Raw genomic sequence first — 71,372 nt, forward strand, 5'->3', positions numbered from 1 at the left:
ATGGCATGTTTGTGATAAAAGTATGCATACATTCTGAGGGTGCATAGAGGAGGCTATTAGTTTAATATTGAGGTACAAGAAAACATCTTTAAGAAGTGAAGTCTTAGCCTACCTGCCCCATCTAGCCCATCTGAGCTGCTCATGGGAAACAAGGAGTCAGAGGTGTCAGGGGTTAGCCAAAGAATAAATTCTAGAGAGAGGCCGCTCCATAAACTGACACCAACTCTTCAGCCCCATGGAAGAAAGAACATCCCAAGAATGTGGTCTGGGTCCTCTTATCATAGCCTTAAAGAAGCAAGAAAGTCAGAAGGGCCACGTTCATTTACTCTTTCAACTCAGTACAAGGAAGCTTCTGCCCATTAGCACAAGGAATATTAAATTATCTCAAAAATGCCTGACATTCTTCCACAAAAAGAATTGAATGGTTTTAGGGGTGGGGCATCTATGAGGTTTTCTTGGCCTACAACCAACATTTCTTAAGGGGGTGAACAGAAAAATTCCGAACAACCAACTTTGAAATGTTGGAAGTTTTACATACAAACACACAAAAAAAGAGAAAAAATGTAAAAGAAAAAAATAAAGAATTATGTACATATACTCAAAATACCAAAACAGAGATGTCAAGTGGATAAATGAAGCAATTTATCTTTTCTCAACATGAAATCACAGCCAGATTACTCATGCCTATACCCTTCCTCTGAGAATATTAAAGGCAATTTTTCTACCTTCAAAATATTAGCCTTTTATTCTGGTGGCTTGTCATATATTTTTGTACACATTACTCATCCCGCCATCTTTTTACTTAACCTTCTTACTTTGGTACTTAAAACATTAAAACCATTAAACATCTTCAGTGATAGAATTTGTGTTACTTACTATCACGATGTTATAGAGATCCTTAAACATGGAGTATCTTTGTATTTATTTGTGTCTTCAATTTTTTTTAAATCTATGTCTAATACTTCGCAGTGTGCAGGGTTGGGAGTTTGCTCCCATTCCCAGGCAGGGCCATAGCCAGCACTGTTTCTATCCAGCTTCTAATACATCTGAACTGTTGGATTTCCCTTGGTATTACAGTACCATCAAAAACCAAAATGCTATCATTCTATTTAAAAGCAAAATTCTACTACCATGTCCTGCATCACTTGGGAATTTCAAGATGTGATCTATTCCCTTGAAATATGGTTAATATTAAATAGTTAATAGTAAGTGATTAAGACACATATCCAAGCTATAAGTATTTTGCATTTTTGTCTATTTATTCTTAATTGTTTGGATTCAGTAAATTTGGGGCTTGCCAGCTTAGTGTTTGATAGTGAATGATAGAAGAGAAATCAACGTTATGTCATTCTATTAGTCAGGACTCTTGCAAGTCCTGGTGATAAAATCCAATCTCAAACTAAGTCAAACAAAATAGAGATGCCATTAGGTTATATAAATGAAAGTTCATAGGTATCTAGCATCCAGCAAAGCGGGATCCAGGTGCTCGTATATGGCTCTCACTCTTTCTATCTTGGACAGCTCTTCTAGGCTCAATGAATATCTGTAGTCCATAAGACCCCCATGTCCTCTCTTTGCAACCCGTCACAGGCAGAAAACTTCCCTAATTGTTGTTCTGGCAGAGAAATACCAGGGACAACTTTTCCAAACTAAGTACTACGGCCAGGGGTCTGAGTGTTCTAATTAGTCAGGCCTGGGGCATGTGTCCTCTTCTGCATCTGGATGACGAAGTCATCCATGCTCAAATCATATGGAATGGTTTCTCTTCAGGAATGGATACGATTTGTAAACAGGCATGATTAAGAGTTGCTGGGCAGATAAAGCACAGATCTTTTTTACAGTTTTCAAAAAGATGGCAATATTCTCAAAGACGTTATCTACAAGACAGTAGATAGGTTGTTTTGTTTTGTTTTTTTTCCCCATAAACAATGAAAGTAAAATATACTCAAGTGCCAACATGTAGAAGGCAAATGGTACTTGTGCCATAGGAAATCAGACAACTTTCTTGGAGAGTTATCATGAAAAACATTTGGGAGCAGTGAGGTTACAACAGTCTTGCAACCCTCCTTGCTTTTCGTACTACACTGCCAAATCGAACTTTCTAAAGTGATGCTAAATAACCTTTGTTAGCCCCTCACTACTTACACAATAAGGCACAGACATCTTAGTCTGAGGATAACCACACATAATTCTATTAAAATTCAGTCAGTACATAACTTAGGATCTTCAATGAACAATCAAATCTCTTTAAGCCTCAGTTTACTCTTTTGTAAAAATAAAATATAATGCCTACTTCAGTGGAAGTTGGAGAACTAACTATATGAGCCAATTATAGTATCTGGCACATAATAGATGCTCAACAGTTAGAGGACCTATTCATTATTGCTCACATTCCTCCACAGGAACAGCGTATTATACTCTTGTCAGTTCTTCCCAATACTTTCCTCACCCAGTGGAAACTTGATAAAGGCAGGGATTCTGGCTGGATTTTTTTTGTTAAGGGCTCCCAAGGCTTAGAACTGTTCCCATAACATAGTAGGTGCACAATAGGCATTTGTTGAAAGAATATATGAATGGCCTACCTTGTCTCCCACCTCCAATTGTTAACTCCTTGAGGAGATGATTCCCATTCAGTTTAGTTTTATGTCACCCTAAATTCCTAATTCAGAGCCTAGAATAAATATTTGTTGAACGAGTGACAGAATTTATGACAACCCAAACAATTGCCTCAGTACTCCATTTTCAATTCTCAAATATAGTTGGCAAACATTTTCAGTGTTGGCAAACATTTTCAACTGCAATCATAACTATCACTCCTAGTATTTTAAGGTCCATATCAGCAGGAAAAAAAAAGTGCTACACATAATATGACTTCATGTTCAATCAAACACACATACAAAGTTAAAAGCATAAAGAGTGGCATTTATGTTGTTCAATGGCATTAAAGATGTAAAGATTGCTCAGGGATTTTGAGTTTTTTTTTTTTTTTTTTTAAGATTTATTTATTTATTTATTTGAGAGAGAAAGAGAGCATGAGGTGGGGGAGAGGGTGAGAATCCTCAAGGAGACTCCACGCTGAGCCCAGAGCCTGGCACAAATCTCAACCGCAGGACCCTGAGATAATGACGTGAGCCAAAAATCAAGAGATGGGCACTTAACCGACTGAGCCTCCCGAGTACCCCTGGAATGCTTTTTTCTTAAACTGGTCTGCTTTTCAATCTTAGACAATGAATAGTAAATAGTATTTAATAAAACATTTCTAAAGTCAGAGCATATTACTGAATGATCAATGAAATGTGCCTTTTAACATATGTGCAGGGTTGATATAATCAGCTTTTTAATGAATCCCAAGACTGTAGCAGAAAGTTTTATAAATTCCAAATAGTGAGCTTTTTTTTTTTTTATGAAAGTTATTAGCACACTTATTCACCAAAGAACTTTACACCATTTTCTCAGATTTTTAACTGTTTTAATGAGCCAACTTACAAAGAGACTTAAAACCTAAACTTTACTGGGGTTAGTATAAGAGAACAAAGATCCATTTAGCCATGACTTAAATCATTCTCAAGCACTTGTATATTTAGAGAAGCATGATAAAATAAGGAAGAGATGACTTGTTTTCTCCAAATCCTAACAGACTGTGTATTTGAACATGATTTGAACCCACATAAGAGGATTTCCTAATGGAAAAATATGACCTCCTACCTTTAAGAATTAAATGACCCTTTGGAGATCTACAAGAAAGAAGGTTCACCCCAACTTTGCTAACATTAAAGATCCATACGAAACAACATCTTGATGTATTAGTATATGAATCAGAAACATCTGGATCAAGTTTGGCTTAAAATATACATTGATTTGAAAATAAAGTGAAAAGTTTTTATTAAAATGTTTGCTATGTTTCAAAGGTTATAAACCATTAAACACATTTTTTATTCTATTCTAAAATTTAAGTCAATTATTTGAAATAAAGATCAGAGAACTCTACCTTTCTTCTTGATATGAGACCACATAGAAACTTCCAGCAGAGTTTTGACCGGAGATCAGTTGAATCAGGGTAGGGTTTAGGAAGACTCTCATGCCTCTGAAATGGTGTTCAAAATTTTATGTGTATATGCAGACATGTCTTTATCTAGAGCAGAACTTCTTAATCTTGGCATTCAGACATCTGGGGCCAGATAATTTTTTTTTGTTGTGGGCGCTGTCTTATGCATTGTAGGATATCTAGCATTATCCTTGGCCTCTACCCACAAAATGCCACTAGCACAGCCCCCATCATCACTATCAAAAATGCCTCCAGACATCACCAATGTCCCTGGAGAACAACTGATATGAAGAGAGGGTCCACTGCTTTCAACAGATTCCCAGACAGGTTAAGAGCCACTGCTTTAGTCTGTAGAACAGAAGTCCTACTTACCTCCCCATAGATTACGGCCCATTAAGCCCCATAGATAAGCATGCTGGTCTGGCCTTTGGAATTCCCCTCAAAATGAAACCCATTGCTGTGACATTGTCCCACTCTTCTGGCCGACGAAGTGATGGGACACCTTCACCATCCTTCCACCTGTTAAGTACAATCTTCTAAAGATCTGTTATTTCAAAATCTTTGACTAAGATTTCCCAACTGCCAAATGGCTTTAGAAAGTCTATGGACGAATTTTAAAGAAGGGGAGTCATAAGCCTCTTAGTTTGTTTATCCTGTTTTGATTCCCTACCATACAACCCAGTGCCTGACTCATGTAGTAAATACATATTTGACTAACGACTGAATAACTGATTTGTGAAACCCACAGCATCTACGAGAGTTTATTCTTTTTTTTTTTTTTACATTTTATTTTTAAGCAATCCCCACACGCAAGGTGGGGTCCAAACTCACAACCCCAAAATCAAGAGTCACACGCTCCATCAACTGAGCCAGCTGGGTGCTCCTGTGAGAACTTATTCTTAATTAAAGGATCCATAGTATGACGCAGTTCTGGAGTAACTCCATATCATTAACTTGGACTCACTGGCAATAGATTCTTTCTTTTCTCCATGTAGGTTTGGCACTACAGGTCACCAGTATCCGTTAAGGCATGTAGCATCCCAAGCTTTGCTCTCCTTTTGCCAACAGATCCATGGATTTTATAATTTGCTTTCCTTTTCTCTTTAAGACCACTGTCCCTCCACACTGCCCTTGGTGTTCTTTTCCAAATCTAATTCTGAAGTAGAATACAATATCTCTAGTGCCCTAAACACACACACACACACACACACACACACACACACACACACACTTTTCTTGCTGACCCGACACAGATTGGATTAAACAAAACAAAATTGAGCTACATAGTGTTTCAAGAGATAACCTAAAACATAAAGACATAAAAAGATTTAGAGTACAAATGTGAAATACCCTCCAAAAGAAAGCTGATGTAGCAAATATAACAGCATCACTGAAGTTAAAGAGGTTTGCTACATGACCAAAAGGTCTGATTCACTGGGAATACAAATCAAATGTTATATGTACTTAATAAAATAACTTCAAACTACGTGAAGCAAAATATGATAGAACTGTATAAGCAACTTGACAAATCTATTATTTTATCATAACATTCTCAGTAATTGGATCAAACAAACCCTAAATTACTAAGTATATAAGGATTTGGCAATACTACTAACAAGCTTGATCTAATACACACATGTATTTCAAACCTTGTCCATTCAATCCATTCTTCAATTAAATATTTCACACCAGTTTCTCTATGTAAGCCTTCGCTATCTCATTTCTATCCTCTCTTGGCTGATTTCCTTGCTACTTCACTGAGAAATTCTAAGCCGTAAAAATTTTTCCCAGATGTCCTCTGCCATATCTACCCACTGCACCTATCCATACTTTGCCTTCCCACATTTACTACAGTGGGAGAAGAGCTTCCCTGTGCTTCTCTGTAGACCTAGTCCCTGCTCTTGTACCCTGGAGCCCAGCAGCTCTGGCCTTCTTCCTCAAGCCCTTTCTCTCTCTTTCATTCTGTGGGATCACTCCTATTAGCATTCCCATCAGCATGACCCCATCTGTCCTGTGGATACTACCTCTTCCGCTGCCCCCCTCTGCTAATAACTACCTACTGCCTCCCAACACCTTTCCCATGATATTCTCAATACTACCTGCTCTAGCCTGGCTTTCTCATTCATGTCTCCATGAAACTGCTCCTGCTGCTGTCTCTGTTGCTAAATCCAAAGGTGTCTCCTGAATTCTCGTCTTACTGTACTATTATCAGCGTCCATCCTGTTGATCGCTTTCTCTTTTTTTCATTAGCTTTTTAGGACACTCACCCTGTTGACATTCCTCCCACCTCAAAGCTTAGTGCTTCTCAGTCTCTTTCACTGGTTCCTCATTTCCTCTCAAATCATTTCCTCTCTTATCACTGGAGAGCCTCAGGGCTCTCTCCTCTCTTCCCATACTCACTCCCTTGGCAACCTCATCCAGTCTCTGTTTTTATTTTATTTTATTTTATTTTTTTAAGATTTTATTGTAAAACAGAGACCACAAGTAGGCAGAGAAGCAGGCAGAGAGAGGAAGAAGCAGGCTCCCTGCTGAGCAGAGAGCCTGATGAAGGGGCTCGATCCCAGGACTTTGGGGTCATGACCTGAGCTGAAGGCAGAGGCCTTAACACACTGAGCCACCCAGGTGCCCCCAGTCTCTGTGTTTAAATGCTATCTATAAATGGTAGCTGCACTTGTGCTGAGCACAGCATTATGCACGGAAAAGCTGAATCACTATGTTGTACACCTGAAACTAATGTACGTCAAATACTCAAATAAAAACATATAAAAATTAAAAATTTTAAAAAATTTAAATGCTGTCTATATACAAATGACTCCCAAATGTAGTTCTCTAGTCCAGGCTTCTGTCCTGAAATCTAAGTTTGTATATCTAATTACCTACTGAACATCTTCACCTAATGAGCTCACTGACATCACAAACTTAACATGTTTATTTTATTTTTTTTTTTAAGATTTTATTTATTTGACAGAGAGAGCACATAAGCAGAGGAAGAGGCAGAGGGAGAGGGAGAAGCAGGCTCCCCGCAAAGCTGGGGAAGCCGGATGTGGGACTCGATTCTAGGTCTCTGGGATCATGACCTGAGCCGAAGGCAGTGGCTTACCCAACTGAGCCACCCAGGTGCCCCACAAACTTAACATGTTTAAAACATAACTTATGATCCACCTCCCCTCAAAAAATAAAACAAAACAAAACCTAGACTCACCCAGAGACTTCCCTATCTCAATGAATGATGATTGCATCCCTCCATAAGCCCAGGCAAAAACCGTGGAGTCATCCTTATCCCTTTTGTCTCATACCACCTTTATTCTGCCAAGAAATGCACTGGCTCTATCTTTAAAATAAATCCAGAATTGGGGCACCTGGGTGGCTCAGTGGGTTAAGCCTCTGCCTTTGGCTTAGGTCATGATCTCAGGGTCCTGGGATTGAGCCCCGCATCGGGCTCTCTGCTCGGCAGAGAGCCTGCTTCCCCCTCCCTCTCTCTGCCTGCCTCTGCCTACTAGTGATTTCTGTCTATCAATAAATAAATAAAATCTTTAAAAAATTAAAAAAAATAATAAATCCAGAATTCAACCACTTCTCTCTACTCCCATGTTATTACCATGATCCAAGCCACCATTATCTCCTCCAACAGTTACACTAACCTCCTGGATTTCCTGTTTTCATCCTTCTCCTTGTAGTCTCTTCTCAACTGAGTAGCCACAGTGACCCCTATAAGTATAAATCATATCATGTCACTTCCCTGATCCCCCTCACTCAGAGTAACAGCCAAAGGTCTTATTATCTGACCTCATTTTTCACTATCCTTGGTTGTCTTCTCCCCTCTAGTCATACTGTCTCCTTGCTGTCCTTTGACCATACCACACGGGATCCCATTGACCAGCATCTCAATACTCTGTCTTCCCACTAGATCTTTGCAGTCTCCAGTCTTGCTGCCTGAAATGTTCTTTCCCTAGATACCTACATGACTTATGTCCTCAGCTTCTCCAGGTCTTTGCTCAAATGTCACCTTTGGTGAAGCCTTCCCTGATGCCTTTATTTGCAACTGCAAAATACACCCCTGGACCTCCTGTATTATTCCCCCTCCTTTATCGGATTTTTACATACTTTTTTTTTTTTTTAAGATTTTATTTATTTATTTGACAGACAGATCACAAGTAGGCAGAGAGGCAGGCAGAGAGAGAGGAGGAAGCAGGCTCCCCGCTGAGCAGAGAGCCTGACGAGGGACTCAATCCCAGGACCCTGGGATCGTGACCTGAGCCGAAGGCAGAGGCTTTAACCCACTGAGCCACCCAAGCGCCCCTACATACTTCTAACTTACATTCATTATTCATTACCTGTCTTTCTCTACTAGAATATAAGCTCTTAAGTGCAAGGATTCCTGTCCATTTCATTCACTGATATATTCCAGGCACCTCCTGGCACATTGTACATGCATAGTAGGTATTTGGTAAGTGAAGGAATGAATAAATGAAAAAAATGAACGAATGAATGAATGCATAGGATTTTGCAACCAATATCCTTGTCAAAACAAGTGGAATAATTACAAAATTTGAGCACGTACTATTCCCTAAACAAATCTAAACATATATTAAAATCACTCCCATGCATAGACTAGTGTGGAAACACACTTGCAATTATAAAAAAGAGGTATAGGGGCACCTGGGTGGCTCAGTCAGTTGAGCGTCTACCTTCAACTCAGGTCTTGATCCCAGGGTCGTGGGATCGAGCCCCGCATCGGGCTCCCTGCTCAGTGGGGAACCTGCTTCTCTCTCTCTTTCTGCCTGCCTCTCTGTCCACTTGTACTCTCTATCTCTCTGTCAAATAAATTAAAAATCTTTAAAAAAAATAAAAAGGAAGTATAGAGTCTCTCTGAAAGCAAAAAGAGGAAAGCCTCACTCAGAAATCTATGCTCAGACTCATATTAATGGAAGAAATAATACCTAGGATATTGTAAGGATATGTACAGCTGAGGTTGGGAAGTAGAGAGCAATGAGGATAGAGTGTTCTAGACAGAATAAAGAACATGAGCAAAGACTCCAAGGCAGTAGTGAGAGAATAAAGAGAAAGATGCACTGAAAAAAGCCTTGAGTGAGGAGATGGTGATGAATGATGAGGTCAGATTGAAAATTAAGTAGAAACCACTTCACAAAGATCCATGTGTGGCCTATGAAAGAATGTAAACTTTACCCTGAAAGCAATGGGATTTCTAGTTCCTTCATCTCTTCCTCACTAATGACCTTTCTTTCCATCCTATCAGCTACCCATCCCCATGGTTTTATCCTAGACCTCGTTGGCACAACCTCGTTGGCACTAGAAACTACATTACTTCTCAAATCTCAATTTCAGACGTTTCACTTTCCAACCACCAGATCACTTGTTTATGTGATCTAAAAATCTTCACCTTCACCAAGACCCCCGATACATTGATCCCATGACTTTCTCCCTGATAATCAGTCCCTGCCTTCCTTCCTCTAGCCTGGATTCCATGGTCCACCATCATAATCATGCTCTTTCTCAAGACTGTGCTCTTTCCAGGGTCTTTATGCTTTATACTACTCTTCTGGCAAAACTCTGACTATTAATCTGCTTTCCTCATTTACACATTGGCATTTTAAAATTGGTAGAGAAGAACCATATATGTAAACTTATTTGTTTCACTTGAAATTCATACTCTACACCACAAATTGGTACTCAAAAAAAAAAAAAAATGCAGAAATCTTCCTCTGTTTCTCTGATAGATTTTCTTCCTTACCTCCTCTCTCATTTACTCTTCCTTTTCCTCTGAACTCCCGTTACCTTTCCTCAGCCTTCACCTTCACTCTCAGTGGAGGACTGCCTTATGCTTCAGTAAGAAGCCAGAAAGGAAAGGACTCTTTTCTCCCTCCAGCTACAAGCAGAGTTGTCTCTGCACTGTTCTTGTCTAGGGGTCCAGTGGAGAAAATTCTCACTCCTCCTAAAGGAAGGAACCCAGCTCTTCATCCAAGGCCTCTGGCTGTCATCAAAATTAGCTCCTCTCTTCCTGTCCTACATCATCATCATTCCCTCTCCATTTAATCATTTCATTGTTATCCTAATATTCCCTAGTAACTCCAGCTTAAAAGAAAAAAGACCTCACTTCATTGTGTAAAACCCTCCAGTCTCCATGTTCTCTCTCCACTCCCCTACACAGCAAAACTGCTTCAAACTTTTGTATCCTCAATCCTGTCTGCTGTCTTAGACTTTTCATTCTCTTCAATCCCCCCAGCCTGGCTTTCACTTTCTGCCATTCCAGTTAATGTCACTATCATCCTCTCGGTTGTCAAATTCAAAGAACCTTTCTCTCCTTATCTCTGAGCAGGATTCCATGGTCCTCTCCCACTCTTTCTCTCTTTTTTATGGTCCCATGCAATAGTTTTAAGATTTTGATGATTCCCAAATTGATATCCCCAGGAATGGTGTCTCCTCTTAACCCTAAATACCCATAACCAGCTTTAACCAATGCCCAGTTGAATGACTCACTAGCTTAATGAGTCCAAACCTGAATGTCCAATCCAGACCTATTCCCCATACCTTCACCATCTTAGAAATGGCTTCACTGCTCATTTTATTGCTCAACCCACAAGACTCACAATCTTTGTGATCCTTCATTTCCCTTATCTATCACATTTAATCCATCAGAAAGCCCCACTGATTCTAGCTTCAAAACTTGTCTCAAATATGTCCATTTCTTTCTGTTTAAAAAACCAGCAGCTTTGTCCACTGTCATTTGTCTATTTCTCATCTAGTCTAATGAGCAGGCTTTTTCTTCCTTTCGTTCTTTCTTTATAATTTATACTTTCTTATTGACTTAGACAATTTACAGAATTTGAACTTAAGTTGTGTGAGCAATGGCCACATCTAACTTCCTCATCTCATATTCCCATACTCCAGTACAGAGCCTCACACAATGCATAATTGTTGAATGAATTAAATAAGGAACCAATAAAATAGTAAGAGGAGAGTGATATCATCAAATCCATATTTCAGGACTGTGGTTCTTCCCTGGGGACAATCCCCTTCCTCCCACCCTGGGGTATTTGGCAGGTCTGGAGATATTCTTTAGTGCCATGACAGAGATGAAGGAGGATTTGCTGTAAACGGGTAGAGGCCAGGTTGTTGATAAGCATTCCACAAGGCGCAAGACGGCCCTGCACAACAACCAGTTATTTGACCCAAAATCCCTATAGTGCCAAGGTTAAGAAATCCTGTTTTAGAGAGCTCAAGATAAAGTTTAAAGAATAGACTATTGCTAATTAGTATCTTCCTCCACTGGCAATAGGAAGACTCCTTAGGAGGTCATTCCAAGTAAGGGAGGATATCCTGGAATGGAATAAAGCATCTGTTATAAAGAGAAGTGAACACATGCCTAAGATGTATGGATATGAGAAATGTTTAGAGCTAACTGTATTTTGTGATTATACAGGGGGACAAGAGAGTCAGATAAACAGACAAAGATATCCAGGATTACTTGCAGGCTTCTGGTTTAGATATCTAGATACAAGCAGTGCGTTCACGGAGTCTGAAAATATAGGAACTTTAGCTTACTTGCAGAGGAAGATGCAATCAGTCTTGAATAAAACATGAAGTTAATAAATGGTTGTGGAACTCACAAGATGAGCCTAACAAATTCCATTGCTAAAGTAAACCCAAGATATAAATTCTCGGAGATAAATCAAGGCAAAGCTTATAAAGGTGAAAACAATATGGCATGAATAAATAGCATGAGGAGAGTTACTATAGATATTTCACAAAAGGGAAGAACATTATATAAAGTAAAAAGGAATAAAACTTCAAAAATTCAGTGATTAAAAACACCCAGAGAAAATAATAGATCACACAATAAAATGTGAACTGAACGTAAAACAAATAAAGATGATAAAAATATAAAATCTTTAAATTGAATATGTAATTTCTTTTTTACAAAAAGATTTTATGTATTTATGTGTGAGAGAGGGAGAGTAAGAGTGAGGCAGGGAGGAACAGAGGGAGAGGCAGAAGCAGATTCCCCGCTTAACAGGAAGCCTGAAGCAGGATTCAACCCCAGGACCCTGAGATCATGACCTGAGCCAAAGGCAGATGTCTAGCTGACTGAGGCCCAAAGTGCAATCTCTTTTAGCACAAGTGATCAGTGAGAGGTCCAATTTGTATTATTTGCCTGAAAGTAGTTTAGAGGTTTTATGATATATGGAGAAAAGAGAAGAGTATCCCATTTAAAACAATGGCATCAGGGCTTCTGATTTTATTTCTGACCTTAATGACCTGAAGTTATTCATTATAAAGAAGATTACTATATGTTTACAGGACCATGATATAAAAACAAACTTTTGACCAAGGGAAATTGGACTTTAAAGTCAAGGCTTAACTGTAAAAGACTAGGTTATCTTAAAATAAGGGTTGCGGTAGGCTGAAAAACACCATACCCCACACCTCCACCCCAAGATAGCAGGTCCTAAGCCCTGGCATCTGTAAATTTTACCTTATCTGGGAAAAGGGTTTTTGCAGATGTGATTCGGGGGTCTTGAGATAGAGAAACTACTCTAGATTGTCTGAGTGAGCCCTACATGTCATCACATGCAATCTGACAAAAGGGAGGCAGAGGGAGATCTGATACATACAGGTATAGAGTGGACAGACGGAAGAGGAGGCCAAATGAGTATGGACACAGACTGAAGCAATACAGCCACAGGCCAAAGAATGCCAGCAGCCCGCAAAAGCTAGAAGAGGGAAGGAAGGGATTCTCCCCTAGAACCTCCAGAAGAAGCCAGCCTTGCTGACACCTGGATTTCAGCCCCATAATATTGATCTTGGACTTCCTACTTCTGGAACTGTGAGAGAACACATTTCTGTTATTTTAAAGCCACCTAGTTTGCAGCAATCTGTTATTACAACAGCTACAGGAACTTAATACAAAAGTATCTCTTAAATGTTTATAATGTTAAAATACAGTTTCAATTGTATCAATACAGAATAAAATGCAATATAGATAATACTGTTATGAACCGGATTGTGTCATTCCAAAATTCATATGTTGAAGGTCAACCCCCTCTATGTGCTATATTTGGACATAGAGCCTTTAAAGAGGTCATTAAGGCTAAATGGGGTCATCAGGGTGGGGCCCTAATATAATAGAATGGTGACCTTATAAGAAGAGATTCCAGAGTCTTTTCTCTCTCTCTCTGCACACATACAGAGAAAAGACCATGTGAACACAGTGAGAAGATCATCTGCAAGCCAGGAAGTGGGGTCTCATCAGAACCAAACTTGCTGGTGCTGGTACCTTGATATCGGACTTCCAGGCTCCAGAACTATGAGAAAATAAATTTCTGCTGTTTAAGCCATCAAGTCTATGGTATTCTGTTATGACAGCATAATTTAAGTAATAAAAATATGCTTTCTACTTAGCCCTTATCAAAAAGCTATTTTGCATCATCATGTTACCAACTGCTTACATTTTCCTCCACAACTGGAGTTTCTGCTCAATGTTATACCACATAAGAAGAAAAAGGCTGGACTAGAGAAAACTACTGCATTTCATGCTGCTCCTGCCAAACTTTGGAAATGGCCATGTCTAGCCTAGGCTGACACAAGCCGGCTCTGCGTACCACCACCACACTTCCCTAGCTGCCCTCACTCATCCATTACTTCATTTAACAAGAGAGCTCTAGAAAAGACAAAATATATGGGAAAACTGGAAGGAAACTCACATATCATTTAATTTCAAATCAAACAAATACATTCATTATGGAATTACTGAATTCCAGGCTCCCCGCTAGCTATTAATGATGGAGAGGGGGGAATACAGACAGGTTTTCTGAACTTACAGAGCTTAAAGTCTATCTAGATTCATGAGGTTAGGAAGACAAAAGATGAACAGGTAATTAAAGGGTGGTGAGGGTGTTGGAAGAGGGAACACACAGTAGAGACTCCCCTAGGAATCCAGGGGAGACCTGAAGTCTGGGTGAGAGCAGGTAAGGAGAAATATCTGTCAGTTGGGAGCAGAGAAGGACAGCAGTCTGGGATTAACTTGTGCAATGGCTTGGGAGAGTTACAAGCATGTACGAAATTTAAGGAAATACGAGAAAATCCAATACATCTGGAATGTAGAACACAAGAAGGTAAGTGAAGAGAGATGAGACCCCAGAGGGGAACAGAAAACAGATCTCAAAGGACACTGTAAACTAGATGAGGGACGTTGGTCTTGGGCTTAGCTTGGGAAAGAACCACAGAAAGATTTTAATGGGAAGGATGGCATGATTAGATATGAATGTTAAAAGAATCAGTCACCTAGAGCCTGGAGTAGGAGTTGGAAGGAAGGTAGAAGGAATGACAAGAGGTCTGGGATGCTCATGGCCTGTGGGGCTGGACAGAGGGGCACAGACTGAAGACAGGTTTAGGAAAATGCATAGAGCAGCCTTGTCAGTCCATTCTATATGATGGGAGTGGGGAGCAAAGAGGCAAGCTGACTCCCACATTGCTGAATTCCTTGTCCTACTTTACCATTTATTGAAAGAAGAAAGTGCTGGTAAAGACTAGAGGTGAAAAAAATAAAAAAGCTCATTTGAATTTGAGATGCCTGGTGAGACAGCCAAATCAAGATGTGCATTTTCTGATTTTAAAAGTAATATGATTTAGACTTGATTATTTGGAAAAAGAACAAGGAAAAAAAATCAAACATCACCTTTAACCCCACTACCCAGAGACAGCTACAGTTCATATGTTTGTATAGTCTTGTCTCTAAACTTGTATACTCTCTTACACACACACACACACACACAAAATTAGGCTGTTTTTGCTTTTAACAATGAATCCTGGTCATTTTTATAGATAATCATTTTTTCTATAATATCAATTTCAATGACTGCATAGGATTTCATTATATAAATTTGCTAAAATTGATTTAACCAATTCTGTATTAAAATATAAAAATATATTATGACAGGGCTTTTCAGACAGTGAAACTACTTTATATGATACTATAGTGGTAGATACATGTCATCATACATTTGTCAAAACCCCTCGAGTATGCAACACCATGAGTGAATTCTAATATAAGCTATGGACTTCAGGTGATAATGATGTGTCAGTGTACGTCCTTCAGTTGTACAAAAGTACCACTTTGGTGAGAAATGTTGACAGGGGAGGCTATGCATATGTGAAGATGGGGGACATATGGGAAATCTCTCCCTTCTATTCAATTTTTCTGTGAACTTAAACTGCTCTAAAAAATAAAGTCAAATATATTTTGATGAGTACTTTTCTATATAAAATTGTTTGCACTTTCTATTTCCTAAAGATAAATTCCAGTAAGTAGCATTGTGTAGTCAAAGGTAGGCTCATTTAACAGCTTGTTTGTGTTACCAAATTGCCCTCTAGAAGTTTTTGATAACTTACACTCCTACCAAGAGAGTACACTAGGGTTGATTTTTGATCCCTGACTCAACACTGCCCATATTGTGTTTCACTCCACAACTCCATTTACCCCATCATCAAAATAGTGCTGTAAAAACATTATTGGATGTTTCTGTCAACAACATTCCTGTTTTCTTAACCACAATATAGTACCAAGTCATTCTGTCTTTTGATTACAACTAGCTGCATCTCTGAAAAAATGTATGCCATGCTAATTTGTCTTTATTTAAAATTTCAAAGAAATTCCCACATGGATCCCAGATGTTGACCATTTAATAGAAGAAGGTGTTTCCTCATTATACAAATATGGTATGTGTCCAAAATATTGGCATTGTTTAGTTTATGAATCACTTAAAATAATGATATCACAAAAAAACAATGGTTCACGTGTGAGTCATAAATTAAACAATGCCAATTTTTTGATGTACACCACATTTGTATAATAAGGAAGGAAACACCTTCTTGGATTAAATGGTCAACATCTGGAATCCATGTGAGGGCTTTAAAAAATTAGGGCTGCATTTTCTTAAATTGTAGTGTAGAAAGAAATCCAAAATGGAGGCAATTTTTGGAAAAATTTCCCTGCCTCAAATACTCCTGTAAGTAGTGCTTCGCTTAATTGGTACAAAACCTTAAGTCAAAGCAATATAAGTCAAATTTCGTTATAGGGAATGCCAAGGGAGTCTGAGTCTTCTGTTTTTGTTTTTCTGCATCTTTTGCTGTGATATTGTAGGGTATAGTCGTGGTGCATTGAATAGAGGCTTCCGGAAAGATATGTCCATATCCTAATTCCTGGAACCTGTGAATGTGACCTTCTTTGAAAAAGGACCTTCACAGATGCAGTTAAGGATCTTGAGATAGGATTATCCTGGACTTAGAGTCAGCTCAGAACCAATGACAGCAGTCATTGGTAGAGAAAGGCAGAGAAAAATTTGTGACACAGGTACATAGGAGAGGAGACCATATGAGTCATAGGTAGAGGTTGAAGTCACACAGCCCAACCCAAAGAACTCCCTAGAGCCACTAGAAGCCGGAAAGGGCAGCTCCTTAAAATCTTCTGAAGGACGATGGGCCTGCCAACATCTTGATTTTTGGATCTTTGGCCTCCACAACTGTGAGAGAAGAGATTTCTGTTGTCTTAAGCCATACGGTTTGTAGTAATCTATTATGGCTGCTCTAGGAAACTACAATGGAAATTCATCATAATAGGGTTAACTACACATTATGAATCAATTATAACACTTTATTTTATTCAGATTGATATACCCATTTTTTTTTTACTTCTGGTTAGTGTCAAACAGTTGATAATTCTGAATGCTTTGGGTTTAAATAACACTGAAGGCTACTTTTTAAACTCAGAATGTTCTGATCCCGAAAGTTTCTCCTCATAGTTTCAGTTAAGCAACTTTGAGAGAATGTCCACAGAGTTGTGGGAACTGTGGAATTCTGGACTAACTAGACAAAGCAGCCTTATCATCTCAGCCTTCAAAATGGTGACAGATGCCAGACACCAAATAGTTTGCTTGACTTCTACCCACATTGTGGGCAATAAAACATTGCTAAAATGAGATATCAGAGTGACTGTAACCACAATTAAAGAGAGGTAGAATATCTCCCTACATTAGTATCTTTCCTGCTGGCAAGGTATTGAAATACAAGTGTGTACACTCCCGTGGACCTTGGCTGGATGGATATGTTTTGACAAAGTTCAAGGTGGCTTTTTGGAAGAGGTTCTCCATTTGGCACAGGAGCTCCATGATCATTCTTTCCATGACCTGATATCCCCCAGCCCATCCCCTGGTCCACCTCAAGAAGTGAATTAGCAGTGGAAAATTATATAGCCATCATAAATAGTTTCAGCATTTATTAAATGGCATGGGGAAATGTTCTCTGTAAAAAGTTGAGTTAAAAAAAGCAGGATAGACTGTATACATGACATGACCAAATTTGTTTAGTCATACACACCTTTACATGCACATACATTCAAAGTGAAAGTTTTTCATAAAAGAGCTAAATTGGCTATCTCCAAATGCTGGAATTAACACACGAATTTTTGTTAGCTGTATTTTCAAGGGTACTTCTTCACAATGAGCATGTATAACTCTTACAACAAAAAATAACACTGTAATGGAACTCAACTAATGGCTGAAGATAAGAACCATCTTTGTGGGGCTTGTACAACATTCTTAAAGTAGTTACTTATTTTAGAGATGGATTATAAATGATATAAATTAATTATGCAAAATTTTCCCTATATATTCGAGAACACTTATCATCCTGGTTTCTCCATCACTTGTGTTATTTGCTTTTCCTTCCCTGTTCCCACCCACCACCTCAGATTGATCTGAGGCTGAGAAGGTAGAAATACAAAAGTAGAGGGTAGGATGCACTATCAATAAAAAAATAATGAATTCTTCCCTTAGGCTCTGACTCCCTTTGGGACCAATGTGGCCTGAATAGAGGAGAGATAGAAAACCAATAATGCCAGGTAGCTTGTATTTTTCTGAATAGTGGGACACTTAATAAACTTCACCCCACTCCCCCTCTCCCTGCCCCACCAACTGCACATGGAGAGATAGTGGTTTTAGAGGACCTTAGAAGTTTATTTTTTGCTCCAAATTTACCGGATCCAGTTACTGACACATGGAATGTATCAAAAGTTGTTTGGCAAAAAGACTAATCGTAAGTTTCTTGAGGGCAAGGACCATGTTCTTCCTCACATTTGTTTATACAGAGCCTAGGACTGTGCTTCACACCGAGTACCCAGTAAGTGTTGAAATCCAAAAAGAAAAAATATTTTTGTGGATTTCAGATGACTGCAGAGGCAGTGTCTAACAAGCTTATAAACACAGGGGAATGAGCTTTGCTGTATAAGAGGCCAGCAGAGCTTGAAGAAATCACTGGTCATTAGCAGTTAGGTCATGCAACATGCTGAGGAGTGCATAGCTTTAAAAAAAAAAAAAAAGAATCAGAATGCAGAATGAGAGGGGCCAGAAAGGACATGGGTGGCCTGAACGAGCATATTTAATTATGAAATTATATTTGAAAAGAGAAAAACATGTGTAATGATTCTCAAGGTGTAGAGTGGGAGGTGTGGGGGGTGAAGAGAACGTATGAGGTATATTGCACAAATCTGAGCACATACCCAAAACTGGTTGGAAGGTATGGAATGTTCACATGTATGGATTTATGAAGTTTGAGAATCATTGGAGCAAGCAGTTGGGTTCCCCATTCAACCCACTTCATCACTAAGAAAACAGAATTGCCTTTTCAACTTCAATGACCGTGGCCTTCACTTGTCTCCAGACCCAGCGACCATTCCTAACCCACTATATACTTCCAACCTTTTATGTTCAGATTTATAAAATATTTATCTTTGTGCAAGCTAGAGGATGGTGCTAACCATTTTTTTTTTCTTCTCACCTGCCTAAAATCCACGGGACGATGTCTTCTAAAAATTTTAAAATACCTTCACCTCCAGGCTTCTCTGGTTTGGGTGCTTACCAGAGCAGAATTTTCCTGGAGAGCAGACAACAAATACACGAATATGTGGCCACATGGAGAAAATGAATCTGCATCTAGAGAACAGAGGAAAATACATGTGTACATCTTTGAGGTGGAGGGAGGTGGAGTGGGCAGAGAGAGTTGGCAGACTACAAATTAAGAGAGAACTGTCCATTAGAATACCAAGCTCAGCAGTTCTCTCAAGTAATTCAGGTAAGTGAAGGCAAAGTGAAGGCACAGCAGGCTTATGTATGTGCACAAGTGTATGCGTCGCTGTGTGTGTCCTAAGTATCCCTAACATAGTCATCTAAAGTGTACTTTCCCGAGCCTTAAGGCATTCCAGAGTAGAAACCAATTAAAATATTTATTTGCATATTTGGACATCAGGCCAACCTTACAGAAAAAAAGCCTCTGCTGAGTCTCAGAGCTTGGGGTGAAAGTCTGGGGGAAGATCATTTGAGCACCAATTAGCCCACATAAAACCTGGCTTATCAGGTGCCGTGAAGCAGGATGCTCTCATTTAACTTCACGTTATTCTCAAGAAACATTAACCATAGATAAGCACTTCAAAATTTTTAGCAGTGAGTGATAAAAAAAAAAATAGTTTCATTTCACTGAAACACTCCTATGGGACTATTTTCTATAGAGGCTTCATAGTTGAAGGCTTTTGCAATTCTTTACTTTCCCCAAACTTCAAAGTTAATAGAGAAGAGAACACTAGAAAGAAAACCATTCCCCAAGTAAGAGATCATAAAGTACAATACGCTTCTGAATTTCTTTAATAAATCCTACTGCAATCCCCGAAACGTATGTCTTACAATGCGTCCCATAGCTGGTGAATACATTCTACGGTGGTATGCACACACCCCCCGAAGATGGTTGGTAGGATTTCAAGATTTGAAACTTGATGGCCAGGGTCCAAATCCCATTTATTAACCTCATGACATTGGGCCACCACCCTAACTCATAGCCTTACACCCTCACTTGGGAAAAAGCAATCCTGACAATAATAGCGCCTACCTCCTAGGGCTACTGTCATGAGGACCACCATGAATTAATTCACCCTAAAGGCTTAGCACGTTCTCTGGCGCATCCAATAAACGTAGGTGAGGTTAACATTCTACCAAGGGGAAAACAACAACAACAACAACGATACTACAAATCATTTTAAGATAGGCTTTAAATTTTAAATTGTTGTCAGCAGATCCCTGCTCCTCTTTCCCACAGAGACACTAGGACAAGCTTCTTCTGAGAGGACTTTTAAGTAAAAAGCATCTCGTGATAAAGACACAGGCTAGCATACCCCAATTCTAATCACGTTCAGACAAAATCATTTCCTGATGCTGACTAAAACCGTTGTCTTTTTAGATATTACCTTCTCTAAACCCTAAAGCTTCAAAGTCTATAACTAGGAATGTAAGCAAATTAGAAGCCACTCCCTTTACGCAGCTTTCTCACTAACAAAATTCCACGTTATGAACTTCTAATAACGTTTCTTGTCCACAGATTAATAATAACCTAGTTCAAAACCACATCATTTCCTTTTTCTGCCTCATTTCCTTCAAAGTGAAACATAATTTTTTCTTGGACCTTGAATAAAAATTTCTAGATTAACTAAGCAAATCGTTACCAGAAATGCAATTTTATAATACTACTATTTCAGGAACAACAAAACACACAAAACATCTGTGTGGTGCTTGTTAATACATAAAAATAACCTAATATATATAGTGTATACCACCTAAGTGGAAAATTGAGTCTATAACTAGAAGTGCAAACAGAAATCCACTACCAGTTCCATCAGTATTGTGTTTTGAAGTCCAGTTGGGAACATTTTAGGAACTGTGACATTTCTTTAAGTCTTGGCCAGAGGTCAAAAACGGCTTGGCACAGAGGTTTCATTTGCCCAACACAACATTTCGTAAATTATTAAACTCAAATATTTTTAGGTGGACCATGCCCCTTCTTTATTGATAGGCCCTTAAAGGCATTTCATTTTGCAAACCTTGATTAAGGCGTATCCTCACAGAGAAGAGATCAAAAGATAATCGTTAGTTAAATGGGTACCTCCCTCAATGATGTCCTGATGAAGTCCAGAGACTTGGAAAATTTAGGGTTCTAATAGTTTCATTCAGAAATTCTTCTAGTTTTCTTGTTGGATTACTTTTAAGTATATACTTTCAGTGTATATATCTAATAGTGGCTCATTCGCTTAGGGTAGCTGAGCTGAGTTGTTAAGTTTCACTTATAGCTGGACACTGAAAGAAACCAGAAAATAGGGAATTTAAAAAAAAAACCATGTTGGACCAAAATCCAAATATTACATTATTTTCAAAAAATTATTAACACCCAGTCAATAATTGTTTTTTCCTCATATAAAAGGACATGAATTTGCTTGGTATAATATTTAAAGAGGAACTAGTTCCTACTAATGTATTTCAATGAGTATTTATATATATACACACATAAAGACAAACACATATATACATACATACTCAGAGCAGGGACTGAGCTAACTGTAACTCTCATTCTTTTCAGTTCCTTTGTACTTTCTGGGAGATTGTATTCCACTTACACATTAAGCCTGAGTGTGGGAGCCCAACAAGAGAACACTGGAGAGGGTTTCCTAAAGCATTAGTTCATGCATCACTCCAAAGGTATTACGTTTTAGGCACTGATGAGGCACAAGCTAGCTGGCTTTAGAGTCCAAATGTTATTAGTTAAGCGTCCTTTTAAATTAACATAGAGGAAGGCTTCGATTCAGACCGCCCCAGCAAGTACACTCTTGTCTCCAGCTTCTTCGGAACACAAATATAAGGCACCCTGCAGTGACTTTGCTTCCGGGGGCACTGCCCCTGAACTCTCCTGGATGAGTCTTTCTGAAGGTTCTGGCGAATTCTCCCTCCATCTTGGACTCGAGTGCTGCTGGGAGACTTCCCAGAGCGAAGGACATGGAGAAGGGAACCCCACAGCAGACCGTGAGAGGGGATCCTCCGGAAGGCCTACTTCTTGGACACACCTGTTGGAAAGCACTTCCTTCTCTTTGGAATTCCGCCACTTCATTCTTCTGTTCTGAAACCAAATTTTCACCTATTGACAAAATAATTGGACAAAATGATCACTTACTCCACGTTACTTCACTTCAGAATTGCAAATTGTAATGCTTTCTATGAGATAACCTTATTGTGAGAGCCAGCCTAGTAATGTCCTTATGGCTTCTTGCTGGGCTCCTTCAAAAATATCTGGACAATTACTTTTGTATAATTTCCCCAGACTGATGAAAAAAAACGACACGATAAATGGGTTACATCCTGCAAGTCTGACATCTTTGAAAACCGATTTCACCCTCGACAATTTAAAACATCACTTAATCCATGCTAAATTATTTATACAAAGGAAAGGCTATCGGTTAATAATAGTGTTTACTTTATGACAGGTGTGTCAGGCCATGCATGCTGTGTGGATTACATAATTTGATCCTTGCGATGACTCAACAAGTCCTCATCTCACGTGTATGAAAATTGAGGTTCAGAGTGATAAATCAGTTCAAGGTCACACAGCTAGTAAAATGGAAGCACTTAAAATAGAATCCATGACTGTCCCACCCCAGTGCCCAGGCTCTTATAACATTCAGATTTCATTAGGAACTTCTGGGAAGCTAAACATTTTATAATGCTTTGATAAATTCCAGGATTCGTACAGTTTCCAAGTCTGATTACTCCTAGGATTTATCAAACTTGAAGAATTAGGCTCAATAAATAACAATCAGTCGTAATTAACCCGAAAGGGCTTCTGATGGGGTTTTCTATTTGAGCCATACTTCTACCCCACCCCACTGGAGTCTGTCTTTACTACTAACTCTCCCTTATATCTACTGTGTAGTCAACCAGGCCTGATCAGAAAACTCCACAATTGGTTTCTTGATATTTTAAAAGCCAATCACATGGTTTTCCTGAGCATTACACTGCATCTTTATGGAACAATTTAGTGGATTTCTATTTTTAAAACAAAAGACCAGAAAGTTTTTACCCTAAAAAATAATTACAAAGTGTTACCAATGAAATGTTTCTCCCAATGAAGGAAACATCTCTATCTGAGATGATCTTTCCAGACTGGCAAAACAATTTCTTCATTCTTTCAACTTGACTGGCAATTTCAAAACGGCTGCAAAGAACCTGACCCCAGGCGAGTGAGTCCGAAAGACTGCCATCTCAGTTACAATCCTGTGGTTAAGACTTTTCATAAGAAAACAGTACTAATGTGTACATACCAGAGCATTTGGTTCTATTCATGAACTCATTTATTATTTGCAGTGGGCATTTACTCCTAGAAAGCCTGCCAAGTATTTCTAGTGGGTTTTCACTAAGACATTTTATTTGTGCCCATTGGTGATTCTTGTCCTTCTCATCACATTCATCATTTTCTTCTTTCCTTAGCTTTCCTGTAGATCTAGAATTTTTTCTGAGTGATATCTCAATGAAAAAAAACAATCATGAAGAAAGTTTCTTCACAATCAATAGTATTGAAACAAATGTACATATTTGGGGGAAACCATAAATTTAAAAGTTCTACCTCTCAACAAATACAAAAACAAATTCCAAATGGATTAAACAGCTAAACACAAAAACAAAACTATAAAAGTTCTAGAAAAAGCTATATGAGATTGTCATTACAGTCTTGGAGAAATGAATGTTTTTTTTTAAGCATTGACATAAAACACTAAGACCACAAAAGAAAAAATAGAGCTGACAACATAAAAATGAGAAATTTCTGGGTAAATAAAGACACCACAAACATACGAAACATAGCCACAAACTACCTAAAAGAATTAAAAGCAGAGACTTGAAGAGATATTTGTATACCCATTTTCATAGCATTATTCACAACAGCCGAAAGGTAGAAGCAACAAAAGTGTCCACTCATGGCTGAGTGCATAAACCAAATATGGTATATACATAAAATGGAATATTATTCAGCAGTAAAAAGGAAGGCGACTCTGACACATGTCACCACATGGATGAACCTTGAAGATATTATGCTAGGTGAAATAAATCAATCACAAAAGGCCAAATACAAGTGATTCCACTCATCTGAGGTACCTAGAACAGTCAAATCACAGAGACACGAGGTGGTGGTTGTTAGGGCCTGGGGGGAGGAGGAATGGGGAGTCACTGTCCAATGGATACAGGGTTTCAGTTTTACAAGATGAAAGAAGTTCTGGAGATGGATGGTAGCCATGATTGCTCAACAATGTGAATGTACTTACCGCTACCAAATTTTACCCTTAAAAAAGGTTTAAATGGTAAATTTTATGTTACATCTATTTTACCACAATTAAAAAAAAAACAAACCCTTCAAACTTGAAGAGTTTGCAATGGTTGTAACAGGAGAATGTTACTAACCACAATATTCCAAACATTTTGATAATGGCTAAAATAATTGCTACAAATAATATGAATAATAGCCAAAAGTTGGGAGCAATCCAAACACCCACCATCAGAGAGGAGAAACTGGGGTATATTACACAGCAATGAGCACAAAAGAGCAACTGCTATATCCAGTCGCATGAATGAATCTCACAGACATAATGTTAAGGAAAAGAAGCCATGTATACCAAAGAACTTGTACTGAGCGATTCTACTTATACAAACAATACACACAGGCAAAACTGATCTATGTGGTTAGAAGTCAGAAGAGTAGGTGGTCTTGGAAGGAGAGGGCAGTCACTGGGAGGGAGTGTTACGCAGGGGGCTACTGGCCCCAGCAAGAAGGTTCTACTGCTTGATCTGTGTGTTGGTTATACAAGTGATTTGTAGTCTCCTTCAGAAAGTCAAGATATATGTAAAATAGGATCCCGTTTTTATTTAAAAACATATATGCACAACTCTGGGTCTCAATTCTAGGTCCCTATTATAAAGTAGGAATAATCAAAGTGGCTACCTCCCAGGGTCATTGTGAGGATAAATGACATCAAATGTAAGGACACATGGTAGGCACGGTGCAAATGCTTGTGTTACTTTGTGTTTGTGCATATACAACACACATATACATTTACTTTAAAGATAATACATGGTACATCAAATAAATTCAAACAAGAGCCATTTATAAATGACAGTAATAACTAAGGAGTTGGGTTGCAAGGGGAGAAGATGAATTTTCATTTTTAATTTTGCCAATTTCTCCTTTGTTTGAATTTACCATAATAAATACCATGCATTAATTATATAATTAGATGTCTATGCAAATAAGAAAATGTGAAATTGCTTCCGAGATGTTTACCAAATTTAATAACATGGAAAGTATTCATTCCTCAAGGCACTTGAATTTTAAAAACAATACAATCAACTATGTAAAACTAGCACCTGTGAATATGAACAGGAAGATAAGATACAAAATAGGAAAATAGTTTGTTTTCTTGGAATGAACAGATTATGGTTCCCCTCATAAATGTTCTCCAGTACACTGGCTGCATGCTCATTCCAATAATCTATTTTTAGGAAGTTCAAAGACATTCACACTGCCTCAGCACTATAAAATCAAACCTAGCCACCTTTTTTCTTTCTTTTTTTTCCTGTTAGTATCCTAAAATTTTTACTTTTGTTTTTGTTGCTGGTGGTGGGAGTTTTTTTGTTGTTGTTTGTTTGTTTGTTTTTAATTTTTATTGTGTTGTGTTAGTCACCATACACTGGGTATTATATGTAAACAATAAATCCTGGAACACTACATCAAAAACTTATGATGTATTGTATGGTGACCTTTCTCTTTTAACATCTACTTCAAGTTCTGACTCAACGAAGGGCCTCCTGCAAACTCCCAAAACCTCACATTTTCTTAACTCTAACTCGGAGGGGTTTTTTTGTTTGTTGTTTGTTTGTTTTTAATCCATACCAGTGAGATGAAGACCAGTCCTACTGAGCTTCTGTGCCTCCTAGTCAGGCCCAACAATTCCTCTAAGGATGAGACACTTCCTTCACTAGACTCCCCAGGAGTATAAGGACCAGCCATAGAGATTAACATTAATTAACATTAATCTCTGGAGAGATACATAACTTTGAGGACCCCTTTATTTGGCAGCATATCTAACCTACCAGGCAATGTCTCCTATGCCATTGTCTTGAGCTTCTGCTTCATTTCCCCAGTTGCTCATACAAATTCCTGGGTGCACAGAGTGTATCTTAATCAGTACTTAATCAATACTCCCTCTTACTGCCTACTGCACAGTGTCTTGCACACAACAGACCATCAAGATATAGCTACGGATTTATCTATCATAAATGCAAAATTGCTCTGCGACTTAGATAGAACTCCGATATTTGTCCCTGTTTTTTATGTGAGAAACTGAGGCATAGAGCAGTCAGTTAAGGTTAGGGACTCCTTAGTATCACACAATGAGGAAAGCACAGGCTGGCTGATGTAGGCCAATTACCCTCTACTACTCTACGAACTGCTTCCTACAACTAGAAAAAGCTGGGGGGGTGGGGACAGATCACTTCCCTAGGGAAAGGAAGCAAGGTTAAGGAGAGTTCCATCCAAAAATAACTGGTTTAATAAAATCCAGAGTTAGAAACCAGGTCATTGATATTGAGCGAAGAACAGTAGAGTGTGGTAGTTACGCAGAGCCTCTGCTAGCCCTTCAGAGCCTTTATGCTAACTCAAAAAATCTAGGTGGATATAGTCTTGCACCAGGAGAGCCATTTTGGCAGGCTGAGCACCTGCTACGTTTCAGTTGCTGCCATGCCTCTTAGCCCTTGTGCCCTTGTGCAGTGCACAGCCTGCACAACGATACGTGATAGCTCCAGGTTAAGTAGAACACAAACTCCAGAACCAGGTTGCTGGGGGTGAGAGCCCAGCTCCAGAGCAGCTTCACTACATGACAGTAGATCTGTATTTACTTCTCTACACTTTCTCATCTAGAAAATGAGGATTATTATCGTGCTTACTATAAAGCGATTAATTGTAAGATACTAGTACCTTAATGTATAAGAAAGGTTTGTAGGTGTTGCAAATATGAAACTACTTTACTGTACTTGACATAAGCCCAGATTACAGGGTAATGAAATCTATCTGGAGGTATTTATGAGTCACACATTTATGACTGGATTTTGGACTGGGAATGAAGAAAAAGACAGGAAAATTGGTTCCTGCTTTTGTAGATTATGTAGTCTACTTCTCTGAAACCAGAGCAAACAATTAATGATGTAAATGCCACATCCTTAGTGGTTCTCTTCATTTGGAAAGAATTAATCATGCAAAAACCTAGATCTCAGCAAATGGGTCTATTTTCAAATAGGAATTCTGACATATATTTCCAGCCACTCAACAACTGTGAAAATCATTTCAGTAATACTTGAGGGTCCAGCACCATACCTAGTACAACAGACATTTGCCAAATGTGTGGATTTCATTGTATTCCTTCAGAAATCAGGAGCAGTGGACATTTTCCTGCTCATTAGTACCTGTGATTCCTTTAGTCCCAAACTGAGGGCGAGTTTCTTTCGGTCTGTTTTGCTGATATATTTCTGCTTCTGAAACATTTTCTCCAGAGCCTTTCTCTGATCCTCAGAAAAAACAGCTCTTCTTAAAATACCCCTCCGAGCTTTGGAGTTAGAGTCCTGTGTCAGGAGAGGCAGCACACTCTCTTCTCCTAGAAGGGGGAGACAGGACAAAAGCCCAGTTAGCTCTAGTGAGGAGAGGTCAGTTTGCCTTTTCCAGGCTAGTATCCTTCTTCTCTGTACCATGGCCAAATCCTCTCATCTCAGAACTCTGCATACTTAGAGCAGTGCTTCTTCCATGGTCTTGGTCATGGACTCCACTGAGAATCCAAGAAATACTCTTTGCTCACCAATGAGAGAAAAGTACATATGCTTGCCCTCACAAGTTGGGTGCCATGTTAGAAAGCCCATGGTCCCACATCACAAAGTTCAAATGCAGAACAAATAGTAGGTGGTTTAAACCCTCTATTTTTGTCTAATTCTTCATTTACTTATTCATTTTATTTTCTCTCAACAAAGTTTTAAACACTTACCAAATGCCAGGTGCTCTGCTCAATGATACACATTGAGAAACAAGACAAATGTGTTTTATTGTATGCATTACCTGCAAGATTTAGTGGAAGGCATTTATTGAACTAAGGTCACAAGTGTGAGGATGTATTCCAAAGGAGGCTGCCTGGGGCATGCAAAACAAGGATCTGGTCGTCATCTGGGACTTCAGAGAAAGCTTTTAGGAGTCAGAGATATTCAGTCTGAGAAGAGAGGTTTAGAAGGTCCCCAACCACCCCCACTCCTCAATCCGGTTGTTCATCAAGTCCTTCAAGTCAGAGATATCTACTACTTTTTCTACCTTCTGTGGTTAGCACAACCATTTCCAGCCCTCTAAGAGTTTCATTCATCATTCATTCATTCATTCATTCATTCAGCTTCCCAATTGTGGTAGGAATGATAATGGCCTTCCCAAAGATACCTACGTGAAAGTGTTCCCCAGAACCTAGAAATATATTACATGACATGACAAGGGGAAATTAAGGTTGCAAATGGAATTACAGCTGCTAACAAGCTGACCCTGAGATGAGAAGAGTATCCTGGAGTACCCAGGTGGGCAATGTAATCACAAGGGTCCTCATGAGTGGAAAAGAGAGGGGGGAAATGAAGTCACAGAGAAAGATTTACTTTCTCTGATGTTACACTTCTTGCTTTAAGGATGGAGGAAGGGGATCACAAGCCAAGAAATGCAGGCAACCACTGGAGACTGGAAAAGGCAAGAAACAAAGTCTTCCCTAGCGCGTCCAGAAAGAACCCAGCCCTTTTGACACCTTGATTTTAGTCCAGCGAGACCCATTTCAGGCTTCTGACCTCCCTGTAAGATAATAAGCTTGTATTAAAACAGCAGTTTTATGGAATTTGTTATGGCAACAAGAGGACACTCATACCTGGTATCAGGCTTACCGAACTTATTTGAGGAAACCAGACCAACAGCACACGGTCCCTGCCCTTAAGGAACTCACATTTTCATGGGAGGACTGACATGAAGATCACAGCGGAATACAGGCACCAGGGGAACAGGCACACCAGTTTATAGCTGTAGCTGGTAGGCATTTTGGTGCTTAATAATTATTTCTAAATAAAAAAGCAAACTAATGTCTTAAGTACTACACTAGAATGATTTATGAAATGCTCTGGCATCACAAAGGAGGAAATAATTAATTCTGAGAAAACAGGCTGAGCCAAGTCTAAAAGACCAATCTAGTTCACAAGAGAAAGAACTAAGGTCAAGCTAGGCAGAGTGACCAGCACGTCCAGAAGCATGAGGACACAACTATAAACACAGAGAACAAACTGATGGTTGCCAAAGGTGAGGGAGGTGAAGGATGGGACACAAAATGAGTGGAAGGGAGTACAAGATGCAGGTTTCCAGTTATGGAATGAATACATGATGGGAATGAAGGACAGCATGAGGAGTGTAGTCAATGATACCGCAAGACTGACGTATCAGGACAGAGGGTGGCTACATTTGGGATGAACACAGCATAATGTACAGATCTGCTGAATCACTCTGTTACACACCTGAAACTACTGTAAACTTGTTGCCAGCAATACTCAACATTTTTTTTAAAATCACTAAGGCACAAAGGAATAAATTTTTTTAAATTTCTTTTTTAATTTCTTTTCAGTGTACCAGAATTCATTGTTTATGTACCACATCCAGTGCTCCATGCAATACGTGCCCTCCATAACTGCAGGAAAACTAAGCAGTCTGCATGGCTGGGAAGGGCATGAAGCAGAGGCGGCATGCTTGCAACCAGATCCAGCCCGCAGATGGGTTTTGTTTGGTCTTAGAATTCTGATACAGTTGTTCATCTTTAATAATTAGATTTCATGTGAAGTCCAGGTTTCTGACATCTCTTCAAAGGTAGCCACACTAGGCTCATCTTCCCAGAAAGCAAAGAGCTACTGGAGTGAATAGCAGGTTCCCCCTTTTGATGGCCCTCATTTGCCACAGCCTCACCTAACTTGCTTTTTTTTTTTACCTGCCAGGTTCTTAAAGACATCTGGACCTTTGACATAGAGGTTCTAGAGTGGAATGGAGCCAGATCAGAGAGTACTACAAGAGTTTGGGACTTTATCCAATAGTAGTGGAGATTAGTAACAGTTTCAAATAGTAGGAGTTTCATCAGGGTGTGACATGATAATAATAAACTCACACAGAATGCTCTATACCATTATATTTACTCTGTGTTAAACCAATGACATGCATTAATTTATATAATCCTGTCCAGCCTGTGCCCCAAAAGTTATACTGTTATTCTCCCCACTTCATAGAAGAATAAAATGAAGTAAAATGAAGATCAGGTAGCTTAAGAAACTTTGTCCAAGGGGTACGTGACTAGGGCTCCAAACCCAGGACAACTAATTTCAAAACAAATGCTCCTAACACTACACAATATATTCTAATCCAATCTGACTTGTATTTTAGGGGGAATAATATCAACAAATGAATCAATCTTTTCACATCTACTTCTGTAATACGACAGCTTCCTTTCCTACTTGTCTAAAAGACTGCAGATGATCTCCCAGTGAGTCTCTTGGCCCTGGTTTACACCTCATTCTATTTCATCCTCACATTGCGAGAAGAACTGGCCTCTCTCTCTTTCCTTTCAGCTCTGTAACACTTGCATCTCCTCAGAAATGCCATGGGATGTAATCAAGCCAAATTCTTTACAAATATCTATTTTTGTTGATGCTCTTTCCATTCATTGTATGAAATCTTGTATGAAATAATTCTTTGTATGAAATAATACAATGAAATAATTCATTGCATGAAATAATTCTCCATCTACAGCGTCATTTTTTTTTTGCCTGTCACATGCCAAAGCCATACCTTGAAGTCATGTTTTCACAACCAGATTCACTACCTCTTTATCAAAGATTTATATAGTTTTATGAAATATTGGTCACTAATAAAAATATTCTAAATATCTCAATATGTCCTTTTTGTAAATGTGCTTCTTCTTTGAACTTTCCTTGGTGTAGAGACTATGGTATTGGGCCTTCTACATGAGTTCCAAGATTCATCTGTTGGGGTGATCTCTCTCCAAAAAGGCTAGGACAAAGGAGTTTGAAATGTGTAATAGGGAAGAACTGGGTTTGGATCATGGCATTTACCTGTATGATTTAAAGCCAGTTTAATTAACCTTTTTCAGCTTATCTTACAGAACTACTCTAGGGATTTGATGACATAACACAAGAAAATTTCACAGTGCCTGGCCCACAGGAAGGATCCCATGAATCTATCTAGTTCTGATTGTTGGATTTCATTTGATTCTCATAAGAACCATATGTCACACACATGCTCCATACAGATGAAGAAGTGTTCAGGGCTGTTAAGGTCCAAAGCCATACCGAAAACACAGAGCTCAGCTGGTAGCAGGACCTTCTGAATCTAAATTTGTGGCTCCTTCCTCTGTGCCACACTGTTTTTCTACTCAGATGTCACATGTCAAAACAGAAGGGGAGAAACATTTATAAACACAGTCAGAGCTCCTGTCCATGACTACAGGCTTCTGAACTGTCCTGGACCAATGTGTGAGTGTGGACTACAGGGCATCTCCTGTTCCTGATAATTGTGTCCTCAAATTCCAGCAAGCCCTATCACTTGATATTTTGATTCTGGCATTTTTCATTCACAAATATATATAATCTATCATTATTATAGCCATATGTGTTAAAAATTGGGGAAAGAAACCTAAATACCAAAAGGTAAAGAAATGTGTAATGGCATGATGCCATATCCCCTTGGTGAAATTTTAAAGAACGATTAAAGATGAGAACTATGAAGACCAGGCAACAGCAAAGAAAATATGCTATACTGTGTATAATAAATAAGACACATACTATGTTTATAACTAAGTAAAAATGCCGAGAAAAGAGACTGAAAAGGCAAAAATAAACATAAAGTAAGCTACTATAGAGTTATGGACAAATAATTCATCTCTATTCTGCATTCTAAGTCTTGTTCTACTTTCTAAGGAAAACAAGCAAACACTGTAGCAACCTTTTTGGGAATAACCTGGTGGGGTGATTGAGATGTTGCCGAGAGACAAGTGAAGATGAAGCCAATCCATCCTTCAGGTGCTCACACTTGATAAGGAAAGGTCCAAGAAATTAAACAGCCAGCCACAACACAGTGAGATAAGTAGCTGCAGACCATGGCAGAGAAAGTATTAAAGAACCAGATAGGAAGCCACTTAGACTTGGAGGATAGCAGAGTAAGTTCTGAGAGAGAAGAAAAGGCAGAAGAAAATGGCAATTCCTCTCACAGGCAATCTAGTCAAAGGCAGGCAAAGAGGAGAGGTTCAAATTTGTGCACCCAGGAGCGCAGTGAGGACATGGGTGAAAAACGGTGGACCTGGAACCTTGGTATTTCCAGATTGCAGGGTCTGAGTGCCAAGAACACAGAAGATAAGCTGGAAAGGTACATTAGGGCCAGGGGGTGACTGAAATGAGCTCAGGTCGTGACTTGCCCAATAGAAAAGCCTTTTGAGGAGGACCTGACCAGCTCAGCATTGTTGAAAGGCCAGTATTTTCCTAGTTAATAAAACTTTTTATATCTTATAGAAATGCACAGCAAATTTGTGAGTCTACAGGCCTCATTTTTAAAACCCTTCATACATTTTTTTCTAGGTAGCGATTTTATAGGTAGGGACCATGATTCTACCCATCTTAGACCCTTCTTCACTAAGACCCACAAGTTTAAATAAAACAATGAGATAACACATTTAAGGAACCCTAAAACTTTTTTTAAAATATTTTATTTATTTGTTTTACAGAGAGAGAGAGAGCACACACAAGCAGGGAGAGCAGCAGGCAGAGGGAGAGGGAGAAGCAGGCCCTCCGCTGAGCAGGGAGCCTGAAGGGGGTCTCAATCCCAAGATCCTGGGATCATGACCTGAAACGAAGGTAGACACTTAACTGACTGAGCCACCATAGATATATATTCAGGTGCCCCTAAATATCCCTAAAACTTTTAAAGAAAGTCGTAAGTTTTCCTATGGAGCTATTTTTAAATGAAGAGAAAGAAGTTTCCCATTGAGGGCAAACTACAAACAAATTACTCTCACTAATGTGATAAATACTAACATTTTAAAAATCGTGGACCCAAAGTAGACCTCAATCTCTGAAAGAGAGACCTAAAATGGTTATGATGGCCAAAGGGTTAATTCCTGGGTCTGGGACCCTCAAGTTTCAGTGCCTGAAAATGAGCACAGATATGACCAATGACAAGCAAAAGAATATGGCAAAGATAAAGACTACCATATTCTTTTCTAGTTACTGGTTCCTCTTAGCACTCCTCTCAATATTCACATCATGCTGGTTTTCCCAAGGTGACGAGCCTTAGGTTCCTGTGAAAAGTTGGGAAGATGCTACTTCTACTGTGGATGCTCCTTTCCATCTCTCCCCCACAGTCTTATATGGGCTGTCTCTGGATCTAACCATAAACCACACTGAGGGGGCACCTGGGTGGTTCAGTCCATAAAGTGTCCTCCAACCTGATTTTAGGCTCAGGTCATGATCTCAGGGTCCTAGGATTGAGACCCACGCCAGGCTCCAGGTTGGCAGGGAGTCTGCTTGAGAATTCTCTCCCTCTCCTCCTGCCCCTCTACCTGCTTGTGTACTTTCTCTCCCTCCCTCCCTCCCTCCCTCTCTCAAATAAATAAATAAATAAATCTTTAAAAAAAAAAAAAGTGTACTGAGGAACCTACACCACTTCCATACCTTCTAAATCTAATATGTGCTCACATCCACACCTACAAAACAAACACAAGGACTTCAAGAACTTGTTGGTAACTCAAAATTTTCTCAGAAACTATTACAACGTTATCAGCAACAAACACCTCTGACTATGCCTAAACTCATGACACATGTCTGACTTGTATAGAAACTTCCAGGTGACAAAAAATAAACAAGTGAGTAATATAAAAATAAAAATAAACAGATACAGAATTTAAGACATGTAGAAAAGAGGCTTTAAAGGCCAGGACCACCAATTCAAGGTGCTACAGGCTCTACCATTTTGGGAGCATGACGGTGATGATGATGATGACAATGACGATGACGATGATGATGATTCTGTCCCGTGGCCTCCATACATACATATATATATATATATATATACACACACACACACACACACACACACAGAGACATACACACACATATATTCATATATATATATATATATATATATGTTTATATTTATGGGGCTCAGCAGGTGCTACGGTTTGTGGCCACTCCCTGCAGCATGGCATGTCTTCCTTACAACAATCCCCAAAGGGAGGTACTATCTCCTTCACTTTCCCTAGTAAAAAACTAAGGCTCTGAAAAGTTAAGTTGTGCCCTTGAGGTCACATAAAAAGGAAGAGTGAAGTCCACCAATCCTCTTTATAATTATACCAAAGACTGTCAGAGTTGTAAGTAGGCAAAGAGGTCGGGAGGTGGGAAGAATCCCATTAAAGTGGCAGAATGACTGAGGATAGAAAAGTTTCAAAGGCATGATTCCCTGGGTGCTGAGATGGCCCCATGCACCATCCTCCAGGGAGCCCCTGCATGAAATGGGGCTGGTGAAGGGTGCTCCAGCTGGAGGCGTGCTGTGTGTAAATGACACTGTTGGGTGGAGAGAGGTGGGGAGCAACAGAGGAATAGAACATAAAATAAACTAATGGACCCCATCATATTTTCACATGTGAGGATGTAGTGTGTGTGTGTGTGTGCGTGTGTGCGTGTGTGTGTGTGTGTGTGTATTTTATATCATTCCTGTGAATTTGAGGTGTGGAGAGAGAAGATATGGAACTTCCCTGGCTTGCTCCATTTAAACTAGAAGTCTACTTTCCATTCTCTATATAATTCAGTATTTGGGAATGCTATAATATTTCATTATCATACATTATAACCATATTAATTTGCTAAAAATCTTCCCCGAATATTAAGCCCAAATTCAATTTCCATTAAACTCCACTCATTGGCTCTAGTTCTCTCCTTTAAATTTATACTGAATGCAGTATATCTAATTTGAAGATAAAGCTCAGGTTCTCCCTATTATTTCTCTTCTCCAGGCCAAACATACTCAACCATTTTAGAAAATTCATGACCAGGCATAGAGACCTTTCACCATTTTAGTTGCAGACTATTCTTGACCTGACCTTTATAGGCAAATGGGCTCACTGTGCCTTTTAATTTAAAATTTTTTTTTAAAGATTTTCTTTATTTATTTGACAGACAGAGATCACAAGTAGGCAGAGAGGCAGGCAGAGAGAGAGGAGAAAGCAGGCTCTCCACGGAGCAGAGAGCCCGATGTGGGGCTCGATCCCAGGACCCTGGGATCATGACCTGAGCTGAAGGCAGAGGCTTTAACCCACTGAGCCACCCAGGTGCCCCTCACTGTGCCTTTTAAAGTGGGGCTCCAGAACTGAGCAGGTGTAGATAGTCTGGCCATTACAGAGGCTAGTAGGACTCTTATCTCCCTTGTTCTGGGTATTGTAGTTCTAAAAGCATAATCCAACATCCCCATATCATTCTGTAGACACATAGTGAACTAGGAGTACAACCCTTTCCTTCTTTGTTCTGTTCAGCCAATTCCCTCCCTCTGTTGTGCACTCATGCACTTCTTGGGGGGAATCTCAAACCAGGACTTTATCAGCTGCCCCATTAGATGTCACATTATGTTCAGGTGAGGGCTGTGGACAAGATCAGGAACAAGCACCCTGTATCACTAAGTAGTTCTGCTTTCCATCCTCTACCTTCTACTACTTAAGAACACATCTGGGGAGAAAGGGAACTCTGTTCCTGGAAAGTTACTCAAATACGTTCACTGCCTCTGCAGAAACTGATGAATAGAGCCATCAACTTGGAAAATCTATTGTCTTTGAGTGTCTGACTCCTCTAAACATTCTTCCTGGTTGACTGATTGTCATTTATCTCTGGAATATCCCTCCCTTCACTATTGAGAAGTCAAAACCTTTATTCAACTTACTGCACAAACCTGATTATATTTTCAACAAAATAATCTTGCTTCTTTCTCTATTGGCACAAAATGCTGCGTCCCTCTGAAGATCTTAGAGTGCTGATGACAAATCCTTACAGAAGGACTGCCGTAGGTCTTGTCAGTTCTCTCTGGGCACCCAGCACTCCAGCTGAGAACAGTGAAAGAGAACACAAGCCAGGTCCAGTGCCAAGAATACTCACCAGAGCATTGCCTATCTTTGGTAGTGACACTCACCAGACCAACCTATCAACAATAAAAGTAACAGCCCTTCCCTGCTGCCTTCAACAAAAATCCTAAATGCAAATTTGGAGAGTGTATTATGTTCCTCTAAGTTTTAGCAAGGAAGAGAAAAGAGTAACATGATCTTACAGTGTAGAATATAAGTTCAAAACCTCCCAAGGAAAAGGCAGAGCAGTTTGTCCCAGAAGAATATTTCCCTGCTCATATTTTCACAACATTGCTCCAAATTTAAACTTTGTCTTTTAATGCATAACACTTTTGAAGGATCACATTCAAGTTGGGTACTCAAAGACAAAATGAAATAATTACCTGATTAATTCAATTAGCCATTCTACACAATTAAGACTCCTGTACCTTTTCAGGTCTGTTGTTTTTTGCTTTTTTTTTTAAAGGTCATTCTCCGCATAATTTCCACGACTTTCTATTTCATCTTGCTGAGAAATGTGTGATTTTGAAAAGAACCTTATGGATGTAATATCAAAGATTTTCCTTCCACTGCTTTGGGGGAGGGGAGAACTTTTACCACTGCCTTTTAATTTTTTCCCACTGTCAGGGCTGTGCTTAAAGAGCCTATTAAACCATTTATTATATGTGAGAAGGGCACTGGAGGAATGATTGTTTCCACATTGCAACAACAAGTTAATCATAAATCTAAAAGGTTAACAAGAAAAATGAAATCAATTTTATACAAGTGAATCATGTTAAAAGAGTCAAAATGATATTTTACTTGCTAGCTATGAACTTGTTGATCTGCGCTTTTCAGACTTCATTGCTCATTAAAATGTTTAGTATAAACCTTGATTTTGGCTGTCCACACATGTCAGCACATTTTGTCTGAAATTTAATACTAGATTACTTGGACAGTTCATTTTCCTTCTCCTATGCGATGGAAAAAAATGTTAATGCTTGGGCATAAAAATTGTTCTTATTATTAAACAAAGAGGAAGAAAAGAAAATCTAGTAAATGCCTTAAATAATAAAGAGTACTATGCAGATATAAGCCTTATTAACGTTCCTTGGTATCACGGTTATTTATGTAAAACTCTTTATTGACAGCATAAATCCACCATTTCATTATCATTTGCTGTGAATACAATGAACATTATAAACAAAAAAAATAAAAAATTCATTTCAGATTTATAACTACTGAGACACCAAAGTTTATTAAAAACACTTGTGGCATCTCTAATGTGTTTTAAAATGCCAACTTCAGAAATGGAGACAGACCAAGTACAGCATTCTCTATGCTTGATCTGAGTGGTGCTGATTTATCCCTTGTATGTTTTACTGAATTAAAAAAGATAAACATGGGACTTTATAAGCCTCTAGGGAGAGACACTACAATTTACAACGTTTACGCCAAAGGCACAAAGTGGGAAGAACCCAGAGGGAGATGGAGGAAAACAAGTCTTTCTTAAAGTAATTTTTCAAGCAACTGAAAAGCTGAAGTTCTCCAGGAAATGCCTTTAGAATTACTTTTATGTGCTCCATGGATCAAACTGGCCCAGGCAATAGCGTACATTTAGGGCCTGGACACTCTTACAAAAACACTGCTATAAAATGAATAAACCTATACACGTACACACACGTGAAGGTCCACCTGTTACACGGGATTTTTTTGTCCATTTCCACTTACCTAACCTACACTGTTAGAGGTTCCCTAAAACGGAAGTCCAGTATTCTGTCAAGGTAGCGTAACCAAAACCAGGTATGGGACCTCTTTCAATCTCTACCCTGGGGCTGCAACACCGAAGATTTAATTCCAGACATGCCACGACACCACAGTGTCAGCTCTCTAGGACGTAAGTCTCTGCTCCAACAGCCTTTTCCTGATACTCTAATCTATGGTGACAAATGTGTCCTTAATTTGCACAACACTTTTCAACTGCCCTCATAGGAGACCACCTTGAAGGAGCGAGTAAAAGGTTTAGTCATGGTTTCTATTTTTCTATTTGAATCAATACATTCTAGTTAAATGGACAATTAATAGGTCACTTCCAAAATAGTGGTGTATCAGTCCTGGTTAATAAACAATCCCCAGAGTTGATAATGGACCCTATGTATTCAGCAAGTCCTGTATACACTCAGCTCATCCACTAAATCCCTTTTCAGGTGGACAGGGTTATATGGGAAGATGAGCTAGAATGAGTCTATAAAAGTCAGTTTCATTCACTGCTTTATTTTTCAGTCAAGTGCTTTAAATGGCGTCCAGAAATTCACTTGGAATGTGAGACAGGAGAAAAGATGGACACACAGAGCCTCGCTTTATGACCATACAAAAGGGCAACTGACCCTTGCCCGAGCCTTTTCCATGTGAAATGGCTCCTAAAGTTCATCGGCACAGTGAAAAATCGTGGTGAGGTCGCGTGTGGATGAGTCAAGTGAAAGTGACGATTGGTCACGGGTCTGTCACCCATTGTGGCTGGGTCCCTGCCATGTAAAATGCTCTGTGGGAAAGTATCGGCCCCCTAAAGAGATGCTCAGAGGCCTGCAGCTCATTAAACGGCCAGCATTTGCTGCCTCACTTGTCAGGAATCGTTCTGTTGAGCAACCGCTCTCCTGAAACATTCATAAAACACATTAACTGAGAGGCAGGCAGCAGGGACCTGAATTCAACCGTGATAGAGCTTTCTACTTCAGCCTGACTCAACTCCGATTTCACTTTTCACCTGACGGAGGGGTTAACCTGAATAAATGTTTCCTCTTGGGCACCTGAAATAAATGTGCCCCTTTACTGGACTCCTTTTTCATAAGCTCAGGTTCTCTGGTTACAAATTCTTATTTTACCTAGAAATCTCAAGATCAAGGTGAACTTTATTTCTTTTTAGTTTGACATTGTTTTCTTTGGCTATGTGAGTGTGTTGTGTGCATGCGTGCCCTGAAAGTTTTTCAAAGTTGTCATTCTCACTTCACCCCTGGACAATGTTTAAATTTTGTAACGTTCAAGAAAAAGTTCTCTTGAAAATATTTCCTACAACTCTGGCTGCTTTTCTTCAAGATCATAAAGAGGAGGTATTTGTCTCCTTTTACAACCTGGACAATTTTAACTATTTTCTACGGACACCCAGTGACTTTCTGTGTCACATTTTAAGCTGAATGGAAATTTTACACAGCACAATTTCTTAGCCTTCCTTCCTTTCTTTTTTCTTCTCTAAATGAGTATTGCTACACGTTTCAGAAAGAGCCAAACTGGTCCCTCTGAGATCTTTTATATCGAATGGAAAACAAGTCACTTTCCTTGGTGTGTCAGCCCTGGGTTTCAATGCCATTAGAAACTGCTCACAATTGCTCAGTGTGCTGAGGTCTGATAAATCTCTGGAAACCTCCTGAATAGGATCGCTGTGATTTTTTAGTGAGGATTTAGCTCCTTGCCACTGCATTACCAATTAGCTTTCCAGAGCACATTAAATCCTGCTGCTTTGGTTTACAGAATAACTGAGGCATTGCTGATGAAGCATAAAAACTTACTTGCAAAAGCAGTGGGGGATGCAGGGCGCCGACAGGACCCACCGCAGCATGCCGAGTAGAATGGAGGGGCGCTCAGGAAGAAAGGTTTGGAAGACGCTGTGGAGAAAGGATTGATCTCATGGATGAGCCATTTCTTTTAGACAATATTCAAAATTCCAGTTTCCCCAAAGCCATTGAGTAAAACATTTCATTTTCTGAGCCTTTACTTAGCTAGTTATAAATTTACTGAAATTAAAGTCATTCTAAAGTAGCCTTTATCTCCCAAAGAGATTGCCAAAGAGTTTAATCAAAATTTGGAAGATGTGTTGGAAAGAATCAATGGATCAAAACCAAACTTAATAGTTAATTTTCTGTGTGGTCATAATTATATGTAGCATGTATTCTTTTATTTAAAATACCCCAGAGCAACACTATCCAAGAGAATGATCTGTGGTGATAGAATGTCCTCTATCTCCACTGTCCACTTGAAAATAAATATTTTTTTCACTCTCCCTACATATTCAATGGCAACTTTTTTCTTAGTCATATTTAGTGAATATTATTTTGATATGAATACATAGGTTTTTCAAGAACACAGTAATTTCAGACTTGTATTTTAACCAATTGATAAGCATGTGTTTATTTTTGCCAATATTTTTGAAGGATATGTCAAAATAAGTGTATTGCCCAATAAGAATTTAGGTTCTTAATGCCTTCAAATTACAAATTAACCGTAAATCATAATATAATGGAAAGTTGCCAATATTACTGTTATCAGTTTTTTAATATCCAAGTTTTCAAATAATAAAATGTTTGTCTTAATAATATTTTCAAACATACACAGCAGGCTCATTCAGTGGCACGCATGGCTCCTGATCTTGGAGTTGTAAGTTTGAGCCCCACACTGAGTAGAGAGATTATGTAAAAATAAAGTCTTATAAAAAATGGTATTTTGAAAATGTAGCAATTAAGCAAAGTATGAAAAGGAAATCCATTTTGGTGTTCAAAAGTACTATAAAACTTTTTTTCTGATTTTTTTTTAATAGGCTCTATCCCCAATGTGGGGTTTGAACTCATGACCCTGAGATCGAGAATTGCACACTCCACTGAATGAGCCACCCAGGCAGCCTATAAAACTTTTTTTAAATTTTACTGTTATCATAAGTCATTCTAATATTGACTATAAGACCATCAAAGAAATGATAAATCATTCATTTTAATTTAACATCTTATATTACAAGAAAATGGCATTTTTTAGGCAGAGTTACATTTTCCATTATTCTCGGACTGTAAGTACGTGGAAAAATAAAAATATATTTTTATGTATAAACTTTGTCACATTATGTTTATTCTCAAGCATTTCTGTTAACTTATTTCACCTCCAAAAGAAACATTCCACAGGTAATTAAGTAATGGCAATTGCACTGTTTGGCACAAAATGCAATGCTGTATTTACATACATACAATGAAATATAACAATAGCTGGAAAAACACACATGAAAGAAATATTTGTACTTAGTAGAAAGTGTAGAAAATAAGTACACTAGTGATACTATTACAATAATCATGCAAAATGTACAAATTTTACCATTCTAGCCAAAATGTTTCTCAGTCTAACCCTATGGCCCTAAAAATAGAAAGCTAAAAGATTTTTAAAAAATGAATGGTTCATTTGAGACATGTGATCAATTAAATTCATTTGTGATAAATGAAGTTTTGAATTATATGATCTTAGTGTTAAGTTTAACCATAAAATGTTTGCACTGAATAGTTTATTACTATATAGTACCTTATCTTAATAGAGGAAAGTTGTAATCAAAATGACATGTTATCTACCTTCATAAACTCTTGTGGCTACGGGACTACATGTTACATGACCAGGCTTCAGGTTCCATTGTGTAGAATTTCTTCACCATTTTAAATCAACTCTTTGACATACATATATTTACACAGATTAGTTCACTCCTGATTCCCATACATAAATACACCTTGTTTAAACTGGCTTATGTGGAAATTGCTGTGAAATTCCAATTAAGTGCTCCATTTTTTTTTAGCATGTGCCTACAAGTTGACGTAAGTCAAATGTTAATCCAGCTGATCATGTGATTGCAGGGGTGTCGAATGGTTCGGGGAAATAACATTTAAAACAATGAAATGCAAAAAAAATAATAATAATAAAATAAATAAACAATGAAATGCATTTAAAATATATATTACACTTTAAAATTTTTATAAACCTCATGCTTTTTAAAGCAATGAACAAACGAACTTATTTGTGATAAAAACAACGCAACAAGTTAACAGACCTGTTAAAACCTTTGTAAGCCGTTAAGAACTACTCTGAAAATGCTCTAAAAAAGGCAGAAAACAAGGCAATTTCATCCTGGATGATACGCATTTCAAAGCCCATCAGTGCAATCTAAATGCAGTCCCTTTATCACTGATCATATTGGGAACAATTCATCACGGGTTTACTGAATAATATTTATGACAATAACATTTCAGGAGTGTCTACTATACACTGGGCACTGGACTAGCTATGAATTTAACACACGCTATCTCATTCATTCATTACCATTCAGCCTCAGAACCTCTACCATTCAGGCATGCGTCTGGAATGTGATGAGCACTCTTTTCAGCAAATTTTTTAAAAAGGACAAGAGAAACATAAATTTGTTAGCATATTTAGTTATTAGCCAGGAAAGATAAGGATTTCATGCACAGAGACTGCCAACTATTCCTAAGAGCTGGAACCCAGAAAAGGGACTCATCTCCCAAGCTTTCCATAAAAGAAAAACAAATGGCCTTTCCTATGGCGGTTCGAGGGGGGAATGGAACGCACACTGTCAGGTGTTACAGCATGATGTTAGGTTCCGTCAGCACAATGTTTCAGGATACTCAGAATTTTGTATCCCACTGACAAAACTAGCTTCCAGTTTCTGTAGGAATCTGCTACAAGTCACAAACAAATCACTTAAAATTCTTGGAACTGAACTGTCTGAATCCAAATGACTAAAATCTCTTACAGAAAACCTCATGAACTTTTCACTTCTTAATCAGATGTTCTGACTTAACTAAAGTCACAGAATCAAAATATCTATTAACTCTTTTGCATATTTAATTAAGGTGGGAACTTAGAGCCAACCTAACGGTGAACTGGCCTGATTTCTTTCCAAACTTAACAAGATGGTTCTATGATACAAGCATCTCATAGCCAAGAACAGTTGTAAGCCTAACTACAGAGAAATTATCTTCAAAATTCTGTTGTCTAGAAAGCAAGCAATAATTTTTAAGTTGCTTTTCTGTTATTATTTTCACTTTTCTTTTACTGATGGAGCAGAACAATGGGTATTTAAAAAGGGTGAAACCACATTCTTTTTATTGTCCATGCAAAACTGTGGTACAAACTGACTTGAGTTGATGTTTCAAAGAAAGAATACTAAAGACCACTAATAAAACTTTCAAATAAATTTCGAGTCCACTGCAGTGCTATGCCAGTTGGCAGCACCTTTTAAAGATGAGGAGAAATGAGAAAAGTTTCCAAGATGTCTTAATAAGGCAACCAAAGGGTCAAAACATACCTCTAGGAAATAACAGGGAATTAAATAATTTTTTAAAAATGGTTTTAAATAACCTTCTTTAAGTGCCTGGTACATGGGCACCAGAAATAAAGAAATCTAAACTTGTGACCTGAAAATTATACACAATTGGAATACAGTGGACCCAAAAACAAGACTCCAAAGAATGGCAACCAGATGCCCAGAGTAGTAAGACCTAAGAAATATCACTTACCTAATGAGGTGTGATTTATTTTATCACACAACCTGAAAGGAATTCATTTATGTGATCCACATGCAAATTTGCTTTCAGTCACAAGGGAAAGCAAGTTAAGTAAATTCATCCTTTATCTTCCTGCTCATCAGAAAACAACAGAAGTCCACATTTTTTTTCCTCAATGAGTATTTCAGACACAGAAAAACAAAGGTCTAATGTTCTGGTACAGCTCATGAGAAGACAAATCAAGTGTAGTGTCTACTTGTTTGATTCTATCCTTTTAATTCTGTGCAAATAATATTTATTGCATCTCTATCGAGTGCCACACAGTGTACTATGTACTGGGATTACAAAGATGAAAAAGAAACAGTTTCCTTCTCTACAAGAATTTCTATTTAGTGTTTCTTTACTTACAGATTTACATCTGCCGGTCAAAGAAATGAAATGCAAATTTTTCTGTTCTCCAAAATCAATTTTGTTCTGTAAAATCTGAGGTATTCCCCAAGAAAGAGAGGCTTGAAAAAATTCATATGGTGCATTTTCCTAACCATTGGTTCTCAACCCTGAATACACACTAGAATTAACTGCAGTGCTTTTCAAAGATACAGATGCCCAGGTCACACACCAATGGGGTTAAATCACACTGGCTAAGGGTGGGCTCGTTAGCGCAGCATTGTTTCAAAGGCTGCACAGGTCATTACAATGCATCGCCAGGATGGAAACACTGAAAAGAACACAAAACAATGTCTGACACAGCAGGCACTCTATACATGTTAGCCTTTACTCCTGCCATTATTATGCAATTTGAGATCAACTGTGAGACAACGTATGAAAAGAAGCAGCATGGTCAAGACTTCCACTGAAACAGAGAAGTAAAAAGAAAAGATTATTGTTAAGAAGGCTTTGTCCGAGAAGGCTTTAATCAGGAACAACATCTTAATCCACACCTTAATTTGGAAGGTATCTAGAACTGCAAAGGATGAGAAAGCAGGCATTCCAACAAGGAAAGGTGGCAGGAACAAAAGGCGGTGGGAGGGGGTGTTGAGGAGGAGTACGTGGGGCAGGTTAAGAAGACCAGCCCCACTGCAGGCACTAGGCCCAAAGACTGAACTTTAAGGAATGTAGTTGGAGAACCGAAATGTTGCTGATGGAATGAAGGTGTTGGAGAACAGAATATTTCTATTTGATTTGACCATCAGATGGGGTAAAGAAGGTTTCCCTGAGTAGCTTGGTAATATGACAAAGCTCTATTTGGGGAAAACTCACCTGGCAGTACTGGGTGTCATGTGGTGGAGCAAGGTAAGGCTACGTGGAAGGGACCTGCTGCAGGAGTAAGAATAGGTGATGGCAACCTTTTGTTTGGACACTGCCACCAGCATCTTTTCCGGCCTCACTGCGCCAGCAGGTGAGCAGGTCTGGCTTCCTCTCAAGCTGTGGGGGCCCAGTTCATTGCAATCATCCAATATGATCACTACCTCTGCCTTCAAGGCGTCTCAATAGCAGCACTGACAAATTTGAGGAAAACCACTGCTCTTTTTATTATAAAGTCAACATCCCGGGAGAGAATAGCATAACAGAATAGAACGGGTAGCTCTCAAATTCTAGAAGCCTTAATGAAGGCTCCTTGAGCCCCAAGCTATATCACTCTGGGTGACTAATCCTTGCACTGATCTACTCCAGCAGGAGACAGCCCTGGCTAGAGTTTTATCTGATTGTTACCCTGATGTCACCCTGTAGCAGATTTTAAATGGCTACAAATTATTTGGCACTCCTTCCCCTGAGAGGTAAGATCTCGATTTCCCCTTGCCTTGTATTTGGGATGATCTTGCTGCCTTGGTTCACAGAAGGCTACGGAAGAAGTGTCATTCTAGAACTTCAATACCTAGGCCACAAGAATTCTTGCAGCCACTCTTGGGGTTTTTAGAGTGTTTGCTCTTAGAACCCTCCCTTTCATAACCCAAGCGTTATGCTAGTAGAAGCTCAAGACACTCCGAAAGTCCAAGTGTGGACGGCTGGAACAGCTTCAGCTGAGCACCCAATCAACAGTCAGCCATGTGTGAGGCCATTTTGGACATCCAGCCCAGCTGGGCCTTTGGAAGACCACAGCTCTGGCTGCCATCTAGCTGTAATGAGATTCCAAGTGAGAACTACCCAGCGGAGCCCAGTCAACCCACGGGACTGTGAAAGAAAATAACGAATTGTTCCTTTAAGCTTCTAAGCTTTGAGATGGCTTTTACACAGCAATACCCCTTTTTTCCCAACATTTTGCCTGGGGTGAAATGGTGGGAAGGAGTCTTTCACGTCTTTCCCTGTATGTTGTCCGTGGGCTTTTGCAGTACATGTTTGAAAGTCAGATGCTGACTCTAATCTCTGTTCTTACTTTGAAATGAGGAAACAGAGGCTCAAGGAGCTTCTGTGAATTATGATTATATAATCAATAACATAAAGACTTTAGACATGAATCTCGGCTTTAAAAAATTATGGAAATGCTGCTAAAATCAGCTCATAAAACTGTATTGTTAAATTTACTCAACTTGCCATTTTTGCTTTGGAGGAATTGTTGGCAAACTTTTACTATAAAAAATACTTTAGGCTTTGCAGCCATAGGTCTCTGTTGCAACTATTCAATGTGCAATGCAAAAGCACCTACAGAAAGTATGTAAACAAATAGGACTGATTCTTTTCCTGCTTTAAAAAGTACTGTCTTTTGGTTTCAGATCCAATGTAACTATAGAATTGGTTCAATACACCTAAACTCAATCCAGCCCTAGGATAGTCTCTTTAAGGAAACATGGCATCAATCATGGTTTTTATTTTCTTTTAATGTACAAAAATCTCCCCAAAGTATAACCTAACACCTTCACATATTTTATTTATTTATTTTTTTTTTCAGAGTAGAGAGAGTACACATGTGCATGGGAGAGTGGGGTGGGACAAACAGAGGGAAAAAGAGAGACAGAATCCTAAGCAAGCTCTATCTCACGTTCCTGGGACTGGGACCTGAACCAAAATCAAGAGTGAGACACTTAACCAACTGAGCCAGCCAGGCTCCTCCACATATTTTAATTTTAAAAGTTGTCAGAAATTTAACAATCTAAAGAACAAGAAATTTTGAGTCTTCAAAAGGACTGGTAAAAATGTATCATATATCACATATTTTATTTCTGACAGCCACTTTGAATTAATAAAATTAAGGTTGTTATGGCAAGGTGACTAAACGTGAAAGAAAAGTGAAAAACCCAATTCATCTTTGGAATATTGATAAACAAGAAGTCAATTAAGTATTCAGTAATATAGAAAAAGATGTGAAGTTTTTTTCTTTCCTTTCCCCAGATGCTTTTGTTCTGAAACAAAAGTCTAAAAGCTTCAGAGGCTTTTTGATCTTTGACTTCAGAGAGAATTTTAGTGCCTTCAGTTTACTGTTCACATAACTCACAAAAATGTGCCCCTGAAATATTCCCAACTAATAGCTGGTTGACAAAATGAATAATGCTATTAAAAATAGGATCAGTTATGGTGACTTTATATAAAGTGATGAATCACTCAGCATTGCCAAATCAAGAACTGACTGGAGGCTAAAAAGAATAAAAGGGAGAGATTTCATTAAAAGTGGAAACATTACTGAAAGTAAAATAAAATGTTTTGGAATAAAATATACAATGGTCTGGTAAGCATATTATACATTAAGGCAAAAATCCAATTTCTTACTAAGAGAGTGTAAAATAGAAAAGCATGATCTAATGAAGTCTTAAATAAGGATTCTAACAAGCATTCCTAGATAAAAATCATACTGTTTCTTTTTCCAATTTGCCTTTTTATTCCTGACAGACTCCAGGTATATTCAAATGAAAACTTATATTTCTTAACTGGCTTAAAAACTGTGTACTTTCACTATTAAAAAAACTGCAATTAGGAAAAAACTTAATTAAGAACCTCTGTTAATCCAAGACTAAGCAGAAAAACATTGTATTAAGAGCTACAAATCAAGTCCCCTTGAAAGATATAATAAGGGGCACGTAGTGGCTCAGTCGGTTAAGTGTCTGCCTTTGGCTCAGGTCATGATCCCAGGATCGTGGGGTAGAATTCTGCTTTGGGCTCCCTGCTCAGTGGGGCGCTTGCTTCTCCCTCTCCTTCTCCCCCTGTCTGTGCCTGTGCTCTCTCTCTGTCTAATAAATAAATAAAATCTTTAAGAAAAGGAAAGATATGATAAGACAGTATTTTAAAGGTATAAACCATATTGACAACAGAAATAGGGTGGTGAAAACAGGCTGAATGAGGTGTAAATGAAATATTTACCAGCCCCCACAAACCTCAAGACGCATTTGTTTAAATATGTTAAAGATAAGAACATTGCACTTCTGTAAAAACTTGCATAGCAAAACATCTCGAAGTATTTTATGAATACATCTATTACCTGTGTTGCTTCCCTTACTTTCATGCTGCTCTCATTTCTATCATTCAGCAGCAAACCTAAGCATAAAGTGATTTCTTAAAGCAAAGGAGACTTTTTTCTGGTGGGCACAAGAACAAAAGGAAGGAGGCACTCAAAAAGTGATACAATGGAGTTTAATTCACAGCTTTGGTTCCAATATCTGAAGCCCATTTATGGCAAATAAATGTGGATAAAATCACCGTCGACAATCCTTTTAAATCACCCACAACATATGGCATCCTTTGGCTTCCTGCACATAACTCTGAACTCTCTGAATCCTATGTTTACTTATGCATAAATGTGTACACAATTTTCTGGGCATTCAAACCATCGTGCCTCTTAAAATAACCCTCAGATCTCTTAAGTCAATAGAAGTTCAGGGGAAAGTTCTAAAATGTTCCTACTTGCCTGCTGATTTACTTCTGTTTTATTATTAAACCTCAATAGCTTCAATACATGTTAACAGATTGAGATTCTTTGTTGTTAAACTGGAGTAGAGAAGGTAGAGAAGCATATGTTAGGGGTTGGGATTGGGATAGATACTACAGTCAGAGGCAAATTAAATGCACATAAATTGCTACGCCATTGTAGCTCCAACTCAGGAATTATTCTGTAAAGAGGGTGGCTTACTGAATCACTACTAGAAGGGAAGGGACTGTCTATGGTCCTGTTGGTTCTCTTCACAGCAAAAATCTCTCCATGAATCCGAAGCAGTTCATTAACTCGGGGAACACAGAACAGTTTGTTCAGAGCTGATTCTCATGAACTGTGTTAAGTTATTAATATGTTAATATAAATCCAAAGACATGTTTAGAAGATACAAAAAATATGCACAGGTAATAAGAATAGGCAAAGTAAGAATATCTGCAAATTCCACCAAAGGATGGTTGGGGCGATGGTCCGAGCAAGGAACCACTGGAATGGGGTCCATCCTTACCCTTCTCTGGATTCTCTATTCTTCACCCTGGTTCGGGGTCAGCATCATCAACATTTAAGATGCTGTGGTTTTAACTTGCCAGAACAAATCTAAAGCACAGGGGTAGCAAAAATAAGTGAAAAACTCTGGCTTAATAAATTAGATCACAAAGTCTTTAAGCAGGCATAGACAAAACTAAGTGCAATTAATTTAAGACAGCGTTATGGATTAACAGGTAAATAGTAACAGGAATTGGGAGGTGGACAAGAAAACTATAGAGTGCACATTAAGTATTAATGGTAAGAAGGAATCCTAACAAGGGGTCAGTAAAATGCCATGGATCTGGTTCCTTTCCTATAGTATATAGTAAAACTTCCTTGACAAAATTTTTTAAAAAAGAAAAGAAAAGAAAAGACTCACCTATCTAGAAGAAACATTTGCTTTCTAATCCTTTTAAGAAGTAGATTTAATAATAAATAATGTTGAGGAAATTATCTTTATGTCAATTTTTTTTAATGTTTAAAATAACAAATGTCATTAAAAAGCAAGGCCTATCTCCACTTATTTTTTTTTTCTCAAAGATTCCATTTATTTATCTGACAGAGAGAGAGATCACAAGTAGGCAGAGAAGCAGGCAGAGAGAGAGGGGGAAGCAGGCTCCCTGCTGAGCAGAGAGGGGCTCCATCCCAGGACCCTGAGATCATGACCTGAGCTGAAGGCAGAGGCTTAACCGACTGTACCACCCAGGTGCCCCTCCACTTATTTTTGAATAAAACTGGTGACATAACCAAGAGAAATTTAAATTTTTCAGCTTTTGACATTTCAAGGTTCTCTTTTATATACAAAAACATGAATATTTTAATCTAGCACAATAGTCACCAAATAATGACATACATGAACTTTTGAGGAAGGCTGTCTGATGATTCTAATTTACTTGCAAAACCTCCCGGTTTCCCCTAATAAACTGTAAGGGATCCAAAGATTCAACCCTGGGGGTAAACTATTTACTACCTTCTATTGCACTAAATGTGTCGGTCTAGAGCCTTGAGGAATGCCCTTTGATTTTTTAGGTTTTTAAACTACTCTATATAAACCACTTGATGACATATAGCTACAGAGTGTCTTTTTCCTACTCGGAATACTCAAATACTTGTCACTTTTCCGGAATGAAGCACTGAGAGCCATCCTCTCATTTATTACCTGTAAATCCCTGTTACTGCCTAACTGTCTCCACCTTGCAGACCCACAGCAAGATGAACGGGGAAGGCCAATTTCTTTCCTTCTGGGCTCAGACATAAAATCACAATTGATTTGTTATTGCAAAACATGTAATTGGTTATCACTAGTTTCTGATATTCAATGAAAGACTAACATAAGGAATACGAAGATATGGGGCAATTTTTTTCTTTTTCACAAGTCCACAGAAGTTTTCACTGTTACTTCCGACAAAAACAAAATTGGTAAGTGAAGTAAATCACTGTAGGAAAAAAAACTGGCCTACTAGGAAGATTAAAGCAGCTAACAATTATGAAAATACTTGGTAAGCCACAGAGCAGTATGAACATGGAATATAAGCTCCACAAGGGCAGAGACAGTCATCTGTTTTGTGCACTGACTGTCCCTGTGGCCTAGGACTGAGCCTGACACATGGGAGATAGTTGATAAGCATTTGCTGCATGAATGAAATATGTGGTATAACTAAAAATGGGTAACAAAGATAATGAAGCAGAAATTGCACACAGGGGCAGAAGTCCTTTAGTTAAATGGTTCTGTAGCTCACCAACGCACCAATAAAAAGAACTCTGGGCTTTTTTCATTCGACATTTGGGTTGGTACACCCAACGAGTTAAGGTTGAAAAAAAAAAAAAAGCGAGTAGTCAATATGCTGAAATGATTCAAGATCACATTTTTTGGTCCACTCCAAAGTAAGTGTCTGAAGGATCAGAAGCGGTCATTTGGTGACATTTCAGAAAGAAATATAAAGAAATCCCGTTATCTTTCCAAAAATGGTAGTTTTCTCTCCTCTATATTCTCTACAGAACATCAATCATTATGTTCAGTCAGCTAATTTTCAGGTGATAGTAACCTTGCCAGTACTCATTATAACTTCATAATTCTACAGTAGAAAAGAATTCCCACAACATTCGGTAGGACAAAAATCTGTCACTTAAATAAAACTAGGGCAATGTTCAGAAAACTACATTCTGTGTCAAATTACAAAGATAAATGAATGTAAATGCTGGTTTTAAGCAGCATATTTGTAGGAGCAAATATAGAGAGCTTTAATTTTCTTAAGATACTTCTCTAGATTCAAAAATTAAATGCACTCCTTTATTTTTTTTAAATAAACAGTTATTTGTTCAAATGAAACCCAGGAGAATATCATATCTTCAATGAGAACTAAGTAAAATATTGGGAAAATATATGCTTAAACTATATTAGAACACCTAAGAGGGAAATATAAATTCTTGTACTCTTATTCTAAAAAGCATTTTTGAATTTTGACACTTTAATAAGTGTACAAGAATGATTATATCCTTGAAAATTTTTAAAAATGTAGTTAGGAGTACCTTTACCCAATAATTGCAATATTTCTAATGAAACAGATATACAAAATTCTTTTCCAGTTATTGAAATATCTGTGCTTGATTTGCATTTGGTTTATTTAAATTTAATCTGTAAGATGCACAAAGGTGAAAATTAAGTAAATTCCAGTGGTTGAGTAGCCAATCATGATCAGGACCAATTTAAAAATCTTTAAAAATAACTTCAATGAACTCAATGCCAAACCACTAAAAGTTATGCAAATCATCAATCTTCTTGAAAATGTTTTTTTTTCATGACACAACATTATTTACTAACTCTTGCTTAGGTGAGCCGGCTATATACGTTTCTAATTTTCCAAATACTTCAGAAAGAACAGAGTGGCCCAAATCTCCAAGGAACAAAAACCCTGCCTTTAACTGTATATTGTTCATTTCCCAAGATGAAAAAAGTCTTCCTAGAGTTTAGGTTTTGCACTATATGAATAAGACCGATGCTCATATAATTATATTTGTTCCATTCTTTGAGTAACCATTTCAAACTGAAAGACCAGGACAGGTTCTAAACATGTTAAATTCTATAAAGCCATTAGCAATAAATTTGATCCGGCAGTTTGCTGGGACAATGGAATCTGCTGAAAAAGCGTCTATTAGTCATTCTGGACAAACCCACCGGGATTAAAAGAATGAGTTAAGATCGTCTAAGGACGCAGCGAAAAAAAAAATTAATCCAACTGGATCTCAGCTTCTGAGTTTCTAAGACACTTTTCCTTTTCTCACTGCCCATTTCAGCTGCCACTCCATATGCTTTAGCTAATATCTGACTAAGCCGTCCGCATCCTCTTCCCAATCATACCACTTGGATTTTATCCGAAAATGAAAACAAACCAAAACTGCCTTTCTCTGGGTAAGAAAATTCCCATTTATTGGTGAATTTCCTATTCCAGGGGCCAATTCAGTTGTTTCCGCTCACCACAAAGAAAAAGTCGGCCTCGATTTCCTTGCGCCTTAGTAATCCAAAATGTTAAGAATGGAGAAAGTCAAAAGTTTGCGCAACTCTCCTTCCAAAGATCTTTGCGAGCGTTCCCGGACATCGCCAACAGTTTGAGAAGGAAAAGCCCCCAAAGCGGGCCTCGAGTACTTCTCCTTGCCAAAAACTTCCCGGGGAGCTACTGTCGCGCGGCCTCCAGGACAGGAGACCGCGGGCAGAAAAGCTCAACTTGGGAAACCCCGTGAAACTGGTCCAGCGAGCCCAGAGATCTTGGGGACTGGGGCTGCCCTTTCCCGCTAACCCAATGAGGTGCATTCAGGGTTTCTCCGGAAAGGTCTGAAAATCAAGGTAGCCCTACCACTTGTTGAAAGGAGACCGAGAGGAAGGGGTTGGGGAGGGGAGGTGTCGGAGTCAGTGGTGGTACCTTCTTCACCCCCGAAGTGGCATCTCCGCTAAAGTTCGAGACATTCTAGAAGGTCCCAGGCCAGAGCGGATTCCTGCGCGCTGGGGCCGGGACTCCCTTGGCGCAGGGCGCACCGCGGCGCGCCCGGATCCCGGTCCAGCGGTGCAGGAGGCGCCGGGCGCGGCTGGGGAGGGAAGAGCTAGCTCACCTGGGGCTGAAGGCTGGAAGGTGCAGTCTCGGTCCGCCGGGGCCCGACCCGGCAGCCTGGCGCCGTCCGCCGAGGGGCTGAGCACTTGAAAAGCCCAACGCGTGCCGTATGGCGCGCCGGAGGCGCTTACTTGTTCCGCCGCAGGGCACAGCTTGAGGGGAACGGGACTGGCCGGCAGGGGCCGGACCTGCGCGCGGGCGGCTGTGGCGGCGGCGGCGGCGACTAGAGCCGACGCGGGGCCGTGGTGCGCGGGTGGCTGCAGCCCGTGCGGCGGGGCGCCCCCAGCCCGCAGCAAGTTCTCGATCAGGAAACTCTTGCCCAGGTTGCCAAAGCCCGGCGCTGTGGGGAAGTTGAGGAGCGCGGAGGACGCTACCACGTCCCAGTACGCGCCGGCGTGGGCCGCCACGGCGCTGGGGAGCATAGTGCGGCCGCCGGCGCGCCCGCTTCTCGCTCCGCGCCCCGCACGGGGCCCGCGCCGCCGCCTCCGGTCGCAGCCTCCCGCAGAACTGGAGCGCGCTGGCCCGGGAAGAAGGAGAGGGCACGGAGGACGCCAGCAGGCTTGGAACGATATTATTTATTTGGGTTGGGCGTTTTTTTTTTTAAAGGATGGGAGGAGTGAGTGTGGGAGGGGGGAGCTCTGCGTGTCTCTGGCCCGCGGCGTAGGCTCTGGGGGCGCCGGAGGATTCCCTCCCGCTCTCTATGCAGATCCGGACTTTTTTTTCTCTAGAAGGCTGGAAGGTGTGTCTAGCCCATCCATTCATGTCACCCGGCCCACAAAGTGACAGACGCGGCCAACAATAAGGGCGGCCCGGAGAGTCTGAGCTTTGGCAAAGGGAGAGGACGCAGAGCGGGAGGAGGTGGGCGTGGAGGCGACGTGAACCGGGCGAGCTCGCCGGGTCCCCACGGCCGGGGCCTTGGCTCTAGAGCCCACGCAGCCCCCGGGGCGCGAGAGCGCGCGGCCGCGGAGGAGAAGTGCCCCGAGGGCGGGAGACATTCCCTTCTAGAGAGCGCTCGGTGTACCACCTGTTGGTCGACTCCTGGCTCTCCAGTGTTGATGCCACTTCTTCAGGAACGAGGGGGCGTCCAAGGGAAACGAATAGTTGTCACTAGTGTCTTGAAGGGCTGTAGTCATCAGAGAAAGTCGCAAGTGTTACTGAGACATCGGGGTCTTACAGATGAGAAGGTTTAAAAAGTGGGTTGCATATGAGATGTGCCCTCCGCCCCCCCCCTTAAGGCAAAGGAAATGAGTTTTTCTTGAAGACCTTTAAAGAAATTTCGTAGTTTCTAGTAACTTTTTAATAAGATTTGACTTAGGAATCACTCCAGAAGAAATGTTCTAATCTTGATCTAGAGAAAGGGATCTTAGTTGGAGTTGGCTAAATGGTTGGATCCAAAACCCAGAAGGAAAGCCACCACCAAGTTTTCCTAACCAAACATGTTTAGATCTTCCTCCACACAGACAAGGATGAGAATTATTTAGGATTACAGCTGCTCTCCCCTCCCTCCCCCGTAGAAATCTGGGCAGTTTCCAATTTATTAACAGCCTGCTAGAGACTGGACAGGCAAAAGTCTGTGTGTAGTTAGAAGTTCCTTTAACCACAAGGCAATTTAAAGCTCCTCGTTTTAGAAACTGTAGCAATGGAATTTTAAAACTGTGACTTCTCTGTCAATTAACAATTCCCATTGCTACTCTCCTGTGCAGATTTAGATGAATTTATTTAAAATAAAAATTTTAAAGGATGTCCAAAAGGTTTGGGGTTGCATGTATGGTTTTCCTTTTTATCCTAATAGCTTCAGTTTACTTAAAAGCTGGCCAGGGTTGCCAGGCTAGTGAGATAAATTTCCTTTAAAAATTCACCTCGTTGATTTATGTTTCATTTACACTAGGTATGTCAAAAGCTTTCTAGAAATCCACTCACTTCTGCTTCTGCTAAATGGAAGGGACGTTATTTGAGAGGGTGGTGTATGTTACTAACATTCATTCACGTACAGTTTTAGTCAACAAATCTTTACTGAGAATTTCATATTTATTGAGCATTTGTGGTGGTCCTGAGAATGTATAGAAAGTGAAAAGAAAGGTCTGGCCCTTGCTTTGTAGAAGTTCAAAGCTTAGTGAGGGAGAAAAACAAGTAATGTCTGAGAAAGGGACTGTAATTTGGAAGCAAAAGTGTGAGAAAACCTCCAGAGTAAGATTCCCCTAAACTGAATCTTAAAAAGTGAACAGTGGTCAGGGGTGGGATGTGAAGTTGTAACCTTTGAGGTTAGCAAGGAAAAGAGAGATTATATCATACCTGCCAGTCCTATATCATAGCCACCACTTATGCAGTGTTTACATTTGGCCAAGTATAAACTAAACAATTTGTACATATTAACTTGTTTAACTTCATAATAATATTAATAATATTATAAGGTTGTACTGTTGGCCCAGTGTTACTGATGGGGCACAGAAAACTTAAGTTACTTTCCTAAAACCACGCAACTCCCAGAGTGATGAGGCTAAGATACGATCTAAGCTGGGTGATTCCAAAGCCTTAGAACCTTTAAGTTCACCTGTCAGTGTCTTCACAAATCTACTTGCCATGCAAAATGATGTCACCTGGCCAAGCAAGGGAGGCTAAGACACAAGTTATTTGTTGTTCTGTAGTGGAAGGTGGCGATGAAAACTTGAGTAAAGAATAACTGTTAAGTCAGCCAACTTGTCACAGCCAGATAAGAGGCAACTGGAGAAATCCAGACACAAAGTGATGTGGAATTTAACAAAATTAATGACAAGGAAATGGAATGGAGGGGATAAATATAACAGTGGATTGAATCTACAGGACTGTAAGATGCAGTTCTCAACTGGGGGTGAGTCCCTCCCTACTGAAGAGACATTTGGCAGTGTCTGGAGATACTGTTGGTTGCCCCAAATCGACAAGAGGATAGGGTAGTTTAGCCACTATCTACCTAGAAGCCAAGGATGTTGCTCAACATCCTACCAGGAATAGGACAGCTCTCCCAACAAAGAATTATCTAGCCTGAAATGTCAATAGTGTGGTGTTTGAGAAACCTCTATTATAGAAGATGAGTAAGCGAATGTAGAATCACTTCAGGTTTTCTGGTCTGATAAGTGGGTAGATGCCCACTTAATCAGGGTGGGGACTTATAAGATGAGGAGCAGGTTTTACATGGAAGTATGACCAGAAAGATGGAGATGGATGTTCTGGTTGTTTGCGAAAACTTCCAGGGAGAATGGTGGATTGAAAAGAGAAATGAGCCAAGAAACAAATGCTGGGGAATACCAATGTTAGGGGGATGGAGAGAAGAAAGAGGAGCCTTGAAGAAGACTGAAAACAAGCAGTGAAGATTTGAAGATGAAACCAGAAGAAAGAATGGAGCCCTGGAAGTCAAAGGCAAGGAAGTTTCAAAAAGGAGGAATGGAGGACTTTGGTAAAGAACTGCTCTATGCTCAGCAGTTTATTTTCCAAATGGCCAAGCAGCTACAGTGCATTTCCCAGCCTGCCCTGCAGGCTATGTGTGGCCAGTGCAATAAGAGGAGAAGTGATCTGTTTCCCCTCCAGTTCTGTCCTGTAACAATCCACACAGTCCTTTGCTAGTCAGCTGCCAGATCCAGAGGTCCAGAGGATGAAGAAGTCATCAGGGCATGGCAGAACCACAAGATGAAAGCAGCCTGTGTTCCCAAATCACCACATGGAAGGCACATAAAAATGAATATTTACATAAGTAGACCAGGACATAAACAAAAACAAATATTTACTGGGTAAGGCCATTAAGATTGAGGAGTTGGTTTCCAACAGAATATTCTCACATGCCTTAATTAATATGCTGATTCCGCAAATGCCTCTGATTTTTAAAAAATTTAATTTGATCCTTAGTGACTTGGGCAAGAACCTTTTCGTCAGGAAGGGAAGGTAGTAGATACCAGTTCGTGTATGATTGAAAATGTATGGAAGGTAAGAGAGTAGGGAAGTAGAAGTTGAAGAAACACGGGGGCAAAGGTAAAGGGAGTTATAGGGCCAAGAAAAGAAAGAAGGAAAGAAAGAAAAAGAAATGAAACTATTTATACAGTGAGAGAAAAGGGGCTGGAGGTAAAAATGTGTTTGATAGAGCAAAGAGCAGTGCTAAGCCCAGCACAGGTGGTGCGAGCTCTTTCCCTTTTGGTAAGGGAGTGTTCTGGGTCCGCGGCCTGTTCTCAGGCAGCTAAGTGAGCACGAAAGACCACATGCGGGAGACTTTCCCAACAGTTATCTTTATCTTCAGTTAATATTGGAGGGTGTTTTAGATAGCACAATAGACGTTTTAAGTTATTTTTCACCTGATAAATAAGTGGTATTTAAGATTTGAAGGAAAGCATTCTCACCTTTACTTGAAAGCCTTTACCCTCCAGAATGGGGCCAAGACTTAATTCTGACCCAGCCCTGTGTTCAGTCACGGACTTAAGGAACTGGTTGCCTCAATCCACCTATAATCTTAACAGCATCCTGGGACCGGAAAACCGTCACATTTCCTCAAGTGAATCTTTCTGACAGGATGTGACCTTGAAAGGCCTGAGGGATGGACATCATTGAGCTTACAAACATATTATAGGACTGTTTCTGTATATGTTTGCACATAAATGTTTGAATGTGTCGTGGAATTCAATCTGACATTTGCCTTCACACCTAGCCATGGGCTTATGGAGATGGCTCTAAATCTCTTAATTTGCTTAATTAGCTATTTGAAGCTTCTTGTACTTGTGAAAAAGAACCTAATCATTGAGAAAGCCCAATAGGCTCAGGCCATTTTCATCCCTTACAGAACCACTTTGGTCTATGCTGAGATCTGTTCCAAAAAAAAGAACATCACTGCAAAATCAAATGCAGTGATGGTCAGATGGTTGACACCTATGGGTTAACCATGTATAAAATAATAAAGAGTGAGTTAGTTATTAAAGAGCTGGGGGTAGGGGGTGGGGTGATCAGAGGCTGCCAAGGAAAGCATATGCTTAGACCTATTTGTCACTAGTCTGGAGAAGTAGGCTTGGCCCAGATTGTGCCTTGTATACACTACTCAGGATTTTTTTTTTTTAAAGATTTTATTTATTTGACAGATCACAAGCAGGCAGAGAGGCAGGCAGAGAGAGAGAGAGGAGGAAGCAGGCTCCCTGCTGAGCAGAGAGCCCAATTCGGGGCTTGATCCCAGTACCCTGGGATCATGACCTGAGCTGAAAGCAGAGGCTTTAACCCACTGAGCCACCCAGGCGTCCCAGTACTCAGGATTTTGTACTTTGTCCTTAAAGCAATGAGATGTGCACCAGAATAAAAGGAATTGTTACTATATATGGTGATGGATGTTAACTTAAACTTACTGTGGTAATCATGTTGCTATACATATAAAATCATTATATTGTGCATCTAAAACTCCAGTATTATATGTCAGTTATATCTCAATTTTAAAAAAAGAATGAGATGTGATTTCATATCTGTATTTTTAAAGGATCACTCCTATGGTATGGAGACTGTGTTAGGATTTAGGATCTGGAGACTGTGCTGACTGGAGACCAGTCAAGTAATTCAGAGAAGAAATCCTGGGACTTTGTGCTGAGTTTGTGGCAGTAACCATGGGGAGAAGTAGGAGAATATGAGATCTATCTAGAAGATATCTGTGAATTTAGAGTCTGAGGAAGTCTTTTCTCTCCTAAGAACCAGTGTGCTTGGTTTTATCCAGACTGTGGGAACTATATAACTCATTGTGTTTCCCGATAGTGTTTTGAATGCCAAGAAGTTGAGCTCATTTTAGAGTTTATTTTTTTAAAGATTTTATTTATTTATTTGACACAGAGAGAGAGACCACAAGTAGGCAGAGAGGTAGGTGGGGAGAGAGAGAGGGAAGCAGGCTCCTCGCTAAGCAGAGAGCCCGATGTGGGGCTCAATCCAGGACCCTGAGCCAAAGGCAGAGCCTTAACCCACTGAGCCACCCAGGCGCCCCTCATTTTAGAGTTTAATTGAAATAATTCTCTTAGTCCGAAGTTCTCTCATCTCCAGCCTCAGTTCACTTTAGATCTTTTATGTTTATTTGCTGACTCTGTTATTATATATGTATCCCTTTAGTGCCTCTCCTCCAACCCAGTAAGTAATAAGCAAATACAACAAACAAGTAAATCTTTTTTTTTTTTTTAATACACATACTTATAGTAATTCCATTAAGAATTAGAATTCTGTAGTGGAATCTAAACAAGCTTCCCTAATTCCTCCGTGATCAGCTGAAATCTCTCTTTGGCCAGGAGAGTCTCTGTGCTTGGCGAGGAGAGAAGCCTCTCACAGCCCAGGTAACATGCACTCTTTTTTGTTGACCTCACTGGGAGCCTCTAAGCACCCACTCCAACAATCAGGTATCTTTGAAAAGAAGATGTGGTTATGAGGAATTAGTTCTATTCTCAACTGAAAGAAAATTCAAGAGTCTCATTGTAGCCTTTTTAGTAACCACTGGAAATCTGGCTGGTGCAGGGTTACTTAGGGAGAAACAAGTATTTCCCAGAACTGCTAACTGTAGATTCTCTCCACAGCCTAACACCCCCCCACATCTCAGAACTTTAGGCAGATTACATCCTAATCCTTAAATTAGAAAAAATATAAATTTCTTTTTTAAAGTACGGGAACATGTGAAGAGGCACATACAACCACTTCAACAGTCGTTACTCAGTTAAACTCCGTACAGTAACATACTTTCTTAAATATTCTCCCATTCCCTCCATCCCACTCCATCCGCAAATACTCTTGGGTCTTCAAAATAAATTCTAAAACTCTGGCTCACCTCTAAAAGACATTTATAAATATGTTTTAAGTTTTGATCTGGCAGGACTGATGCTCATATTGCCCTCCTTTTCCTGCACATGTCTTTCCTGGCTGGCTCTCTTGGCTTTTTGTGTATTATTTTGCCATGCCTCGGGCATTGTTCATCTCCGTGCCCTGCATTCTACCTTCAAACCCTATTTTGCGGACTTTCTTCTGTAACTGGGAGACTTCCCAGTTTCTTTCCAGGCTATTCAGTTTCTTTGGCATTCCTCGCTCATTGATCATTTCTAACCACTTTTCCACTTGTCCTGCTTGGCCCAAAGTGGAATGTGAGGCTGCTGAATGATTTTGAGGAAATTATTCTGAATGCTGCTGAGCAGCAGGTCTTTTCAACTGTTTCTCATTGTCTCAGTGTCCTCACAGCCACAGGTGCCTCTCATTCATATTGAAATCCTACAGTTTTGGGGTTTGCCCTGAATTACCACTGCTTTGGATTAAAGGAAGGCTGCACATCGCGTTATGAGTTTTGTCCTGTTCCCCAGGATTTACACCAGAATCGTCCCTTCAGATGAACATTAAGTTTTTTGCATTTACTGCCCAAAGTATGAAGTACACGCAGAGAAGTTAATTCCTGGTGAAACTGCTTTAGGGCTATGAACTCAGGCTCTCTGAACCAAATTTAGGTGTGTCAATCTCCTTGCTTTGAAGTGTCATTTCTTCGGCAAGAATTTGTCTCATATAAAATGTAATAAGAATTTTAGGCAAATAAAAATTAAGCCCTAGAGTATTTGTTTCTTTCCTAGTCCCCCAGTTCTCTTCTGAGTTTCAGGGCTTTGATTTATTTGGAAACTAGAGTAATATTACAAAGCTCCTGAAGTAAATATTGCTTGACAGTCAACCACTTAAATTGTGTGGTGTAATTCTCAAGTGACCCTCCTTATATCACTCAAACATCCGCTCTCTTTGTTTCAGGGTCATGCATACATTTCACACTCCCCATCATTCCATCTACACATCTACCCCAGCCCTAATCCAACAGCTCTGGTCCAACTATCCTTTCTTCTTTTAGCCTGAGCATCAGTCGGTTCATAACCCTAGGAGCTTCCTGAGTGAAATCTGAAACTGTCCCCTAGTACCCAGAGGGCAAGGAAGGACCAGAGAAAGAGGCAGTCCACTCCAGATTGGACAGTGGTAGGTTGGCTATGCAAGGGAACTTACATATGAGGCTTCTCTTGGGTAGCCACAAGACCAGGACATCTCCACACCCACCAACTAATCTTAAAAGTTTATATAGAGGACTTAACTCAGTTCTATCATGTTATACCATCCAGGTGGTCTTAACAACACATTGCTCTCTGAAGGCTATGTCCTTGAAAACATCTCCCACTATGGGAACAGTGGGGAGAGTGTACTTGCCAAGCACAGGGGAGGGGCTGAGGAAACTGATTGTCCGTGTCCAGTGTCTAGTTCTTGGGTTAACTGGCAGTCATGATCTCTCAATTATCTCCCCCTCCAAAACTCCACCAACTCATGACTGACTCTTAATAGTCTTATATACCCTCCTCTTCCATGATGTGCCCTGAATAGTCAGCAGGTTTCACCAACATGGAGGTAACTTTTTTGGTGGCTATCTTGTTGCACTGGAGGCAGATACCACAACATCAACAGAGGCACAGATGAGAGAAAACACATTGTAATAAAGATTCCAAAATCTAGTAATAGTTTGTTTTTTTTTTTCCCCCCACCAAGAGTCCCATGATCCAAACCATTGATTGCTAAATCCCCTAGGTTATGGGTTGGATCACTCAGAGAGTTCACTTGTGTCCTCATATGATTTAATAAAGATAAAACATCAGCAGACTCATCAGATATGAACACACAATACTCTGTTTGGACAGTGGCACACATGCCTAATTGCAAGGCATTAATCATGTCCAAGGCCATTCTATTTTGGAAGACATCCTTTATCATTAAAGACATTGCAGCGTTCAGTTAAGGACAGGCTTTGTTGGCTGTCATTTAAGATATGCTTGGAGAATTTGCTAAGGGCTTCTGTATGTGCTATAAATGTCCTCCAGGCCAATGGAGGAAACAAAGATGGTGCCTAAATGATTGTATTTGTGGGAAACAGGAGTTCATGGTTTGGTGGACTTTAGAAGTCATATATAGATTCACATGGTTTGTAGTTGTGGTAGCATCATTACTGAGTTAAGACAGTAGTTGATTTCTTGACATTTTGGGTATGTTACACTTTTGGAGTTAGTCTGTCCATGACTAGCTGACTTTCAGATGCAGGTTGCTGATAATATTTGAATGACATGCAAAAGTGTATTCACAAGGGGAGCTATTGTTTATCTGCTGAACAGGATTAAAACCTATTCAGTTTTAATGGCTACTTGTTACCATGGTTACAGAGCAATCACTTTAGAAAAAGATTTTGGAAACTTTCTAAATTCTCAGTTCTCCCTTTTGTTTCTCATTCAACCAGGGCTGTAGAGGAGATAATCAAGGATTTTCCAGTTCTTATCACAGATGTTGATTCTCTTTATAAATATGATTTGTAGAGGTCAGATTTTTAGATGGAGCCTCAGTTGGTGTGATATTATCCTGTGTTTATCTGGAAACATCTAGGTCATTTGTCAAGACAGTGATTATGCAGAAGTATTTAAGACTCTGGACAGCAGACGTCAGATACCTGTGAGACAAGTAAATATAAATAGAAGTATTTAAGAAGTTATCAGAAGATTCTCTAGAACTAGGCCTGATTAAGTAAACAATTCCAAACAATTTTATATGATCATCTTAGATAGCTAGGCTGCCTTTTTTTTTTTTAATTTCATTCTAGTATAGTTGACATACAGTCTTTTATTAGTTTCAGGTGTACAGTATAGTGATTCAACAATTCTATACATTACTTAGTGCTCATTATGGTAGGTGTACTCTTAATCCCCTTCACCTATTTCCCCCATCCCCCCCACCTACCGCCCCTCTGGTAACCATCAGTTTGTTCTCTATAGTTAAGAGTTTATTTTTTGGATTGTCTCCTTTTTTCCTTTGTTTTGTTTCTTAAATTCCGGATATAAGTGAAGTCATATGGTTTTTGTCTTTCTCTAAGTGATTTATTTCATTTAGCTTTATATTCTCTAGATCCATCCATACTGTTGCAAATGGCAAGATTTCATTCTTTTTATAGCTGAGTAATATTCTAGGGTGTGTGTGTGAGAGAGAGAGAGAGAGAGAAAGAGAGAGAGACATAGAAGCACACCTTCTTTATCCACTCGTCTACTGATGGACACTTTGAGCTGCTTCCTTCATTTGGCTATTAAAAATAATGCTGCACTAAACAAAGGGGCTCATGTATCCCTTGGAATTAATGTTTTTGTATTTTTTGGGTAAATACCTATTAGTGTGATTTGCAAATCATAAGGTAGTTCTATTTTTAACTTTTTGAAGAATCTTCATATTGTTTTCCATAATGACTTCATCAGTTTACATTCCTACCAATAGGGCACAAGTGTTCCTTTTTCCACATCCTCACCAAAACCTGTTCTTTCTGGTGTTGTTGATTTTAGACATTCTGACACGTGTGAGATAATCTATCATTGTAGTTCTGATTTTGTATTTCCCTCATGATGAGTGATGTTCAGCATCTTTTCATGTGTCTTTTGGCCATCTCTACGTCTTCTTTGGAAAAATGTCTGATCATATCTTCTGCCTATTTTTAAATTGGATTTTTTTTGTTATTGAGTTAAGTTCTTCCTTTGTTTTAGAAACTAACCCTCTTTATTGAATATATCATTTGCAAATACCTTTTCCCATTCAGTAGGTGTCTTTTAGTGTTGTTGACTATCTCCTTTGCTATGCAGAACCTTTGTATTTTGTTGTGTACTTTATTTTTGCTTTTTTTCCCTTGCCTCAGGAGACATATCTAGAAAAAAAGTTGCTATAGCTGATGTTGAAAAAGTTATTTCCTTTATTCTCATTTAGGATTTTTATGGATTCAGGTCTCACATTTAGATCTTTATTACATTTTGAATTTATTTTTGTGTATGAGGTAAGAAAGTGGTCCAGTTTTTTTGCATGTTGTTGTCCAGTTTTCCCAACACCATTAGTTGAAGATACAGTTCTTTTCCCATTGTATATTCTTTCCTGCTTTGTCAGAGATTAAGTGACCATATAGTGTGGGTTTATATCTAGTTTTTCTGTTCTGTTCCTTTGATCTATGTGTCTGTTTTTGTGCCAGTACTATTCTGTTTTGATGACTACACTTTTGTAGTATAAATTGTGATGCCTCCAGCTTTGTTTTTCTTTTTCAGGATTGCTTTGGCTATTCAGGGTCTTTTGTGGTTCCATATAAATTTTAGGGTAGTTTGTTCTAGTTCTGTGAAAAATGCTGTTGGTATTTTGGTAGGGATTGTTTTAAATGTGTGGATGGATTATATAGTTTAGACATTTTGACAATACTTGTTCTTCCAATCCATGAACATGGAATGTCTACTATTTCTTTATATCATCTTTAATTTCTTTCAAGAGTGTTTTATAGTTTTCAGAGTACAGGTCTTTCACCTCTTTGGTTAGGTTTATTCCAAGGTGTCTTATTTTTAGTGCAGTTATATATGGGACTGTTTTCTTAATTTCTTCTTCTGCTTAATTGTTGGTGCATGTAAATGCAACAGATTTCTGTACTTTGATTTTGTATCCTGCAACTTTACTGAATTCATTTATAAGTTCTAGCAATTTTTTGGTGGAGTCTTTGAGGTTTTCTATATGCAGTAACATGTCATCTGCAAATAGTGGAAGTTTACTTCTTCTTTACTGATTTGGATGCCTTTATTTCTTTTTGTTGTCTGAATGTGGTTGCTAGGACTTCCTATGCTGTGTTGAATAAAAGTGGTGAAAGTAGACGTCCTTGCCCTGTTCCTGACCTTAAAGGAAAAACTCTCAGGTTTTTTTTTTTGCCCATTAAGGAAGATGTTAGCTGTGGGTTTTTCACATATACCCTTTATTATGTTGAAGTATGCTCCCTCAAAACCTATTTTGTTGAGTATTTTTATCATAAATGGATGTTGTACTTTGTCAAATGCTTTTCTGTATCTATTGAAGTGATCATATGGTTCTTATCTTTCTACTATTTATGTGATATATTATGTTGATTGATTTGTGAATATAGAACCATGCTTGCATCCTAGGAATAAATCCCATGTGATCATGTTGAATAATCTTATTAATATATTGTTGTGTGTAGTTTGCTTATATTTTCTTGAGGTTTTCTGCACCTATATTCAACAGAGATATTGGCCTGTAGTTCTCCTTTTTTGTGTCTTTACCTGGTTTTTGTATCAGGGTTATGCTGGCCTCATAAAATGAGTTTGGAAGTTTTCCCTCCTCTTCTGTTTTTTGGAATAGTTTGAGAAGAATAGGTATTAACTCTTCTTTAAATGTTTGCTAGAATTCACCTGTTAAGCCATCTGGTCCTGAAGTTTCGTTTGTTGGGAGGTTTTTTTTAAAATTACTGGTTCACTTTCCTTGCCAGTAATTGGTCTGTTTAAATTTTCTATTTCTTCCTGCTTCAGTTCTGGAAGGTTTTATGCTCCTAGGAATTAATCCATTTCTTCTAGCTTAACTAATTTGCTGGCATATAATTTTTCATAATATTCTCTCATTATCCTTTGTATTTCTGTGGTATTGGTTGTTATTTCTCCTCTTTGTATTGGTGTCTTTGTTTATCTGAGTTCTCTCCCTCTCTCTCTCTCTCTCTCTTTTTTTCTTCTTTTTGAGGAGTCTGTATGAAGTTTTATCAGTTTTGTTGATCTTGTCAAAGAACCAGCTCCTGGTTTCATTGATCTGTACTGTTGGGTTTTTTTTTTCTTCTTCTTCTTCTTCCTCTTTTTTTTTTTTTTTTTTTTAGTTTCTATAGCATTTATTTCTGCTCTAATCCTTATTATTTCCTTCCATCTACAGGCTTTGTATTTTGTTTGTTGGTCTTTTTCTAGCTCCTTTAGGTGTCAAGTTAGGTTGTTTGAGATTTTTCTTGCTTCTTGAAGTAGGCCTGTATTCCTATAAACATCCCTCTTAGAACCACTTCTGCTGTATCCCAAAGATCTTAGACAAGTGTGTTTTCATTTTCACCTGTCTCCATGTATTTTTTGCTTTCCTCTTTGATTTCTTGGTAGACGCATACATTATTTAGTAGCATATTATTTCACCTCCATGTATTTGTGTTCTTTCCAGATTTTTTTTTGTGATTGACTTCTAGTTTCATAGTGTTCAGAAAAGATGCATGGTGTGGTTTCAGTTTTTTTTAATTTGTTGAAACCTGTTTTGTGACTTAACTCATGATCCGTTCTGGAGAATGTTCTATGTGCACTAGAAAAGAATATATTCTGTTTTAGGTTGGAATGTTCTGAATTTATCTGTTAGATGCATTGGTCCAATGTGTCATTCAAAGCCACCGATTCCTTATCAATTTTCTGTTTGGATGATCTGTCTATTGATGTAAGTAGGGCATTAAAGTCCCTGACCATTATTGTATGATCAATTTGTTCCTTAATGTTTGTTATTAACTGTTTTATGCATTTGGATGCTCCCATGTTGGGTGCATAAATATTTATAATTGTTATATCTTCATGTTGATTGTCCCCCTTTGTGATTATATAGTATCCTTCTTTGTCTCTTGCTACAGTCTTTTTTATAAGGTCCATTTTGTCAGATACAAGTGTTGCCACCCCAGCTTTATGTTCCCATCCATTTGCAAGACAGATATATCTCCATCCCCTCACTTTTAATCTGTAGGTGTCTTAGGTCTGAAATGAGTCTCTTGTTATTTTTATGGGTTTTTTTGGTGTGTGTTTCAAATTTTTATATAAATTCTAATTAGTTAATGTATGGTGTAATATTGATTTCAGGAGTGGAATTTAGTGATTCATCACGTACATACCACACCCAGTATTTGACAAACTAGTGCCCTCCTTAATGCCCATCACTCATTTAGCCCACCCCCTGCTCACCCTCTCTCTATCAACCCTCAGTTTGTTCTCGGTAGTTAAGAGTCTCTTATAGTTTGCTTCCCTCTCTTTTTTCCCTTCCCCATGTTCTTCTGTTTTCTTTCTTAAAGTCCACATGAATGAAATCTTATGGTTTTTGTGTTTCTCTGACTTACTTCGCTTAACGTAATACATTCTAACTCCATCCATATCATTGCAAATGGCAAGATTTCATTCTTTTGTTGTTGTGTAATATTCCATGTTTGTCCATTTGTCAATTGATGGACATTTGGGCTTTTTCCATAATTTGGCTATTGTTAATCATGCTTCTATAAACATTGGGGTGCCTTTGTCCTTTTGAATCAGTATTTTTGTATACTTTGAGTAAATACCTAGTAGTGTAGTTGCTGGGTCATGGGGTAACTCTGTTTTTAACTTTTTGAGGAACCTCCATATTGTTTTCCAGAGTGGCTAAACCAGCTTGCATTCCCACCAACAGTGTAAGAGGGATCCCATTTCTTCACATCCCCACCAACATCTGTTTCTTCCTGTGTTATTAATATTAGACATTCTGATGGGTCTGAGGTGGTTTTGATTTGTATTTCCCTGATGATGACTAATGTTGAGCATCTTTTCATGTGTCTTTGGGAATCTGGTTGTCTTCTTTGGAAAAATGTCTATTCATTTCTTCTGCCCATTTCTTAACTGGATTCTTTGGTTTTGGGGTGTTCAGTTTGATAAGTTCTTTATAGATTTTGGATACTAACTCTTTATCAGATATATCATTTACAAATACCTTCTCCCATTTTGTAGACTGCCTTTTAGTTTTCTTGATTGTTTCCTCTGATGTGCAGAAGTTTTTATCTTGGAAGTCCCAATAGTTCATTTTTGCTTTTGTTTCCTTTGCCTTTGGTGGTGTGTAGAAAGAAGTTGTTACGCCCAAGGTGAAAGAGGTTGTTGCCTGTTTTCTTCTCTAGCATTTTGGTGGGTTCCTGTTTCACATTTAGTTCTTTCATCCATTTTAAATTTATTTTTGCATATGGTTTAAGAAAGTAGTCCAGTTTCATTCTTCTGTATGTTACTGTCCTGTTTTCCCACTACCAATTGTTGAAGAGACTGTCTTTTTTCCATTGGATATTCTTTCCTGCTTTGTCAAGGATTAGTTGTCCATTAAGTTATAGGTCCATTTCTGGGTTTTCTGTTCTATTCCATTCAATCATATGTCCATTTTTGTGCCAGTACCATACTTTCTTGTTGATTACAGCTTTGTAATATAGCTTGACATCTGGAATTGTGATGTCTCCAGCTTTGTTTTTCTTTTTCAAGATTGTTTTGGCTATTCAGGGTCTTTTGTGGTTCCACACAAATTGTAGGATTGTTTATTCTAGCTCTGTGAAAAAGCTGGTGGTATTTTTTTTTTAAAGTTTGTACTTATTTATTTGACAGTGAGAGAGAGAGAGGTCACAAGTAGGCAGAGAAGCAGAGCGGAAGCAGGCTCCCTGCTGAGCAGAGAACCCAATGTGGGGCTCAATCCCAGAACCCTGGGATCATGACCTGAGCCGAAGGCAGAGGCTCAACCCACTGAGCCACACAACTGTCCCTGGTGGTATTTTGATAGGGATTGCTTTAAGTGTGTAGATTGCTTTGGGTAGTGTAGACACTTTAACAGTATTTCTTTTTCTAATCCAATGGCATAGAAATTTTTTCCATTTCTTTGTCTCCAGTTTCTTTCATAAGTGTTCTCTAGTTTTCAGAATACATATCTTTTACTTTATTGATTAGGTTTATTCCTAGGTATCTTATGGGGGTCTCCCCTTATGTAACTGTTTTCTTTTGTTGCTTTTAAAATTCAATCTTTATCAGTACATTTTGCCAGTTAATTACTGTGTCTTGGTTTGGACCTCCTTGGGTTGATTTTGTTGGGGACTCTTTGTGCCTTCTGGATCTGAATTTCTGATTCCTTCCCCAGATTTGGGGAGTTTTCAGCTGTTATTTTTTCCAATAGATTTTCTGTCCCCTTTCCCTCTTTTCCTCCTTCCAGGATCCTTATAATGCAAATGTTATTATACTTGATGGAATTGCTGGGTTCCCTAAGTCTGTTCTCATTTTGCATATTTTTTTTCCTCTCTCCTGCTCGGCTTGATCACTTTCTATTACTTTGTCTTCCTGTTTGCTGGTGCATTCTTCTGCTGCCTCTAGTCTGCTATTTATTCCATCTGGTATGCTTTTAATTTCATTTATTATATTCTCCCTCTCTGACAGATTCTTTTTTATCTCTTTGTTAAGGGTCTCACTGATATCCTCCACTTTTTTTCAACCCCAGGGAGTGTATTTACGATCATTACTTAAATTCTCTATCATATCAGGCATATTACTTATCTTTGTTTCACTTAGGTCTCTTGCTGTGGTTTTATCCTATTCTTTCATTTGGGACACAGTCCTCTGTCTCCTCATTTTGTCTAACTCTCTTTGTCTCTTGGTGTGTGTTATGAAAGTCAGCCACTTCTGCTCTTGAAAGTAGTGGCCTTGTGAAGAAGAGGTCCTGTAGTGGCCTTGCAATGGAGTGTCTTCTATCTATTAGAAGCCAACACTTAGGGGTATCTCCTGTGTGTGTTTGTGCGCACAGCTTTTGTAGCTAATCCACTTTTTCCTTTAGTCCAGTCATCTGTAATGGCTCTCTTATCCTGATCTGGGCATTGCTTGTTCCCTGTAGTGTTAGTAGACCAGTCTGGGGCCACCTTGGGCTTAAGCTGAGTCAGACCAGGCATTTGCCAGAGATGCGGCAGCCCAAAACTACGAGGTGCTTTCCCTGTGTTGTCCTCTGAAAAACTTTCATTGGTGGGCACGGCCTATAATCAGACCAACTGTGTGTTCCCAGTACACTGCTGGGGCCACAGTCTGACTGGTGTGTGTGGTTGTCTTTCCTTCTCCTTAGGATAGGAGTCACTTTGGAGTGACTGTCAAGGATGCTTGCATACTGCCAGGCTTGTGGCCCGGGTTTGAATGGGCTCTGGGCAAGACTGTATTGGAGGATGCAGATCTGCAAAGAACACAAGGTTGGGGTGCATAGTTTTAGCAAGGTTTGTGTGCTGGTCCAACATGAGAGGGGATCTACCCCTGCCAATGCCAGGACCAAGTTTCCACCAAGTGTGCTGGTCACAAGACACTGTTGGCACAGTTTGTGCTGGTCTTCTGTGGGGAGGGGACCCACAGCACCAAGACTGAGGCAGGCCTGGCTAAAGGAGACAGATCTGCCAAAGCCAGATGGAGCACGGGGTAAGCAAGTTAGGTGGTGAATGTATGCACTATGCTAATTGCCACAGGTGACCATTTGTTTAGACTGAGGGATGGGAGAGGGAAATGGCACCTACTAGCTCCTTTGTTTCAGGAGAATTCTCCCAGAGATCTCTGTTCCTCCAGGACACATTCTGAGATTATTAAAGAACTCTCCCTCCTTGTGCCTTTAGTTCTTTTTCAAACTGCTACTTTTGTGCTATATCTCCAGGGGCTATTATTTGTGCTATCATTTTAATGGTGGGGACTCAGTTTCCTCTTGCCCTCCTGCTGAGATCCAAACATGCTGATTTTTTAAAATTAAAATTATATATATAATTATATATATAAATATATATATTATATATAAAAAATATATATTTATATATAAACATAAATAAATATAAATATATATTTATAATAAATATATTTATTATAAATATATATTTATTATATATTATATATTTATATATATAAATATATAAATATATAAAATATATTTTATATATTTATATATATAATATATAAATATTTATATTTATTTATATATATATATATAAATAAAATTATAGGCCTTAAGTCCCACTGTTGTAGGAACTCGTGGAATTTGGCCCTTCTGGTTTTCAAAGCCAAATGTTATGGGGATGTGTCTTCCCTGTGTGGGCTTCCCAGTGTGATAGTCTGTTTCTCTCCCTTCTCCACATCCAAAAGTCCCTCCCTCCCACTGATAGCCCCATGGTCCATTTAGCCCCCACCATTTTTCTGTCATTTCTGCCATCTTTGATGTGGTCTTCTCTCTAACAATGAGGTTTATTCTGCCAGTCTTCAGGTCATTTTCTGTGTTATTTACATCGATCTGAATGTTATCTAGTTGTATCCTTGGGACAAGCTGAGCTTAGGGTCCTCCTGCTCCACCATCTTCCCAGCAATCCACAGGCTGCCTTTTATTTTAGCTAAGATATTGATTGTTTTACCTTACCATAAAGTTAATTCAATGAACTATGAAGTGTTAGCCATGGGCATGTTCTTCCCTGGTTGGCCAAAAGAAAGTGTGTGTGTGCGTGTATGCACACACGCGTGCACGTGCATGTGCACGCATGTGCGCATGTGTGTGTAATCTCTGTTTTTATTTGCAAGGTTCTATATGTGTTCATTTCATTAAGCTGTTATATAAATCTTTTAGCCTTGGAAATTGTTCATCTATTTGGATTTTCAATTACTGAAATTTATTAAAATCTTCTGCTATGTAGTTACTTCTTTTTTTTGTATTTCATATATTCATGTGTAATTTGTATCTTCTTTCTCATAATGTTTCATCTTTAAAGTCTGTTTTGCCTAGTATTAATATAGTTATGGCAGGATAGTTTTTATTATTA

The 71,372-nt window shown here is 39.1% G+C and overlaps 1 protein-coding gene across 1 annotated transcript; it reads right to left on the bottom strand.

Moving 5' to 3' along the window:
- Nucleotides 1–17,327: 17,327 nt before the first annotated feature.
- Nucleotides 17,328–53,388, bottom strand: DBX2 (developing brain homeobox 2; the record flags this gene model as incomplete). The annotated part of the gene is made up of 4 exons (XM_080810150.1): nucleotides 17,328–22,066; nucleotides 27,433–27,620; nucleotides 39,722–39,817; nucleotides 52,968–53,388. 4 exons carry the CDS (start codon nucleotides 53,386–53,388, stop codon nucleotides 21,737–21,739), a joined length of 1,035 nt encoding a protein of 344 aa, XP_080666276.1. The 3' UTR covers nucleotides 17,328–21,736.
- Between the last annotated feature and the right edge of the window lie 17,984 nt (nucleotides 53,389–71,372).

The sequence above is a fragment of the Martes martes genome (assembly GCF_963455335.1).
Source record: "Martes martes genome assembly, chromosome: 8".
NCBI lineage: Eukaryota > Metazoa > Chordata > Mammalia > Carnivora > Mustelidae > Martes > Martes martes.